Source organism: Channa argus, unplaced genomic scaffold (assembly GCF_033026475.1).
Source record: "Channa argus isolate prfri unplaced genomic scaffold, Channa argus male v1.0 Contig005, whole genome shotgun sequence".
In the NCBI taxonomy this organism is placed as follows: Eukaryota; Metazoa; Chordata; class Actinopteri; order Anabantiformes; family Channidae; genus Channa; species Channa argus.
The window spans coordinates 971718-1043806 of NW_027125224.1; the positions used below are offsets into that span (position 1 = coordinate 971718).

Below are 72089 nucleotides of genomic sequence, written 5' to 3' on the forward strand. Positions count from 1 at the left end.
ATATTTCCATGCTGAACTGAGTTGTTCTGGCTCAAATATGAAGGCAAACCCACTTTCCTTTCAGTATTTTGCTGCATTTGGCAGAAATCAGCTCATTCGGCCTGAAAATGCTTTTAAGCGCATAAAAACTTACACTCTTGATTTCTGGCTAAATAAAAGCTCTTGCAATGATATTTCCATGCTGAACTGAGTTGTTCTGGCTCAAATATGAAGGCAAACCCACTTTCCTTTCAGTATTTTGCTGCATTTGGCAGAAATCAGCTCATTCGGCCTGAAAATGCTTTTAAGCGCATAAAAACTTACACTATTGATTTCTGGCTAAATAAAACCTGTTGCAATGATATTTCCATGCTGAACTGAGTTGTTCTGGCTCAAATATGAAGGCAAACCCACTTTCCTTTCAGTATTTTGCTGCATTTGGCAGAAATCAGCTCATTCGGCCTGAAAATGCTTTTAAGCGCATAAAAACTTACACTCTTGATTTCTGGCTAAATAAAAGCTGTTGCAATGATATTTCCATGCTGAACTGAGTTGTTCTGGGTCAAATATGAAGGCAAACCCACTTTCCTTTCAGTATTTTGCTGCATTTGGCAGAAACAGACATATTTGCTCATTCGGCCTGAAAATGCTTTTAAGCGCATAAAAACTTACGCTCTTGATTTCTGGCTAAATAAAAGCTGTTGCAATGATATTTCCATGCTGAACTGAGTTGTTCTGGCTCAAATATGAAGGCAAACCCACTTTCCTTTTATTATTTTGCTGCATTTGGCAGAAACAGGCATATTTGCTCATTTGGCCTGAAAATGCTTTTAAGCGCATAAAAACTAACACTCTTGATTTCTGGCTAAATAAAAGCTGTTGCAATGATATTTCCATGCTGAACTGAGTTGTTCTGGCTCAAATATGAAGGCAAACCCACTTTCCTTTCAGTATTTTGCTGCATATGGCAGAAACAGGCCTATTTGCTCATTCGGCCTGAAAATGCTTTTAAGCGCATAAAAACTTACACTCTTGATTTCTGCCTAAATAAAACCTGTTGCAATGATATTTCCATGCTGAACTGAGTTTCCTGGCTCAAATATGAAGGCAAACCCACTTTCCTTTAAGTATTTTGCTGCATTTGGCAGAAACAGGCATATTTGCTCATTCGGCCTGAAAATGCTTGTAAGCGCATAAAAACTTACACTCTTGATTTCTGCCTAAATAAAACCTGTTGCAATGATATTTCCATGCTGAACTGAGTTGTTCTGGCTCAAATATGAAGGCAAACCCACTTTCCTTTCAGTATTTTGCTGCATTTGGCAGAAATCAGCTCATTCGGCCTGAAAATGCTTTTAAGCGCATAAAAACTTACACTCTTGATTTCTGGCTAAATAAAAGCTGTTGCAATGATATTTCCATGCTGAACTGAGTTGTTCTGGCTCAAATATGAAGGCAAACCCACTTTCCTTTCAGTATTTTGCTGCATTTAGCAGAAATCAGCTCATTCGGCCTGAAAATGCTTTTAAGCGCATAAAAACTTACACTCTTGATTTCGGGCTAAATAAAAGCTGTTGCAATAATATTTCCATGCTGAACTGAGTTGTTCTGGGTCAAATATGAAGGCAAACCCACTTTCCTTTCAGTATTTTGCTGCATTTGGCAGAAACAGGCATATTTGCTCATTTGGCCTGAAAATGCTTTTAAGCGCATAAAAACTTACACTCTTGATTTCTGCCTAAATAAAACCTGTTGCAATGATATTTCCATGCTGAACTGAGTTGTTCTGGCTCAAATATGAAGGCAAACCCACTTTCCTTTCAGTATTTTGCTGCATTTGGCAGAAACAGGCATATTTGCTCATTTGGCCTGAAAATGCTTTTAAGCGCATAAAAACTTACACTATTGATTTCTGGCTAAATAAAACCTGTTGCAATGATATTTCCATGCTGAACTGAGTTGTTCTGGCTCAAATATGAAGGCAAACCCACTTTCCTTTCAGTATTTTGCTGCATTTGGCAGAAACAGGCATATTTGCTCATTCGGCCTGAAAATGCTTGTAAGCGCATAAAAACTTACACTCTTGATTTCTGCCTAAATAAAACCTGTTGCAATGATATTTCCATGCTGAACTGAGTTGTTCTGGCTCAAATATGAAGGCAAACCCACTTTCCTTTCAGTATTTTGCTGCATTTGGCAGAAATCAGCTCATTCGGCCTGAAAATGCTTTTAAGCGCATAAAAACTTACACTCTTGATTTCTGGCTAAATAAAAGCTGTTGCAATGATATTTCCATGCTGAACTGAGTTGTTCTGGCTCAAATATGAAGGCAAACCCACTTTCCTTTCAGTATTTTGCTGCATTTGGCAGAAACAGACATATTTGCTCATTCGGCCTGAAAATGCTTTTAAGCGCATAAACACTTACACTCTTGATTTCTGGCTAAATAAAAGCTGTTGCAATGATATTTCCATGCTGAACTGAGTTGTTCTGGGTCAAATATTAAGGCAAACCCACTTTCCTTTCAGTATTTTGCTGCATTTGGCAGAAATCAGCTCATTCGGCCTGAAAATGCTTTTAAGCGCATAAAAACTTACACTCTTGATTTCTGGCTAAATAAAAGCTGTTGCAATGATATTTCCATGCTGATCTGAGTTGTTCTGTGTCAAATATGAAGGCAAACCCACTTTCCTTTCAGTATTTTGCTGAATTTGGCAGAAACAGGCATATTTGCTCATACGGCCTGAAAATGCTTTTAAACGCATAAAAACTTACACTCTTGATTTCTGGCTAAATAAAAGCTGTTGCAATGATATTTCCATGCTGAACTGAGTTGTTCTGGCTCAAATATGAAGGCAAACCCACTTTCCTTTCAGTATTTTGCTGCATTTGGCAGAAATCAGCTCATTCGGCCTGAAAATGCTTTTAAGCGCATAAAAACTTACACTCTTGATTTCTGGCTAAATAAAAGCTGTTGCAATGATATTTCCATGCTGAACTGAGTTGTTCTGGCTCAAATATGAAGGCAAACCCACTTTCCTTTCAGTATTTTGCTGCATTTGGCAGAAATCAGCTCATTCGGCCTGAAAATGCTTTTAAGCGCATAAAAACTTACACTCTTGATTTCGGGCTAAATAAAAGCTGTTGCAATGATATTTCCATGCTGAACTGAGTTGTTCTGGGTTAAATATGAAGGCAAACCCACTTTCCTTTCAGTATTTTGCTGCATTTGGCAGAAACAGGCATATTTGCTCATTTGGCCTGAAAATGCTTTTAAGCGCATAAAAACTTACAGTTTTGATTTCTGGCTAAATAAAAGCTGTTGCAATGATATTTCCATGCTGAACTGAGTTGTTCTGGCTCAAATATGAAGGCAAACCCACTTTCCTTTCAGTATTTTGCTGCATTTGGCAGAAATCAGCTCATTCGGCCTGAAAATGCTTTTAAGCGCATAAAAACTTACACTCTTGATTTCTGGCTAAATAAAAGCTGTTGCAATGATATTTCCATGCTGAACTGAGTTGTTCTGGCTCAAATATGAAGGCAAACCCACTTTCCTTTCAGTATTTTGCTGCATTTGGCAGAAACAGACATATTTGCTCATTCGACCTGAAAATGCTTTTAAGCGCATAAACACTTACACTCTTGATTTCTGGCTAAATAAAAGCTGTTGCAATGATATTTCCATGCTGAACTGAGTTGTTCTGGGTCAAATATTAAGGCAAACCCACTTTCCTTTCAGTATTTTGCTGCATTTGGCAGAAATCAGCTCATTCGGCCTGAAAATGCTTTTAAGCGCATAAAAACTTACACTCTTGATTTCTGGCTAAATAAAAGCTGTTGCAATGATATTTCCATGCTGAACTGAGATATTCTTGGTCAAATATGAAGGCAAACCCACTTTCCTTTCAGTATTTTGCTGAATTTGGCAGAAACAGGCATATTTGCTCATACGGCCTGAAAATGGTTTTAAACGCATAAAAACTTACACTCTTGATTTCTGGCTAAATAAAAGCTGTTGCAATGATATTTCCATGCTGAACTGAGTTGTTCTGGCTCAAATATGAAGGCAAACCCACTTTCCTTTCAGTATTTTGCTGCATTTGGCAGAAACAGGCATATTTGCTCATTCGGCCTGAGAATGCTTTTAAGCGCATAAAAACTTACACTCTTGATTTCTGCCTAAATAAAACCTGTTGCAATGATATTTCCATGCTGAACTGAGTTGTCCTGGCTCAAATATGAAGGCAAACCCACTTTCCTTTCAGTATTTTGCTGCATTTGGCAGAAATCAGCTCATTCGGCCTGAAAATGCTTTTAAGCGCATAAAAACTTACACTCTTGATTTCTGGCTAAATAAAAGCTGTTGCAATGATATTTCCATGCTGAACTGAGTTGTTCTGGCTCAAATATGAAGGCAAACCCACTTTCCTTTCAGTATTTTGCTGCATTTGGCAGAAATCAGCTCATTCGGCCTGAAAATGCTTTTAAGCGCATAAAAACTTACACTCTTGATTTCGGGCTAAATAAAAGCTGTTGCAATGATATTTCCATGCTGAACTGAGTTGTTCTGGGTCAAATATGAAGGCAAACCCACTTTCCTTTCAGTATTTTGCTGCATTTGGCAGAAACAGGCATATTTGCTCATTTGGCCTGAAAATGCTTTTAAGCGCATAAAAACTTACAGTTTTGATTTCTGGCTAAATAAAAGCTGTTGCAATGATATTTCCATGCTGAACTGAGTTGTTCTGGCTCAAATATGAAGGCAAACCCACTTTCCTTTCAGTATTTTGCTGCATTTGGCAGAAATCAGCTCATTCGGCCTGAAAATGCTTTTAAGCGCATAAAAACTTACACTCTTGATTTCTGGCTAAATAAAAGCTCTTGCAATGATATTTCCATGCTGAACTGAGTTGTTCTGGCTCAAATATGAAGGCAAACCCACTTTCCTTTCAGTATTTTGCTGCATTTGGCAGAAATCAGCTCATTCGGCCTGAAAATGCTTTTAAGCGCATAAAAACTTACACTATTGATTTCTGGCTAAATAAAACCTGTTGCAATGATATTTCCATGCTGAACTGAGTTGTTCTGGGTCAATTATGAAGGCAAACCCACTTTCCTTTCAGTATTTTGCTGCATTTGGCAGAAATCAGCTCATTCGGCCTGAAAATGCTTTTAAGCGCATAAAAAACTTACAATCTTGATTTCTGGCTAAATAAAAGCTGTTGCAATGATATTTCCATGCTGATCTGAGTTGTTCTGGGTCAATTATGAAGGCAAACCCACTTTCTTTTCAGTATTTTGCTGCATTTGGCAGAAACAGGCATATTTGCTCACTCTGCCTGAAAATGCTTTTAAGCGCATAAAAACTTACACTCTTAATTTCTGGCTAAATAAAAGCTGTTGCAATGATATTTCCATGCTGAACTGAGTTGTGCTGGCTCAAATATGAAGCAAACCCACTTTCCTTTCAGTATTTTGCTGCATTTGGCAGAAATCAGCTCATTCGGCCTGAAAATGCTTTTAAGCGCATAAAAACTTACACTCTTGATTTCTGGCTAAATAAAAGCTGTTGCAATGATATTTCCATGCTGAACTGAGTTGTTCTGGCTCAAATATGAAGGCAAACCCACTTTCCTTTCAGTATTTTGCTGCATTTGGCAGAAACAGGCATATTTGCTCATTCGGCCTGAAAATGCTTTTAAGCGCATAAACACTTACACTCTTGATTTCTGGCTAAATAAAAGCTGTTGCAATTATATTTCCATGCTGAACTGAGTTGTTCTGGCTCAAATATGAAGGCAAACCCACTTTCCTTTCAGTATTTTGCTGCATTTGGCAGAAATCAGCTCATTCGGCCTGAAAATGCTTTTAAGCGCATAAAAACTTACACTCTTGATTTCGGGCTAAATAAAAGCTGTTGCAATGATATTTCCATGCTGAACTGAGTTGTTCTGGGTCAAATATGAAGGCAAACCCACTTTCCTTTCAGTATTTTGCTGCATTTGGCAGAAACAGGCATATTTGCTCATTTGGCCTGAAAATGCTTTTAAGCGCATAAAAACTTACAGTTTTGATTTCTGGCTAAATAAAAGCTGTTGCAATGATATTTCCATGCTGAACTGAGTTGTTCTGGCTCAAATATGAAGGCAAACCCACTTTCCTTTCAGTATTTTGCTGCATTTGGCAGAAATCAGCTCATTCGGCCTGAAAATGCTTTTAAGCGCATAAAAACTTACACTATTGATTTCTGGCTAAATAAAACCTGTTGCAATGATATTTCCATGCTGAACTGAGTTGTTCTGGCTCAAATATGAAGGCAAACCCACTTTCCTTTCAGTATTTTGCTGCATTTGGCAGAAATCAGCTCATTCGGCCTGAAAATGCTTTTAAGCGCATAAAAACTTACACTCTTGATTTCTGGCTAAATAAAAGCTGTTGCAATGATATTTCCATGCTGAACTGAGTTGTTCTGGGTCAAATATGAAGGCAAACCCACTTTCCTTTCAGTATTTTGCTGCATTTGGCAGAAACAGACATATTTGCTCATTCGGCCTGAAAATGCTTTTAAGCGCATAAAAACTTACGCTCTTGATTTCTGGCTAAATAAAAGCTGTTGCAATGATATTTCCATGCTGAACTGAGTTGTTCTGGCTCAAATATGAAGGCAAACCCACTTTCCTTTTATTATTTTGCTGCATTTGGCAGAAACAGGCATATTTGCTCATTTGGCCTGAAAATGCTTTTAAGCGCATAAAAACTAACACTCTTGATTTCTGGCTAAATAAAAGCTGTTGCAATGATATTTCCATGCTGAACTGAGTTGTTCTGGCTCAAATATGAAGGCAAACCCACTTTCCTTTCAGTATTTTGCTGCATATGGCAGAAACAGGCCTATTTGCTCATTCGGCCTGAAAATGCTTTTAAGCGCATAAAAACTTACACTCTTGATTTCTGCCTAAATAAAACCTGTTGCAATGATATTTCCATGCTGAACTGAGTTTCCTGGCTCAAATATGAAGGCAAACCCACTTTCCTTTAAGTATTTTGCTGCATTTGGCAGAAACAGGCATATTTGCTCATTCGGCCTGAAAATGCTTGTAAGCGCATAAAAACTTACACTCTTGATTTCTGCCTAAATAAAACCTGTTGCAATGATATTTCCATGCTGAACTGAGTTGTTCTGGCTCAAATATGAAGGCAAACCCACTTTCCTTTCAGTATTTTGCTGCATTTGGCAGAAATCAGCTCATTCGGCCTGAAAATGCTTTTAAGCGCATAAAAACTTACACTCTTGATTTCTGGCTAAATAAAAGCTGTTGCAATGATATTTCCATGCTGAACTGAGTTGTTCTGGCTCAAATATGAAGGCAAACCCACTTTCCTTTCAGTATTTTGCTGCATTTAGCAGAAATCAGCTCATTCGGCCTGAAAATGCTTTTAAGCGCATAAAAACTTACACTCTTGATTTCGGGCTAAATAAAAGCTGTTGCAATAATATTTCCATGCTGAACTGAGTTGTTCTGGGTCAAATATGAAGGCAAACCCACTTTCCTTTCAGTATTTTGCTGCATTTGGCAGAAACAGGCATATTTGCTCATTTGGCCTGAAAATGCTTTTAAGCGCATAAAAACTTACACTCTTGATTTCTGCCTAAATAAAACCTGTTGCAATGATATTTCCATGCTGAACTGAGTTGTTCTGGCTCAAATATGAAGGCAAACCCACTTTCCTTTCAGTATTTTGCTGCATTTGGCAGAAACAGGCATATTTGCTCATTTGGCCTGAAAATGCTTTTAAGCGCATAAAAACTTACACTATTGATTTCTGGCTAAATAAAACCTGTTGCAATGATATTTCCATGCTGAACTGAGTTGTTCTGGCTCAAATATGAAGGCAAACCCACTTTCCTTTCAGTATTTTGCTGCATTTGGCAGAAACAGGCATATTTGCTCATTCGGCCTGAAAATGCTTGTAAGCGCATAAAAACTTACACTCTTGATTTCTGCCTAAATAAAACCTGTTGCAATGATATTTCCATGCTGAACTGAGTTGTTCTGGCTCAAATATGAAGGCAAACCCACTTTCCTTTCAGTATTTTGCTGCATTTGGCAGAAATCAGCTCATTCGGCCTGAAAATGCTTTTAAGCGCATAAAAACTTACACTCTTGATTTCTGGCTAAATAAAAGCTGTTGCAATGATATTTCCATGCTGAACTGAGTTGTTCTGGCTCAAATATGAAGGCAAACCCACTTTCCTTTCAGTATTTTGCTGCATTTGGCAGAAACAGACATATTTGCTCATTCGGCCTGAAAATGCTTTTAAGCGCATAAACACTTACACTCTTGATTTCTGGCTAAATAAAAGCTGTTGCAATGATATTTCCATGCTGAACTGAGTTGTTCTGGGTCAAATATTAAGGCAAACCCACTTTCCTTTCAGTATTTTGCTGCATTTGGCAGAAATCAGCTCATTCGGCCTGAAAATGCTTTTAAGCGCATAAAAACTTACACTCTTGATTTCTGGCTAAATAAAAGCTGTTGCAATGATATTTCCATGCTGAACTGAGTTGTTCTGGCTCAAATATGAAGGCAAACCCACTTTCCTTTCAGTATTTTGCTGCATTTGGCAGAAATCAGCTCATTCGGCCTGAAAATGCTTTTAAGCGCATAAAAACTTACACTCTTGATTTCGGGCTAAATAAAAGCTGTTGCAATGATATTTCCATGCTGAACTGAGTTGTTCTGGGTTAAATATGAAGGCAAACCCACTTTCCTTTCAGTATTTTGCTGCATTTGGCAGAAACAGGCATATTTGCTCATTTGGCCTGAAAATGCTTTTAAGCGCATAAAAACTTACAGTTTTGATTTCTGGCTAAATAAAAGCTGTTGCAATGATATTTCCATGCTGAACTGAGTTGTTCTGGCTCAAATATGAAGGCAAACCCACTTTCCTTTCAGTATTTTGCTGCATTTGGCAGAAATCAGCTCATTCGGCCTGAAAATGCTTTTAAGCGCATAAAAACTTACACTCTTGATTTCTGGCTAAATAAAAGCTGTTGCAATGATATTTCCATGCTGAACTGAGTTGTTCTGGCTCAAATATGAAGGCAAACCCACTTTCCTTTCAGTATTTTGCTGCATTTGGCAGAAACAGACATATTTGCTCATTCGACCTGAAAATGCTTTTAAGCGCATAAACACTTACACTCTTGATTTCTGGCTAAATAAAAGCTGTTGCAATGATATTTCCATGCTGAACTGAGTTGTTCTGGGTCAAATATTAAGGCAAACCCACTTTCCTTTCAGTATTTTGCTGCATTTGGCAGAAATCAGCTCATTCGGCCTGAAAATGCTTTTAAGCGCATAAAAACTTACACTCTTGATTTCTGGCTAAATAAAAGCTGTTGCAATGATATTTCCATGCTGAACTGAGATATTCTTGGTCAAATATGAAGGCAAACCCACTTTCCTTTCAGTATTTTGCTGAATTTGGCAGAAACAGGCATATTTGCTCATACGGCCTGAAAATGGTTTTAAACGCATAAAAACTTACACTCTTGATTTCTGGCTAAATAAAAGCTGTTGCAATGATATTTCCATGCTGAACTGAGTTGTTCTGGCTCAAATATGAAGGCAAACCCACTTTCCTTTCAGTATTTTGCTGCATTTGGCAGAAACAGGCATATTTGCTCATTCGGCCTGAGAATGCTTTTAAGCGCATAAAAACTTACACTCTTGATTTCTGCCTAAATAAAACCTGTTGCAATGATATTTCCATGCTGAACTGAGTTGTCCTGGCTCAAATATGAAGGCAAACCCACTTTCCTTTCAGTATTTTGCTGCATTTGGCAGAAATCAGCTCATTCGGCCTGAAAATGCTTTTAAGCGCATAAAAACTTACACTCTTGATTTCTGGCTAAATAAAAGCTGTTGCAATGATATTTCCATGCTGAACTGAGTTGTTCTGGCTCAAATATGAAGGCAAACCCACTTTCCTTTCAGTATTTTGCTGCATTTGGCAGAAATCAGCTCATTCGGCCTGAAAATGCTTTTAAGCGCATAAAAACTTACACTCTTGATTTCGGGCTAAATAAAAGCTGTTGCAATGATATTTCCATGCTGAACTGAGTTGTTCTGGGTCAAATATGAAGGCAAACCCACTTTCCTTTCAGTATTTTGCTGCATTTGGCAGAAACAGGCATATTTGCTCATTTGGCCTGAAAATGCTTTTAAGCGCATAAAAACTTACAGTTTTGATTTCTGGCTAAATAAAAGCTGTTGCAATGATATTTCCATGCTGAACTGAGTTGTTCTGGCTCAAATATGAAGGCAAACCCACTTTCCTTTCAGTATTTTGCTGCATTTGGCAGAAACAGGCATATTTGCTCATTCGGCCTGAGAATGCTTTTAAGCGCATTGAAAACTTACACTCTTGATTTCTGGCTAAATAAAAGCTGTTGCAATGATATTTCCATGCTGAACTGAGTTGTTCTGGCTCAAATATGAAGGCAAACCCACTTTCCTTTCAGTATTTTGCTGCATTTGGCAGAAACAGACATATTTGCTCATTCGGCCTGAAAATGCTTTTAAGCGCATAAAAACTTACACTCTTGATTTCTGGCTAAATAAAAGCTGTTGCAATGATATTTCCATGCTGAACTGAGTTGTTCTGGGTCAAATATGAAGGCAAACCCACTTTCCTTTCAGTATTTTGCTGCATTTGGCAGAAATCAGCTCATTCGGCCTGAAAATGCTTTTAAGCGCATAAAAACTTACACTCTTGATTTCTGGCTAAATAAAAGCTGTTGCAATGATATTTCCATGCTGAACTGAGATATTCTTGGTCAAATATGAAGGCAAACCCACTTTCCTTTCAGTATTTTGCTGAATTTGGCAGAAACAGGCATATTTGCTCATACGGCCTGAAAATGCTTTTAAACGCATAAAAACTTACACTCTTGATTTCGGGCTAAATAAAAGCTGTTGCAATGATATTTCCATGCTGAACTGAGATATTCTTTGTCAAATATGAAGGCAAACCCACTTTCCTTTCAGTATTTTGCTGCATTTGGCAGAAACAGGCATATTTGCTCATTCGGCCTAAAAATGCTTTTAAGCGCATAAAAACTTACACTCTTGATTTCTGGCTAAATAAAAGCTGTTGCAATGATATTTCCATGCTGAACTGAGTTGTTCTGGCTCAAATATGATGGCAAACCCACTTTCCTTTCAGTATTTTGCTGCATTTGGCAGAAATCAGCTCATTCGGCCTGAAAATGCTTTTAAGCGCATAAAAACTTACACTCTTGATTTCGGGCTAAATAAAAGCTGTTGCAATGATATTTCCATGCTGAACTGAGTTGTTCTGGGTCAAATATGAAGGCAAACCCACTTTCCTTTCAGTATTTTGCTGCATTTGGCAGAAACAGGCATATTTGCTCATTTGGCCTGAAAATGCTTTTAAGCGCATAAAAACTTACAGTTTTGATTTCTGGCTAAATAAAAGCTGTTGCAATGATATTTCCATGCTGAACTGAGTTGTTCTGGCTCAAATATGAAGGCAAACCCACTTTCCTTTCAGTATTTTGCTGCATTTGGCAGAAACAGGCATATTTGCTCATTTGGCCTGAAAATGCTTTTAAGCGCATAAAAACTAACACTCTTGATTTCTGGCTAAATAAAAGCTGTTGCAATGATATTTCCATGCTGAACTGAGTTGTTCTGGCTCAAATATGAAGGCAAACCCACTTTCCTATCAGTATTTTCCTGCATTTGGCAGAAACAGGCCTATTTGCTCATTCGGCCTGAAAATGCTTTTAAGCGCATAAAAACTTACGCTCTTGATTTCTGGCTAAATAAAAGCTGTTGCAATAATATTTCCATGCTGAACTGAGATATTCTTGGTCAAATATGAAGGCAAACCCACTTTCCTTTCAGTATTTTGCTGCATTTGGCAGAAATCAGCTCATTCGGCCTGAAAATGCTTTTAAGCGCATAAAAACTTACACTCTTGATTTCGGGCTAAATAAAAGCTGTTGCAATGATATTTCCATGCTGAACTGAGTTGTTCTGGGTCAAATATGAAGGCAAACCCACTTTCCTTTCAGTATTTTGCTGCATTTGGCAGAAACAGGCCTATTTGCTCATTCGGCCTGAAAATGCTTTTAAGCGCATAAAAACTTACGCTCTTGATTTCTGGCTAAATAAAAGCTGTTGCAATGATATTTCCATGCTGAACTGAGATATTCTTGGTCAAATATGAAGGCAAACCCACTTTCCTTTCAGTATTTTGCTGCATTTGGCAGAAACAGGCATATTTGCTCATTCGGCCTGAAAATGCTTTTAAGCGCATAAAAACTTACACTCTTGATTTCTGGCTAAATAAAAGCTGTTGCAATGATATTTCCATGCTGAACTGAGTTGTTCTGGCTCAAATATGAAGGCAAACCCACTTTCCTTTCAGTATTTTGCTGCATTTGGCAGAAATCAGCTCATTCGGCCTGAAAATGCTTTTAAGCGCATAAAAACTTACACTCTTGATTTCTGGCTAAATAAAAGCTGTTGCAATGATATTTCCATGCTGAACTGAGTTGTTCTGGCTCAAATATGAAGGCAAACCCACTTTCCTTTCAGTATTTTGCTGCATTTGGCAGAAATCAGCTCATTCGGCCTGAAAATGCTTTTAAGCGCATAAAAACTTACACTCTTGATTTCGGGCTAAATAAAAGCTGTTGCAATGATATTTCCATGCTGAACTGAGTTGTTCTGGGTCAAATATGAAGGCAAACCCACTTTCCTTTCACTATTTTGCTGCATTTGGCAGAAACAGGCATATTTGCTCATTTGGCCTGAAAATGCTTTTAAGCGCATAAAAACTAACACTCTTGATTTCTGGCTAAATAAAAGCTGTTGCAATGATATTTCCATGCTGAACTGAGTTGTTCTGGCTCAAATATGAAGGCAAACCCACTTTCCTTTCAGTATTTTGCTGCATTTGGCAGAAACAGGCCTATTTGCTCATTCGGCCTGAAAATGCTTTTAAGCGCATAAAAACTTACGCTCTTGATTTCTGGCTAAATAAAAGCTGTTGCAATAATATTTCCATGCTGAACTGAGATATTCTTGGTCAAATATGAAGGCAAACCCACTTTCCTTTCAGTATTTTGCTGCATTTGGCAGAAACAGGCATATTTGCTCATTCGTCCTGAAAATGCTTTTAAGCGCATAAAAACTTACACTCTTGATTTCTGGCTAAATAAAAGCTGTTGCAATGATATTTCCATGCTGAACTGAGTTGTTCTGGCTCAAATATGAAGGCAAACCCACTTTCCTTTCAGTATTTTGCTGCATTTGGCAGAAATCAGCTCATTCGGCCTGAAAATGCTTTTAAGCGCATAAAAACTTACACTCTTGATTTCGGGCTAAATAAAAGCTGTTGCAATGATATTTCCATGCTGAACTGAGTTGTTCTGGGTCAAATATGAAGGCAAACCCACTTTCCTTTCAGTATTTTGCTGCATTTGGCAGAAACAGGCATATTTGCTCATTTGGCCTGAAAATGCTTTTAAGCGCATAAAAACTTACAGTTTTGATTTCTGGCTAAATAAAAGCTGTTGCAATGATATTTCCATGCTGAACTGAGTTGTTCTGGCTCAAATATGAAAGCAAACCCACTTTCCTTTCAGTATTTTGCTGCATTTGGCAGAAATCAGCTCATTCGGCCTGAAAATGCTTTTAAGCGCATAAAAACTTACACTCTTGATTTCTGGCTAAATAAAAGCTGTTGCAATGATATTTCCATGCTGAACTGAGTTGTTCTGGCTCAAATATGAAGGCAAACCCACTTTCCTTTCAGTATTTTGCTGCATTTGGCAGAAATCAGCTCATTCGGCCTGAAAATGCTTTTAAGCGCATAAAAACTTACACTCTTGATTTCTGGCTAAATAAAAGCAGTTGCAATGATATTTCCATGCTGAACTGAGTTGTTCTGGGTCAAATATGAAGGCAAACCCACTTTCCTTTCAGTATTTTGCTGCATTTGGCAGAAACAGACATATTTGCTCATTCGGCCTGAAAATGCTTTTAAGCGCATAAAAACTTACGCTCTTGATTTCTGGCTAAATAAAAGCTGTTGCAATGATATTTCCATGCTGAACTGAGTTGTTCTGGCTCAAATATGAAGGCAAACCCACTTTCCTTTTATTATTTTGCTGCATTTGGCAGAAACAGGCATATTTGCTCATTTGGCCTGAAAATGCTTTTAAGCGCATAAAAACTAACACTCTTGATTTCTGGCTAAATAAAAGCTGTTGCAATGATATTTCCATGCTGAACTGAGTTGTTCTGGCTCAAATATGAAGGCAAACCCACTTTCCTTTCAGTATTTTGCTGCATTTGGCAGAAACAGGCCTATTTGCTCATTCGGCCTGAAAATGCTTTTAAGCGCATAAAAACTTACACTCTTGATTTCTGGCTAAATAAAAGCTGTTGCAATGATATTTCCATGCTGAACTGAGTTGTTCTGGCTCAAATATGAAGGCAAACCCACTTTCCTTTCAGTATTTTGCTGCATTTGGCAGAAATCAGCTCATTCGGCCTGAAAATGCTTTTAAGCGCATAAAAACTTACACTCTTGATTTCGGGCTAAATAAAAGCTGTTGCAATGATATTTCCATGCTGAACTGAGTTGTTCTGGGTCAAATATGAAGGCAAACCCACTTTCCTTTCAGTATTTTGCTGCATTTGGCAGAAACAGGCATATTTGCTCATTTGGCCTGAAAATGCTTTTAAGCGCATAAAAACTAACACTCTTGATTTCTGGCTAAATAAAAGCTGTTGCAATGATATTTCCATGCTGAACTGAGTTGTTCTGGCTCAAATATGAAGGCAAACCCACTTTCCTTTCAGTATTTTGCTGCATTTGGCAGAAACAGGCCTATTTGCTCATTCGGCCTGAAAATGCTTTTAAGCGCATAAAAACTTACGCTCTTGATTTCTGGCTAAATAAAAGCTGTTGCAATAATATTTCCATGCTGAACTGAGATATTCTTGGTCAAATATGAAGGCAAACCCACTTTCCTTTCAGTATTTTGCTGCATTTGGCAGAAACAGGCATATTTGCTCATTCGTCCTGAAAATGCTTTTAAGCGCATAAAAACTTACACTCTTGATTTCTGGCTAAATAAAAGCTGTTGCAATGATATTTCCATGCTGAACTGAGTTGTTCTGGCTCAAATATGAAGGCAAACCCACTTTCCTTTCAGTATTTTGCTGCATTTGGCAGAAATCAGCTCATTCGGCCTGAAAATGCTTTTAAGCGCATAAAAACTTACACTCTTGATTTCGGGCTAAATAAAAGCTGTTGCAATGATATTTCCATGCTGAACTGAGTTGTTCTGGGTCAAATATGAAGGCAAACCCACTTTCCTTTCAGTATTTTGCTGCATTTGGCAGAAACAGGCCTATTTGCTCATTCGGCCTGAAAATGCTTTTAAGCGCATAAAAACTTACGCTCTTGATTTCTGGCTAAATAAAAGCTGTTGCAATGATATTTCCATGCTGAACTGAGATATTCTTGGTCAAATATGAAGGCAAACCCACTTTCCTTTCAGTATTTTGCTGCATTTGGCAGAAACAGGCATATTTGCTCAGTCGGCCTGAAAATGCTTTTAAGCGCATAAAAACTTACACTCTTGATTTCTGGATAAATAAAAGCTGTTGCAATGATATTTCCATGCTGAACTGAGTTGTTCTGGCTCAAATATGAAGGCAAACCCACTTTCCTTTCAGTATTTTGCTGCATTTGGCAGAAATCAGCTCATTTGGCCTGAAAATGCTTTTAAGCGCATAAAAACTTACACTCTTGATTTCGGGCTAAATAAAAGCTGTTGCAATGATATTTCCATGCTGAACTGAGTTGTTCTGGGTCAAATATGAAGGCAAACCCACTTTCCTTTCAGTATTTTGCTGCATTTGGCAGAAACAGGCATATTTGCTCATTTGGCCTGAAAATGCTTTTAAGCGCATAAAAACTTACAGTTTTGATTTCTGGCTAAATAAAAGCTGTTGCAATGATATTTCCATGCTGAACTGAGTTGTTCTGGCTCAAATATGAAGGCAAACCCACTTTCCTTTCAGTATTTTGCTGCATTTGGCAGAAATCAGCTCATTCGGCCTGAAAATGCTTTTAAGCGCATAAAAACTTACACTATTGATTTCTGGCTAAATAAAACCTGTTGCAATGATATTTCCATGCTGAACTGAGTTGTTCTGGCTCAAATATGAAGGCAAACCCACTTTCCTTTCAGTATTTTGCTGCATTTGGCAGAAATCAGCTCATTCGGCCTGAAAATGCTTTTAAGCGCATAAAAACTTACACTCTTGATTTCTGGCTAAATAAAAGCAGTTGCAATGATATTTCCATGCTGAACTGAGTTGTTCTGGGTCAAATATGAAGGCAAACCCACTTTCCTTTCAGTATTTTGCTGCATTTGGCAGAAACAGACATATTTGCTCATTCGGCCTGAAAATGCTTTTAAGCGCATAAAAACTTACACACTTGATTTCTGGCTAAATAAAAGCTGTTGCAATGATATTTCCATGCTGAACTGAGTTGTCCTGGCTTAAATATGAAGGCAAACCCACTTTCCTTTCAGTATTTTGCTGCATTTGTCAGAAACAAGCATATTTGCTCATTCGGCCTGTAAATGCTTTTAAGCGCAAAAAACTTACACTCTTGATTTCTGGCTAAATAAAAGCTGTTGCAATGATATTTCCATGCTGAACTGAGTTGTTCTGGCTCAAATATGAAGGCAAACCCACTTTCCTTTCAGTATTTTGCTGCATTTGGCAGAAATCAGCTCATTCGGCCTGAAAATGCTTTTAAGCGCATAAAAACTTACACTCTTGATTTCGGGCTAAATAAAAGCTGTTGCAATGATATTTCCATGCTGAACTGAGTTGTTCTGGGTCAAATATGAAGGCAAACCCACTTTCCTTTCAGTATTTTGCTGCATTTGGCAGAAACAGGCATATTTGCTCATTTGGCCTGAAAATGCTTTTAAGCGCATAAAAACTTACAGTTTTGATTTCTGGCTAAATAAAAGCTGTTGCAATGATATTTCCATGCTGAACTGAGTTGTTCTGGCTCAAATATGAAGGCAAACCCACTTTCCTTTCAGTATTTTGCTGCATTAGGCAGAAATCAGCTCATTCGGCCTGAAAATGCTTTTAAGCGCATAAAAACTTACACTATTGATTTCTGGCTAAATAAAACCTGTTGCAATGATATTTCCATGCTGAACTGAGTTGTTCTGGCTCAAATATGAAGGCAAACCCACTTTCCTTTCAGTATTTTGCTGCATTTGGCAGAAACAGACATATTTGCTCATTCGGCCTGAAAATGCTTTTAAGCGCATAAAAACTTACGCTCTTGATTTCTGGCTAAATAAAAGCTGTTGCAATGATATTTCCATGCTGAACTGAGTTGTTCTGGCTCAAATATGAAGGCAAACCCACTTTCCTTTTATTATTTTGCTGCATTTGGCAGAAACAGGCATATTTGCTCATTTGGCCTGAAAATGCTTTTAAGCGCATAAAAACTAACACTCTTGATTTCTGGCTAAATAAAAGCTGTTGCAATGATATTTCCATGCTGAACTGAGTTGTTCTGGCTCAAATATGAAGGCAAACCCACTTTCCTTTCAGTATTTTGCTGCATTTGGCAGAAATCAGCTCATTCGGCCTGAAAATGCTTTTAAGCGCATAAAAACTTACACTCTTGATTTCGGGCTAAATAAAAGCTGTTGCAATGATATTTCCATGCTGAACTGAGTTGTTCTGGGTCAAATATGAAGGCAAACCCACTTTCCTTTCAGTATTTTGCTGCATTTGGAAGAAACAGGCATATTTGCTCATTTGGCCTGAAAATGCTTTTAAGCGCATAAAAACTTACAGTTTTGATTTCTGGCTAAATAAAAGCTGTTGCAATGATATTTCCATGCTGAACTGAGTTGTTCTGGCTCAAATATGAAGGCAAACCCACTTTCCTTTCAGTATTTTGCTGCATTAGGCAGAAATCAGCTCATTCGGCCTGAAAATGCTTTTAAGCGCATAAAAACTTACACTATTGATTTCTGGCTAAATAAAACCTGTTGCAATGATATTTCCATGCTGAACTGAGTTGTTCTGGCTCAAATATGAAGGCAAACCCACTTTCCTTTCAGTATTTTGCTGCATTTGGCAGAAACAGACATATTTGCTCATTCGGCCTGAAAATGCTTTTAAGCGCATAAAAACTTACGCTCTTGATTTCTGGCTAAATAAAAGCTGTTGCAATGATATTTCCATGCTGAACTGAGTTGTTCTGGCTCAAATATGAAGGCAAACCCACTTTCCTTTTATTATTTTGCTGCATTTGGCAGAAACAGGCATATTTGCTCATTTGGCCTGAAAATGCTTTTAAGCGCATAAAAACTAACACTCTTGATTTCTGGCTAAATAAAAGCTGTTGCAATGATATTTCCATGCTGAACTGAGTTGTTCTGGCTCAAATATGAAGGCAAACCCACTTTCCTTTCAGTATTTTGCTGCATTTGGCAGAAACAGGCCTATTTGCTCATTCGGCCTGAAAATGCTTTTAAGCGCATAGAAACTTACACTCTTGATTTCTGGCTAAATAAAAGCTGTTGCAATGATATTTCCATGCTGAACTGAGATATTCTTGGTCAAATATCAAGGCAAACCCACTTTCCTTTCAGTATTTTGCTGCATTTGGCAGAAACAGGCATATTTGCTCATTCGGCCTGAAAATGCTTTTAAGCGCATAAAAACTTACACTCTTGATTTCTGGCTAAATAAAAGCTGTTGCAATGATATTTCCATGCTGAACTGAGTTGTTCTGGCTCAAATATGAAGGCAAACCCACTTTCCTTTCAGTATTTTGCTGCATTTGGCAGAAATCAGCTCATTCGGCCTGAAAATGCTTTTAAGCGCATAAAAACTTACACTCTTGATTTCGGGCTAAATAAAAGCTGTTGCAATGATATTTCCATGCTGAACTGAGTTGTTCTGGCTCAAATATGAAGGCAAACCCACTTTCCTTTCAGTATTTTGCTGCATTTGGCAGAAACAGGCATATTTGCTCATTTGGCCTGAAAATGCTTTTAAGCGCATAAAAACTAACACTCTTGATTTCTTGCTAAATAAAAGCTGTTGCAATGATATTTCCATGCTGAACTGAGTTGTTCTGGCTCAAATATGAAGGCAAACCCACTTTCCTTTCAGTATTTTGCTGCATTTGGCAGAAACAGGCCTATTTGCTCAGTCGGCCTGAAAATGCTTTTAAGCGCATAAAAACTTACGCTCTTGATTTCTGGCTAAATAAAAGCTGTTGCAATAATATTTCCATGCTGAACTGAGATATTCTTGGTCAAATATGAAGGCAAACCCACTTTCCTTTCAGTATTTTGCTGCATTTGGCAGAAACAGGCATATTTGCTCATTCGGCCTGAAAATGCTTTTAAGCGCATAAAAACTTACACTCTTGATTTCTGGCTAAATAAAAGCTGTTGCAATGATATTTCCATGCTGAACTGAGTTGTTCTGGCTCAAATATGAAGGCAAACCCACTTTCCTTTCAGTATTTTGCTGCATTTGGCAGAAATCAGCTCATTCGGCCTGAAAATGCTTTTAAGCGCATAAAAACTTACACTCTTGATTTCGGGCTAAATAAAAGCTGTTGCAATGATATTTCCATGCTGAACTGAGTTGTTCTGGGTCAAATATGAAGGCAAACCCACTTTCCTTTCAGTATTTTGCTGCATTTGGCAGAAACAGGCCTATTTGCTCATTCGGCCTGAAAATGCTTTTAAGCGCATAAAAACTTACGCTCTTGATTTCTGGCTAAATAAAAGCTGTTGCAATGATATTTCCATGCTGAACTGAGATATTCTTGGTCAAATATGAAGGCAAACCCACTTTCCTTTCAGTATTTTGCTGCATTTGGCAGAAACAGGCATATTTGCTCATTCGGCCTGAAAATGCTTTTAAGCGCATAAAAACTTACACTCTTGATTTCTGCCTAAATAAAAGCTGTTGCAATGATATTTCCATGCTGAACTGAGTTGTTCTGGCTCAAATATGAAGGCAAACCCACTTTCCTTTCAGTATTTTGCTGCATTTGGCAGAAACAGGCATATTTGCTTATTTGGTCTGAAAATGCTTTTAAGCGCATAAAAACTTACAGTTTTGATTTCTGGCTAAATAAAAGCTGTTGCAATGATATTTCCATGCTGAACTTAGTTGTTCTGGCTCAAATATGAAGGCAAACCCACTTTCCTTTCAGTATTTTGCTGCATTTGGCAGAAATCAGCTCATTCGGCCTGAAAATGCTTTTAAGCGCATAAAAACTTACACTATTGATTTCTGGCTAAATAAAACCTGTTGCAATGATATTTCCATGCTGAACTGAGTTGTTCTGGCTCAAATATGAAGGCAAACCCACTTTCCTTTCAGTATTTTGCTGCATTTGGCAGAAATCAGCTCATTCGGCCTGAAAATGCTTTTAAGCGCATAAAAACTTACACTCTTGATTTCTGGCTAAATAAAAGCAGTTGCAATGGTATTTCCATGCTGAACTGAGTTGTTCTGGGTCAAATATGAAGGCAAACCCACTTTCCTTTCAGTATTTTGCTGCATTTGGCAGAAACAGACATATTTGCTCATTCGGCCTGAAAATGCTTTTAAGCGCATAAAAACTTACGCTCTTGATTTCTGGCTAAATAAAACCTGTTGCAATGATATTTCCATGCTGAACTGAGTTGTTCTGGGTCAAATATGAAGGCAATCCCACTTTCCTTTCAGTATTTTGCTGCATTTGGCAGAAACAGGCATATTTGCTCACTCGGCCTGAAAATGCTTTTAAGCGCATAAAAACTTACACTCTTAATTTCTGGCTAAATAAAAGCTGTTGCAATGATATTTCCATGCTGAACTGAGTTATGCTGGCTCAAATATGAAGCAAACCCACTTTCCTTTCAGTATTTTGCTGCATTTGGCAGAAATCAGCTCATTCGGCCTGAAAATGCTTTTAAGCGCATAAAAACTTACACTCTTGATTTCTGGCTAAATAAAAGCTGTTGCAATGATATTTCCATGCTGAACTGAGTTGTTCTGGCTCAAATATGAAGGCAAACCCACTTTCCTTTCAGTATTTTGTTGCATTTGTTAGAAACAAGCATATTTGCTCATTCGGCCTGAAAATGCTTTTAAGCGCATAAAAACTTACTCTCGTGATTTCTGGCTAAATAAAAGCTGTTGCAATGATATTTCCATGCTTAACTGAGTTGTTCTGGCTCAAATATGAAGGCAAACCCACTTTCCTTTCAGTATTTTGCTGCATTTGGCAAAAATCAGCTCATTCGGCCTGAAAATGCTTTTAAGCGCATAAAAACTTACACTCTTGATTTCTGGCTAAATAAAAGCTGTTGCAATGATATTTCCATGCTGAACTGAGTTGTTCTGGCTCAAATATGAAGGCAAACCCACTTTCCTTTCAGTATTTTGCTGCATTTGGCAGAAACAGGCCTATTTGCTCATTCGGCCTGAAAATGCTTTTAAGCGCATAAAAACTTACACTCTTGATTTCTGCCTAAATAAAACCTGTTGCAATGATATTTCCATGCTGAACTGAGTTGTCCTGGCTCAAATATGAAGGCAAACCCACTTTCCTTTCAGTATTTTGCTGCATTTGGCAGAAACAGGCATATTTGCTCATTCGGCCTGAAAATGCTTGTAAGCGCATAAAAACTTACACTCTTGATTTCTGCCTAAATAAAACCTGTTGCAATGATATTTCCATGCTGAACTGAGTTGTTCTGGCTCAAATATGAAGGCAAACCCACTTTCCTTTCAGTATTTTGCTGCATTTGGCAGAAACAGGCATATTTGCTCATTCGGCCTGAAAATGCTTTTAAGCGCATAAAAACTTACACTCTTGATTTCTGGCTAAATAAAAGCTGTTGCAATGATATTTCCATGCTGAACTGAGTTGTTCTGGCTCAAATATGAAGGCAAACCCACTTTCCTTTCAGTATTTTGCTGCATTTGGCAGAAACAGACATATTTGCTCATTCGGCCTGAAAATGCTTTTAAGCGCATAAACACTTACACTCTTGATTTCTGGCTAAATAAAAGCTGTTGCAATGATATTTCCATGCTGAACTGAGTTGTTCTGGGTCAAATATTAAGGCAAACCCACTTTCCTTTCAGTATTTTGCTGCATTTGGCAGAAATCAGCTCATTCGGCCTGAAAATGCTTTTAAGCGCATAAAAACTTACACTCTTGATTTCTGGCTAAATAAAAGCTGTTGCAATGATATTTCCATGCTGAACTGAGATGTTCTTGGTCAAATATGAAGGCAAACCCACTTTCCTTACAGTATTTTGCTGCATTTGGCAGAAACAGGCATATTTGCTCATACGGCCTGAAAATGCTTTTAAGCGCATAAAAACTTACACTCTTGATTTCTGGCTAAATAAAAGCTGTTGCAATGATATTTCCATGCTGAACTGAGTTGTTCTGGCTCCAATATGAAGGCAAACCCACTTTCCTTTCAGTATTTTGCTGCATTTGGCAGAAATCAGCTCATTCGGCCTGAAAATGCTTTTAGGCGCATAAAAACTTACACTCTTGATTTCTGGCTAAATAAAAGCTGTTGCAATGATATTTCCATGCTGAACTGAGTTGATCTAGGTCAAATATGAAGGCAAACCCACTTTCCTTTTAGTATTTTGCTGCATTTGGCAGAAACAAGCATGTTTGCTCAGTCGGCCTAAAAATGCTTTTAAGTGCATAAAAACTTACACTCTTGATTTCTGGCTAAATAAAAGCTGTTGCAATGATATTTCCATGCTGAACTGAGTTGTTCTGGGTCAAATATGAAGGCAAACCCACTTTCCTTTCAGTATTTTGCTCCATTTGGCAGAAACAAGCATTTTTGCTAATTCGGCCTGAAAATGCTTTTAAGCGCATAACAAATTACACTCTTGATTTCTGGCTAAATAAAAGCTGTTGCTATGATATTGCCATGCTGAACTGAGTTGTTCTGGCTCAAATATGAAGGCAAACCCACTTTCCTTTCAGTATTTTGCTGCATTTGGCAGAAACAAGCATATTTGCTAATTCGGCCTGAAAATGCTTTTAAGCGCATAACAACATACACTCTTGATTTCTGGCTAAATAAAAGCTGTTGCAATGATATTTCCATGCTGAACTGAGTTGTTCTGGGTCAAACATGAAGGTAAAACCACTTTCCTTTGAGTATTTTGCTGCAATTGGCAGAAATCAGCTCATTTGGCCTGAAAATGCTTTTAAGCGCATAAAAACTTACACTCTTGATTTCTGGCTACATAAAAGATGTTGCCATGATATTTCCATGCTGAACTGAGTTGTTCTGGGTCAAAAATGAAGGCAAACCCACTTTCATTTCAGTATTTTCCTGCAATTGGCAGAAATCAGCTCAGTCGGCCTGAAAATGCTTTTAAGCGCATAAAAACTTACACTCTTGATTTCTGGCTAAATAAAAGCTGTTGCAATGATATTTCCATGCTGAACTGAGTTGATCTGGGTCAAATATGAAGGCAAACCCACTTTCCTTTCAGTATTTTGCTCCATTTGGCAGAAACAAGCATATTTGCTAATTCGGCCTGAAAATGCTTTTAAGCGCATAAAAACTTCCACTCTTGATTTCTGGCTAAATAAAAGCTGTTGCAATGACATTTCCATGCTGAACTGAGTTGTTCTGGGTCAAATATGAAGGCAAACCCACTTTCCTTTGAGTATTTTGCTGTAATTGGCAGAAATCAGCTCATTCGGCCTGAAAATGCTTTTAAGCGCATAAAAACTTCCACTCTTGATTTCTGGCTAAATAAAAGCTGTTGCAATGACATTTCCATGCTGAACTGAGTTGTTCTGGGTCAAATATGAAGGCAAACCCACTTTCCTTTGAGTATTTTGCTGCAATTGGCAGAAATCAGCTCATTCGGCCTGAAAATGCTTTTAAGCGCATAAAAACTTACACTCTTGATTTCTGGCTAAATAAAAGCTGTTGCAATTACATTTCCATGCTGAACTGAGTTGTTCTGGCTCAAATATGAAGGCAAACCCACTTTCCTTTTATTATTTTGCTGCATTTGGCAGAAACAGGCATATTTGCTCATTTGGCCTGAAAATGCTTTTAAGCGCATAAAAACTAACACTCTTGATTTCTGGCTAAATAAAAGCTGTTGCAATGATATTTCCATGCTGAACTGAGTTGTTCTGGCTCAAATATGAAGGCAAACCCACTTTCCTTTCAGTATTTTGCTGCATTTGGCAGAAACAAGCATATTTGCTCATTCGGCCTTCTTCTTCTTTTCCTTTCGGCTGCTCCCTTTCAGGGGTCGCCACAGCGAATCATGTGCCTCCATCTAACTCTATCCTCTGCATCCTCTTCACTCACACCAACTAACTTCATGTCCTCCCTCACTACATCCCTAAATGTCCTCTTTGGTCTTCCTCTAGACCTCCTGCCTGGCAGCTCCAACCTCAGCATCCTTCTACCAATATATTCAGTTTCTCCTCTGAACATGTCCAAACCACCTCAATCTGGCCTCTCTGACTTTATCTCCAAAACATCTAACATGAGCTGTCCCTCTGATGTACTCATTCCTGATCCTGTCCATCCTCGTCACTCCCAAAGAGAACCTCAACATCTTAAGCTCTGCTACCTCCAGCTCTGCCTCCTGTCTTTTCTTCAGTGCCACTGTCTCTAAGCCGAACAACATTGCTGGTCTCACCACCGTCTTGAACATCTTTCCTTTCATTCTCACTGATACTCTTTTATCACACAACACACCTGACACTTTTCTCCACCCGTTCCAACCTGCCTGCACTCGCCTCTTCACCTCTTTTCCACACTCACCGTTGCTCTGAACCGTTGACCCTAAGTACTTAAAGTCCTGCACCTTCTTCACCTCTGCTCCCTGTAACCTCACCATTCCACCTGAGTCCCTCTCATTGGCACACATGTATTCTGTCTTGCTGCGGCTAAGCTTCATTCCTCTGTTTTCCAGAGCAGACCTCCACCTCTCTAGATTTTCCTCCACCTGCTCCCTGCTCTCACTACAAATAACAATGTCATCTGCAAACATCATAGTCCAGGGAGATTCTTGTCTAACCTCATCTGTCAGTCTGTCCATCACCAGAGCAAACAAGAAGGGGCTCAAAGCCGATCATTGATGCAGACCCACCTCCACCTTGAACTCCTCTGTCACACCTACAGCACACCTCACCACTGTCTTACAGCTCTCATACATGTCCTGCACCACTCTAACATACTTCTCTTCCACTCCAGACGTCCTCATACAATACCACAGCTCCTCTCTCTGCACCCTGTCATACGCTTTTTCTAAATCTACGAAGACACAATGCAACTCCCTATGACCCTCTCTGTACTTCTCCATCAGCGTCCTCAAAGCAAATACTGCATCTGTTGTACTCTTTCTAGGCATGAAACCATATTGCTGCTCACAAATACTCACCTCTGACCTTAGCCGAGCTTCCACTACTCTTTCCCACAACTTCATTGTGTGACTCATCAGCTTTATTCCTCTGTAGTTGCCACAGCTCTGCACATCTCCCTTGTTCTTAAAAATTGGTACCAGTACACTTTTCCTCCAGTCCTCTGGCATCCTCTCACTCTCCAAGATCTTGTTAAACAAACTAGTCAAAAACTCTACTGCCGCCTCTCCTAGACACTTCCATACCTCCACAGGTATGTCATCAGGACCAACTGCCTTTCCACTCTTCATCCTCTTCAATGTCCTCCTCACTTCACTCTTACTAATCTTTGCTACTTCCTGCTCCACAACAGTCACCTCTTCTACTCTTCGTTCCCTTTCATTTTCCTCGTTCATCAACTCTTCAAAGTACTCCTTCCATCTTCCCATCACACTCCTGGCACCTGTCAATACATTTCCATCCTTATCTTTAATCACCCTAACCTGCTGCACATCCTTTCCATCTCTATCTCTTTGTCTGGCCAACCTGTACAAATCCACCTCTCCCTCTTTAGTGTCCAACCTAGCATACAAGTCCTCATATGCTCTTTGTTTGGCCTGTGCCACCTCTATCTTCACCTTACGCTGTATCTCCCTGTACTCCTGTCTACTCTCTTCAGTCCTCTCAGTGTCCCACTTCTTCTTAGCTAACCTCTTTCTCTGTATACACTCCTGAACTTCCTCGTTCCACCACCAAGTCTCCTTGTCCGCTTTCCTCTTTCCAGATGACACACCGAGTACCCTCCTACCTGTCTCCCTGATCAAATTAGCTGTAGTAGTCCAGTCATCTGGAAGCACCTCCAAACCACCCAGAGTCTGTCTCAGCTCCTCCCTGAAAACTAAACGACATTCTTCCTTTTTCAACTTCCACCACTTCGTCCTCTGCTCTGCCTTAGTCCTCCTTATCTTCCTCACCACCAGCATCATTTTACACACCATCATCCTGTGTTGTCTGGCTACACTCTCCCCTACCAATGCTTTACAGTCACTGATCTCTTTCAGATTACAACGTCTACACAAGATGTAGTCTACCTGAGTGCTTCTCCCTCCGCTCTTGTACGTCACCCTATGTTCCTGCCTCTTCTGAAACAAAGTGTTTACTACAGCCATTTCCATCCTCTTTGCAAAGTCAACCACCATCTGTCCTTCTGCATTCCTGTCCTGAACACCAAACCTGCCCATAACAGTCTCATCACCTCTGTTCCCTTCACCTACATGCCCATTGAAATCTGCACCAATGACAACTCTCTCACCTCTGGGGATGCTCTGCATCACTTCATCTAACTCACTCCAGAATTTCTCCTTCTCTTCTAACTCACATCCTACCTGTGGGGCATAACCACTCACAACATTGAACATCACCCCTTCAACTTCCAGCTTCAGACTCATCAACCTGTCTGATACTCTTTTCACCTCTAGAACATTCCTCACAAAATCCTCTTTCAATATAACTCCTACTCCATTTCTCTTCCTATCTGACCCATGGTAAAACAACTTGAACCCTGCTCCTAAGCTTCTAGCCTTGCTACCTTTCCACCTGGTCTCCTGGACACACAGTTAGTTAGTACTTGGTAGGAAGACCGCCTGGGAATACCAGGTGCTGTAAGCTTTTTTGCTTGGGTTTACGGGCAGCACAAGCTGGTGTTACTGCCTATTTATTCATAGAAATTGTTCTATATTTTCATCAAATTTTGTTCTTTTATTGCTGTTTTCCTACTTTATTGGTTTGTCAACCATCGTGCTTCATTACTAGTAGACCATGTTACGGTCCTGGCCATATGTGTTGTTTTTATTTTGTTGTTCTTATAGGTGCCCTGCCTGATTGGCCGGATTGGGGGGCAGTACAGGAAGCTGATTGGTCCATCCTACACTTCCTGGAGTTTTAAAAGTACGGTTCCCAACAGCTAGCGAGGCTCTTTCTGGCAGCAGCACCTGTTTGCTGTTCTTGGTTTCCAAACCTTATTTAGCATTTTTGAATTGTTAGGTTTTGTGCCGTGGTTTTGTTTATAAATTGTATATTTTGTAAATAGTATTAAATCTGTAGGGGTGAACAGCGATTTTCTTTTGATTGTTTTCTCTTGTTTTCACATTAGGGAGTTAGGGTTAGCGACTGTCTTTTGGTTTGTTTATTTCTATCAGGCTAGCTAGCACTTTCTGTGGGAAATGGCTTATTTTGTTTATTATGTTGGCCTTGGTTCGCCCTGAGTTGTAGTGTCATGTTTTGTTTGACACTTTCTTTCGTTTAAAATAAATATCATTCTGTTGGAACATCTCGATCCTGGATTTTGGTTTGGGGATCGGAGAGGGAACATGCTAATTTATCTTTGTATGTTGCACCCTGACCCCCTAGACAGGGGCGTAACAGACCAGTACAGTTATAGTACTTTGTACTTTGCCACATTTATCTTCTTCTTAGCAAGTGTTATGCATTCTGCTTCTCCAGCGTTTTTAAGAGCTGTTGATGATGTCAAATGCAGCTTACGGCCACACCGCTCTCTAAGCGCCCGATCTCGTCCGATCTCGGCAGCCAAATAGAGCCCGGCCTGGTTAGTACTTGGTAGGAAGACCGCCTGGGAATACCAGGTGCTGTAAGCTTTTTTGCTTGGGTTTACGGGCAGCACAAGCTGGTGTTACTGCCTATTTATTCATAGAAATTGTTCTATATTTTCATCAAATTTTTTTCTTTCATTGCTGTTTTGCTACTTTTTTGGTTTGTCAACCATCGTGCTTCATTACTAGTAGACCATGTTACGGTCCTGGCCATATGTGTTGTTTTTATTTTGTTGTTCTTATAGGTGCCCTGCCTGATTGGCCGGATTGGGGGGCAGTACAGGAAGCTGATTGGTCCATCCTACACTTCCTGGAGTTTTAAAAGTACGGTTCCCAACAGCTAGCGAGGCTCTTTCTGGCATCAGCACCTGTTTGCTGTTCTTGGTTTCCAAACCTTATTTAGCATTTTTGAATTGTTAGGTTTTGTGCCGTGGTTTGGTTTATAAATTGTATATTTTGTAAATAGTATTAAATCTGTAGGGGTGAACTGCCAATTTCTTTGGACTGTTTTCACATTAGGGAGTTAGGGTTAGCGACTGTCTTTTGGTTTGTTTATTTCTATCAGGCTAGCTAGCACTTTCTGTGGGAAATGGCTTATTTTGTTTATTATGTTGGCCTTGGTTCGCCCTGAGTTGTAGTGTCATGTTTTGTTTGACACTTTATTTCGTTTAAAATAAATATCATTCTGTTGGAACATCTCGATCCTGGATTTTGGTTTGGAGACCGGAGAGGGAACATCCTAATTTATCTTTGTATGTTGCACCCTGACCCCCTAGACAGGGGCGTAACAGACCAGTACAGTTAAAGTACTTTGTACTTTGCCACATTTATCTTCTTCTTAGCAAGTGTCATGCATTCTGCTTCTCCAGCGTTTTTAAGAGCTGTTGATGATGTCAAATGCAGCTTACAGCCACACCGCTCTCTAAGCGCCCGATCTCGTCCGATCTCGGAAGCCCAATAGAGCCTGGCCTGGTTGGTACTTGGTAGGAAGACCGCCTGGGAATACCAGGTGCTGTAAGCTTTTTTGCTTGGGTTTACAAGCAGCACAAGCTGGTGTTACTGCCTATTTATTCATAGAAATTGTTCTATATTTTCATCAAATTTTGTTCGTTCATTGCTGTTTTGCTGCTTTATTGGTTTGTCAACCATCGTGCTTCTTTACTACTAGACCAGTACCGTTTTAGTACTTTGCAACATTTATCTTCTTCTTAGCGAGTGTCATGCATTCTGCTTCTCCAGCGTTTTTAGGAGCTGTTGATGATATCAAATGCAGCTTACGGCCACACCGCTCCCTAAGCGCCCGATCTCGTCCGATCTCGGAAGCCAAAAAGAGCCGGGCCTGGTTAGTACTTGGTAGGAAGACTGCATGGGAATACCAGGTGCTGTAAGCTTTTTTGCTTGGGTTTACGGGCAGCACAAGCTGGTGTTACTGCCTATTTATTCATAGAAATTGTTCTATATTTTCATCAAATTTTGTTCTTTCATTGCTGTTTTGCTACTTTATTGGTTTGTCAACCATCGTGCTTCATTACTAGTAGACCATGTTACGGTCCTGGCCATGTGTTGTTTTTATTTTGTTGTTCTTATAGGTGCCCTGCCTGATTGGCCGGATTGGGGGGCAGTACAGGAAGCTGATTGGGCCATCCTACACTTCCTGGAGTTTTAAAAGTACGGTTCCCAACAGCTAGCGAGGCTCTTTCTGGCAGCAGCACCTGTTTGCTGTTGGTTGGGGGAGGAGGTGTGTTCTTTTTGAGAGTGTGCTGCAGGAAGCAGACCTGTGTGAGAGCTGCTGATTTTTTGGTTTGTGCTTTTTCTTGCTCTTCTTTTCCCCATACTAAATAGTGGTTTTTGGTTTTTGGCTTTTTGTTTCTTATCCCCCCGGCGGATTTCTGTCCGTACGGGGGCGCCTTTAGTTGGCTTCCATGCCTTATTTTTTTCTATCATTGTTTTTCTCGGCCAATGTCGGCACTTCCTGGCTTTTGTTTGAGAAATGAGAGGAGTTTTTCTTCACTGGAAAAATCAAGAGAGATGAAAGGAATAAGAGGAAATCTGATAGAGAACTGCAAGATGGTGGAAACTGGAGAACAACACCATGATGTGGAAGATGGTGGAAGGAGGACGGCTGCAGGGGATACTGTGAGACCATGCGCCAGCAAAAGCACAGAACGGCTGCCGGAGAAGGCGTGGATTGGTGGGGAAAGGCAGAAGAGATGGCCGGCTGTTGGAGGTAATGCAGTTGCTGGAAAACAACATGAAGAGATGGCAAGAATAAGAGGAGAGATGAGCGGAAGACGAGAAGCGAGAAAGGAAACAAGGTATGAGAAAGAGTTGACTGTTTTGGCAGAAGTAATAGGGGAAGAGCGGCTAAAAACTATGGAACTATTACGAGCCATAAGAGAGGTGTGTGGCGGAATTGGGGCACTGAGAGAGACAGGACCAAATAAATTTGAAGTGACTGTGAAGAATGGGAAAAAGAGACTGTTGGATGGACTAAAAGTGGGGAGAGCAGTAGTGATGGTAAAGTCTTTGGCAATAGATGAGTTGGTGGTTTCCTTCTTAAACTTACCAGCTTATATTTCTGATGGAGAAATACTACAGAAGCTTGATGTTTGGGGAGTAGCAGCAATCTCCCCAATAAAAAGGAGACTGTGGCCAGGAACTGATGTGGCTGATGGCACCAGATATCTAAAAGTTAAGTTCAATGAGACTGTGCAATCACTGCCCTACTCCGCAAAGTTTATGACAGCAACTGGCCCAGAGTATTTCAGGGTAATGCATAATAATCAAGTTAAGGTATGCAGGATGTGTTTACAGCCTGGGCATATCGTCAGAGATTGCCCAGATTTCACTTGTTTCAAGTGTAACAGACAGGGTCATTATGCGAGGGAGTGTGATGCCCAGGAGCATAGGTGTGACTCATGCCATAGTCCACAGGATGAATGTGTGTGTCAAAACAAAACGACTGATCCCCAATGAGGATGCTGGAATAAGGCCTCCAGAGGAGGTAGGACTGGATTTTGACAGTGAAGGAGCAAGTGAATATGAGGAGGGGGGAGGAGAGGTAATGGAGACTCAGGCCAGTGAACTGGTCCTTTCAGAGAATAAAAAGGAAAACAATGTGAATGAGATTGGGTCAAGTCTGGATCTAGTGTTGGCGGAGTGGAGTGGAGAAGTAGCCAGTCACCCTGAAGAGGGCGAGAGGGGTATGCTTCACGCTCCTCTGTCTAGACTTCCAATTCAAGGTGAGCCATTACCTGACCCCAGAGGTATTGCTCTAGAAATTGCTGTATCGACTCCTCAGGCTGACGGTGATGAATCAGAGGCAGAGATGGACTTTCAGCAAGTAAGGCACATGAGGAAAAGAGGACAAAAGAAGTCCGGGGAAGGTGTGGTGGAGGGCAAAGGGAAAGGGAAGAAACAGGCCAGAGATAGATGACCCCCTTTTGTGTGATCCTTTTCATGCATCTCCAGTCCCAAAACCTAAATGGCCTAGGAAAGGTATGGAAAATTAAAAGACTGTGTGAAGACATGGACTGTGACATCCTGTGCGTCCAGGAATGTAGATGGACTATGGAAAAAATAGACAAAATAAAGACTTTTTGGAGAGGGGATTTGTTTTATTCCCTCTCTGCTGACAAAACCGCAGGTGTAGCAGGATTTGTAAAGCCAGGTGTTTTTGAGAATGTGACAGAGGTTTTTAAGGATAACCAAGGGAGACTGTTGGTTCTAGATACTGTATATCGCAATAGAAACTACAGAGTTCTAAATCTATATGGCCCAAACAGTGAAGGTGATAGGAGGGTTTTTTTTGGCCGCTGTAAAAGGTGGACGGACGATCGCTCGGTAGTGGTGGGGGACTGGAATGTTGCTCTAACTGGGCTGGATGTGAGTGCAAACAATGTTTTCAAAACAGACACTAGTAGATCGGCTGTTTTTCAGTGGATGACTGAGGGTGATTTGATTGATGCTTGGAGAGTTCTGAACCCTGGCACCCGTGCGTATTCGCGCAGGCAAGTAGTATTGGGCAAACTAAAGCAGTCTAGGATAGACCTGTGTTTGCTGGCGTCGGGCTTGATTCCTATGTTAAAAAAGTGTGAATATAATTTCTGCACATGGAGTGATCATGCCTCGCTGAATGTGACTCTTGGGGAGGGTAGCATGCAGAGGAACGGAGGGGTGTGGTGTTTTAACTCAGCCCTCCTGGAGGATTCTTTTTTTAAGGATAAAATGAAGTCTTTTCTCTCTGCTCTGTGTGAAGAAAGTGAATTTGTAGTAGATATCATTGAGTGGTGGGAGCGCGCCAACTTTAAAATTAGGAGGCGCTGCATTGCACTGAGCAGAGAGAAAAGGCTAAGGGAAAGAGCTAAGGAGGCTGAGTTGAGACACCGTCTGAAAAAGGAAGTTGAGCTTGTTGAAGCTGGGCATGGCCATCCCCTGGATGGCTATCTTGGACTAAGAGAGCAGCTAACACGCCTAGATGAGGAAAAATGTAAAGGGGCAATGATCCGCAGCAAAATACAACATGTAGTGGAGGGAGAGCGCTGTACAGCATACTTTTTGGGCTTAGAAAAGAGAAGGCAGACCAAAACATACATAACAGAAATACAGGATTCTGAAGGCAATACACACACCGATTTAGTAGATATATTACAAACTATACAGGATTTTTACTCTAATCTTTTCAGTAAACAAAATATAGGAAAAGCACAAAGAGAAAATATTGGGTAATGTCGGCTGCTCTCTCGATCCTGAGGACGCGGCTATGTGTGATGGCGACCTCCAGCCGGAGGACATCAGTGCAGCCATTGCTGAAATGCATAGAGCTAGAAGCCCGGGTTTGGACGGCCTCTCGGCAGAGTTCTATCAGTCCTATAAGGATTTGCTATCTCCGATCCTCTGTGGGTTGTTCTCTGCCATGCAAACGGAGAACAGATGTGCGGAGTCTTTCGTGAGAGGCGTGATCACTCTGGTTTACAAAAATAAGGGAGCCAGGACCGACTTGGGGAATTATAGGCCCATTAGTTTGCTCAATACTGACTACAAAATCCTGGCTAAGGTGCTGGCGTCCAGACTCGAAAGAGTGATTGGGTCGATAGTTGGGCCTACCCAGACTTATAGCATTCCGGGGAGGGATATTGCCGATTGTATCCTGTCAACCAGATTCTCATTTCAACAGCTAATGGCCACAGGTGGCATCTACTTGAGTGTGGACCTAGAGAAGGCGTTTGATAGGGTGAGTCATGAGTTCCTCTTTGAGTGTCTGGGGGTTTTTGGGTTCGGCCCAACTTTTCGAGCATGGGTGGAGCTGTTGTATGGCCGAGCTACTAGTGTTGTCAAATGTAATGGCTTCCTGACTGATCCCTTCCCTTTGGAGAGGTCGGTTAGGCAGGGGTGCCCCCTGTCGGCTATGCTTTATGCAATAGTGGCCGAGCCCCTAGCGAAATTAATCTTAAGCGATACAAAAATAAATGGAATAAAATCACCGGTTGACTCAGACTTTAGAATTGCACTATATGCAGATGATATTAACATAATGGTTAAAGATAAGAACAGCTTGCAACGGGTGCTCGGTCACCTAAATGCATATGAGCAAGTCACAGGGGCGCGAGTCAATAACAATAAATCTAAACTAATTCTTGGTCCTGGGACTGATCTAGGTGGTGAGGGGCAGGGGTTCAAAAGGGGAGAGGAGGAGTTTAAACTCCTGGGAGTCTACATGGGACCTCAAATGGAGGCAAGCATTCGAAGAACCTGGTTGGAGCGGATTTCGTGGTGTAGATCTAGGCTCGGACTGTGGAAGATGAGAGAGAGAATTCCTTCAGGGGTGGCCACAGAGATGGAGAGAAGTTTTACAGGGGACACAAGATGGTCTGGGGGAAGGGGATGGAATTGTTTTCACCTTGTCATATGATATAAAGAACAGGAATCTGATAGAATTACCTACTAAATTCTGGTACTCAGTCCTATTAAAGAATATATTCAAACAACCTGCAGCCAACACAGCGTGGAGCCAGATTTTTCCCTCCCTTTCCATTACTGATATATGGGAAAATGTATACATGCACTGGATGAAGCCAGCCATTGCTAACACAAATTTTCTGTTGATGCACAGAAGAGTGTTGGTGTCTGTCGTCCTCCACCGAATTAATTGTGATATACATTCAAGAATGTGTGCGGTGTGTGAATGGGAGGATGAAGACTTTGATCATCTTATGCTGCATTGTAGGGTAGCACGGGTTTTTAGAGATTGGGTGAGGACAGTTCTAACTGAGAACTGTAAGGTGATTGGGTTGGAAGGAGTGAAATGGAGCTGGGTGTGGTGTTTTGGGGTTGAGAAAAAGGAAAAAGGCATAAACGTGGATATGGTGAATTTGGTATTGAGTGTGGCACGTCATGTTTTATATATTGCAAGAAACCATGCACTTTTTGGGGGTAAAATAATAAGTAGAACGGCACTGTGTAAGAATTTGGTTAAATGCTATTTGAAAATCTTTTATGAAGCAGATAAGGATGGTTTTGAAAGAAGGTGGGGGGCGAAGAATGATCTATGTGGTGTAGATAGAGAAGGGCGGATGGTGGTGGATTTTGGTTAATGGTAGGTTGGGATAAAATGGGTAGGGGTTTACTCCTGTTTGGGTCTTTTTGTGTTTAATATGTGTGTATATTTTGAGAAGTTTTTTCATAATTTTGTTCTGTTTTGAAATGAGAAATGAATATACAAATGTAAAATATGTGTTATTTTCTGATTTTAAGCACCTTTGTATCTGTCTTCACCAAAATGTAAAAGAGTATTTTTGATAATAGAAAGAGAAAAAAAAAAAAAACCTCTCTAAGCGCCCGATCTCGTCTGATCTCGGCAGCCAAATACAGCCGGGCCTGGTTAGTACTTGGTAGGAAGACCGCCTAGGGAATACCAGGTGCTGTAACCTTTTTTGCTTGGGTTTATGGGCAGCACAAGCTGGTGTTACTGCCTATTTATTCATAGAAATTGTTCTATATTTTCATCAATCTTTGTTCTTTCATTGCTGTTTTGCTACTTTATTGGTTTGTCAATCATCGTGCTTCATTACTAGTAGACCAGTACAGTTATAGTACTTTGTACTTTGCCACATTTATCTTCTTCTTAGCAAGTGTCATGCATTCTGCTTCTCCGGCGTTTTTAAGAGCTGTTGATGATGTCAAATGCAGCTTACGGCCACACCGCTCTCTAAGCGCCCGATCTCGTCCGATCTCGGAAGCCAAAAAGAGCCGGGCCTGGTTGGTACTTGGTAGGAAGACCGCCTGGGAATACCAGGTGCTGTAAGCTTTTTTGCTTGGGTTTACAAGCAGCACAAGCTGGTGTTACTGCCTATTTATTCATAGAAATTGTACTATATTTTCATCAAGCTTTGTTCTTTCATTGCTGTTTTGCTGCTTTATTGGTTTGTCAACCTTCGTGCTTCTTTACTACTAGACCAGTACCGTTTTAGTACTTTGCCACATTTATCTTCTTCTTAGCAAGTTTCATGCATTCTGCTTCTCCAGCGTTTTTAAGAGCTGTTGATGATGTCAAATGCAGCTTACGGCCACACCGCTCTCTAAGCGCCCGATCTCGTCCGATCTCGGCAGCCAAAGAGAGCCAGGCCTGGTTAGTACTTGGTAGGAAGACCGCCTGGGAATACCAGGTGCTGTAAGCTTTTTTACTTGGGTTTACGGGCAGCACAAGCTGGTGTTACTGCCTATTTATTCATAGAAATTGTTCTATGTTTTCTTTAAATTTTGTTCTTTCATTGCTGTTTTGCTACTTTATTGGTTTGTCAACCATCGTGCTTCATTACTAGTAGACCATGTTAAATAAATTGTATATTTTGTAAATAGTATTAAATCTGTAGGGGTGAACTGCCATTTTCTTTTGATTGTTTTCTCTTGTTTTCACATTAGGGAGTTAGGGTTAGCGACTGTCTTTTGGTTTGTTTATTTCTATCAGGCTAGCTAGCACTTTCTGTGGGAAATGGCTTATTTTGTTTATTATGTTGGCCTTGGTTCGCCCTGAGTTGTAGTGTCATGTTTTGTTTGACACTTTCTTTCGTTTAAAATAAATATCATTCTGTTGGAACATCTCGATCCTGGATTTTGGTTTGGGGATCGGAGAGGGAACATGCTAATTTATCTTTGTATGTTGCACCCTGACCCCCTAGACAGGGGCGTAACAGACCAGTACAGTTATAGTACTTTGTACTTTGCCACATTTATCTTCTTCTTCGCAAGTGTCATGCATTCTTCTTCTCCAGCGTTTTTAAGAGCTGTCGATGATGTCAAATGCAGCTTACGGCCACACTGCTCTCGAAGCGCCCGATCTCGGCCGATCTCGGCAGCCAAATAGAGCCGGGCCTGGTTAGTACTTGTTAGGAAGACCGCCTGGGAATACCAGGTGCTGTAAGCTTTTTTGCTTGGGTTTACGGGCAGCACAAGCTGGTGTTACTGCCTTTTTATTCATAGAAATTGTTCTATATTTTCATCAAATTTTGTTCTTTCATTGCTGTTTTGCTACTTTATTGGTTTGTCAACCATCATGCTTCATTACTAGTAGACCATGTTACAGTCCTGGCCATATGTGTTGTTTTTATTTTGTTGTTCTCATAGGTGCCCTGCCTGATTGGCCGGATCGGGGGGCAGTACAGGAAGCTGATTGGTCCATCCTACACTTCCTGGAGTTTTAAAAGTAGGGTTCCCAACAGCTAGCGAGGCTCTTTCTGGCAGCAGCACCTGTTTGCTGTTCTTGGTTTCCAAACCTTATTTAGCATTTTTGAATTGTTAGGTTTTGTGCCGTGGTTTTGTTTATAAATTGTATATTTTGTAAATAGTATTAAATCTGTAGGGGTGAACTGCCATTTTCTTTTGATTGTTTTCTCTTGTTTTCACATTAGGGAGTTAGGGTTAGCGACTGTCTTTTGGTTTGTTTATTTCTATCAGGCTAGCTAGCACTTTCTGTGGGAAATGGCTTATTTTGTTTATTATGTTGGCCTTGGTTCGCCCTGAGTTGTAGTGTCATGTTTTGTTTGACACTTTCTTTCGTTTAAAATAAATATCATTCTGTTGGAACATCTCGATCCTGGATTTTGGTTTGGGGATCGGAGAGGGAACATGCTAATTTATCTTTGTATGTTGCACCCTGACCCCCTAGACAGGGGCGTAACAGACCAGTACAGTTATAGTACTTTGTACTTTGCCACATTTATCTTCTTCTTAGCAAGTGTCATGCATTCTGCTTCTCCAGCGTTTTTAAGAGCTGTTGATGATGTCAAATGCAGCTTACGGCCACACTGCTCTCGAAGCGCCCGATCTCGTCCGATCTCGGCAGCCAAATACAGCCGGGTCTGGTTAGTACTTGGTAGGAACACCGCCTGGGAATACCAGGTGCTGTAAGCTTTTTTGCTTGGGTTTACGGGCAGCACAAGCTGGTGTTACTGCCTATTTATTCATAGAAATTGTTCTATATTTTCATCAAATTTTTTTCTTTCATTGCTGTTTTGCTACTTTATTGGTTTGTCAACCATCGTGCTTCTTTAATACTAGACCAGTACCGTTTTAGTACTTTGCCACATTTATCTTCTTCTTAGCGAGTGTCATGCATTCTGCTTCTCCAGCGTTTTTAGGAGCTGTTGATGATATCAAATGCAGCTTACGGCCACACTTCTCTCGAAGCACCCGATCTCGTCCGATCTCGGCAACCAAATAGGGCCGGGCCTGGTTAGTACTTGGTAGGAAGACCGCCTGGGAATACCAGGTGCTGTAAGCTTTTTTGCTTGGGTTTACGGGCAGCACAAGCTGGTGTTACTGCCTATTTATTCATAGAAATTGTTCTATATTTTCATCAAATTTTGTTCTTTCATTGCTGTTTTGCTACTTTATTGGTTTGTCAACCATCGTGCTTCATTACTAGTAGACCATGTTACGGTCCTGGCCATATGTGTTGTTTTTATTTTCTTGTTCTTATAGGTGCCCTGCCTGATTGGCCGGATCGGGGGGCAGTACAGGAAGCTGATTGGTCCATCCTACACTTCCTGGAGTTTTAAAAGTACGGTTCCCAACAGCTAGCGAGGCTCTTTCTGGCAGCAGGACCTGTTTGCTGTTCTTGGTTTCCAAACCTTATTTAGCATTTTTGAATTGTTAGGTTTTGTGCCGTGGTTTTATTTATAAATTGTATATTTTGTAAATAGTATTAAATCTGTAGGGGTGAACTGCCATTTTCTTTGGACTGTTTTCACATTAGGGAGTTAGGGTTAGCGACTGTCTTTTGGTTTGTTTATTTCTATCAGGCTAGCTAGCACTTTCTGTGGGAAATGGCTTATTTTGTTTATTATGTTGGCCTTGGTTCGCCCTGAGTTGTAGTGTCATGTTTTGTTTGACACTTTCTTTCGTTTAAAATAAATATCATTCTGTTGGAACATCTCGATCCTGGATTTTGGTTTGGGGATCGGAGAGGGAACATGCTAATTTATCTTTGTATGTTGCACCCTGACCCCCTAGACAGGGGCGTAACAGACCAGTACAGTTATAGTACTTTGTACTTTGCCACATTTATCTTTTTCTTAGCAAGTGTCATGCATTCTGCTTCTCCAGCGTTTTTAAGAGCTGTTGATGATGTCAAATGCAGCTTACGGCCACACCGCTCTCTAAGCGCCCGATCTCGTCCGATCTCGGCAGCCAAATAGAGCCGGGTCTGGTTAGTACTTGGTAGGAACACCGCCTGGGAATACCAGGTGCTGTAAGCTTTTTTGCTTGGGTTTACGGGCAGCACAAGCTGGTGTTACTGCCTATTTATTCATAGAAATTGTTCTATATTTTCATCAAATTTTGTTCTTTCATTGCTGTTTTGCTACTTTATGGGTTTGTCAACCATCGTGCTTCATTACTAGTAGACCATGTTACGGTCCTGGCCATACGTGTTGTTTTTATTTTGTTGTTCTTATGGGTGCCCTGCCTGATTGGCCGGATTGGGGGGCAGTGCAGGAAGCTGATTGGTCCATCCTACACTTCCTGGAGTTTTAAAAGTACGGTTCCCAACAGCTAGCGAGGCTCTTTCTGGCAGCAGAACCTATTTGCTGTTCTTGGTTTCCAAACCTTATTTAGCATTTTTGAATTGTTAGGTTTTGTGCCGTGGTTTTGTTTATAAATTGTATATTTTGTAAATGGTATTAAATCTGTAGGGGTGAACTGCCATTTTCTTTGGACTGTTTTCACATTAGGGAGTTAGGGTTAGCGACTGTCTTTTGGTTTGTTTATTACTATCAGGCTAGCTAGCACTTTCTGTGGGAAATGGCTTATTTTGTTTATTATGTTGGCCTTGGTTCGCCCTGAGTTGTAGTGTCATGTTTTGTTTGACACTTTCTTTCGTTTAAAATAAATATCATTCTGTTGCAACATCTCGATCCTGGATTTTGGTTTGGGGATCGGAGAGGGAACATGCTAGTTTATCTTTGTATGTTGCACCCTGACCCCCTAGACAGGGGCGTAACAGACCAGTACAGTTATAGTACTTTGTACTTTGCCACATTTATCTTCTTCTTAGCAAGTGTCATGCATTCTGCTTCTCCAGCGTTTTTAAGAGCTGTTGATGATGTCAAATGCAGCTTACGGCCACACCGCTCTCTAAGCGGCCGATCTCGTCCGATCTCGGCAGCCAAATAGAGCCGGGCCTGGTTAGTACTTGGTAGGAAGATCGCCTGGGAATACCAGGTGCTGTAAGCTTTTTTGCTTGGGTTTACAGGCAGCACAAGCTGGTGTTACTGCCTATTTATTCATAGAAATTGTTCTATATTTTCATCAAATTTTGTTCTTTCATTGCTGTTTTGCTACTTTATTGGTTTGTCAACCATCGTGCTTCATTACTAGTAGACCATGTTACGGTCCTGGCCATATGTGTTGTTTTTATTCTGTTGTCCTTATAGGTGCCCTGCCTGATTGGCCGGATTGGGGGGCAGTACAGGAAGCTGATTGGTCCGTCCTACACTTCCTGGAGTTTTAAAAGTACGGTTCCCAACAGCTAGCGAGGCTCTTTCTGGCATCAGCACCTGTTTGCTGTTCTTGGTTTCCAAACCTTATTTAGCATTTTTGAATTGTTAGGTTTTGTGCCGTGGTTTTGTTTATAAATTGTATATTTTGTAAATAGTATTAAATCTGTAGGGGTGAACTGCCATTTTCTTTCGTTTAAAATAAATATAATTCTGTTGGGGCCTGGTTAGTACTTGGTAGGAAGACCGCCTGGGAATACCAGGTGCTGTAAGCTTTTTTGCTTGGGTTTACGGGCAGCACAAGCTGGTGTTGCTGCTTACTTATTTATAGAAATTGTTCTATATTTTCATCAATCTTTGGTCTTTCATTGCTGTTTTGCTCCTTTTTTGGTTTGTCAAACATCGTGCTTCATTACTAGTAGACCAGTACAGTTATAGTACTTTGTACTTTGCCACATTTATGTTGTTTTTAGCAAGTGTCATGCATTCTGCTTCTCCAGCGTTTTCAAGAGCTGTTGATGATATCAAATGCAGCCTACGGCCACACCGTTCTCGAAGCGCCCGATTGGAGGAGGACAGGGGTATGGTGTTTCTGAGTCATGGTGCTGCAGGAAGAGACACGTATGTGAGCTGCTTCCCGTTTGACGTGCATTTTTCGTTTTTTTATCTGTTTTTTGCCTATCCAGTGTAGTGCGTTTGACATTGCATTAATTATTTTTATTAAACCCCCCGGTGGAGTTTCTCCTTTCAGGGGCGCCTTTATATTTCGTGGTTTTTCTAGTTTTTGAACTGTTTTGTTTTTTTTTACGCGTGCTTTCTGATAAACCGCTCATAATGGAGAACGGCAGAGGCATACGAGAAGAAGAAGCCTGTTTAACAGTGGCTGGAAAGCGTGGAGGAAGACTAATGGATACGGAGAATATTGGCGTCTATGTGGAAAGCGCATTGAGAAGGAATAAGCTGGAGCTGGCGGAGGAGACGAGGAAGTCAAGCGCTGGGCATGTTCCCAGCCGGATAATTTCCCTGAATAAGGGAGTAAGGCAGATGGAGAAAAGAACGGAGATAGCAAAGGAGCGGCCTGGACGGAGAATTGAGAATGACTGTTTGGCTGCAGATGAGAGACAACAGGGAGAACGGGTAAGCACGCGATCGGAGCTGGGTGGAGCGAGTGGGACACGGAAAGATACGCAGTATGATAGCGACTTGACTGTGTTGGCTGAGGTGGTAGGGGAAGAGAAAGTTAAGACAATGGAACTGCTGAGAGCAATACGTGATGTATGTGGAGGCATTGTTGCATTGCGTGAGACAGGGCCAAATAAATATGAGCTGACGGTCAAAAGCGAAGCTGGAAAGAAAAGACTTTTAGATGGATTTAAAGTGGGTAGAGCAGTGGTGATGGTGAAAACTTTAGTTATTGATGAATTGGTGGTGTCATTTTTGAATTTGCCTGCTGTGATGCCCACAGCCTCGGACACACCCTAAATTTGTTTGGTAATGTTTTCACTTACCTTTTTCCTTAAGTTTGGTTTCTTGTTATTAAGTTTAAGTTGTATTAATTGAATTTCTCTTTTTCTTGAGTTATCATTTTGCTGGTACGGGCGTGTTGGCCATCCAGATAAAAGATTGGATTGAGGCCTTTGTCAACTTTAAATACTTCCTACTGGGCCTGGATTGTACCAAGTACCCCGTTTGACGCGGGGAGGGGAAAATATGGGGAATATGTTTCCTTAGACGTTATAGGTTATTAAATGTTGTTTGGTTCATTATTTTGTTATTGCTTTTTCATATTTGAGTAATGGGATGATGTTGGTAAACTGTTTGTCTAGAGTTTGTTTATAATTTGTCCAGTTATAGTTATGTCTACCCCTTGTGTGTCATATTGGTTTGGCCAGCCAGTATATATGTTGCCCCTTGTGTGTCACTCAGGTTAGGTCTGTTTTGTCTCTGTTGTGATTAGAACTTATGTTGTAATTTCAGTTTGATAGTTTAAGTTCAGCTATTTTTTGTTGACCTCTTTTAGGGCCCACATTTTGTTAATAAATTGAAATTTCTTTGTATATGTTGCATTTGGGTAAATAAAACCCATTTTCTTTGTGACTTTACTCCTGTGTCTACCTGCTTGGTCCCTGACATTTGGTGGCAGTGGTGGTTATCATTCAGTAGAGGACACAGGAGTTTTTTTTTCTTTTCCCCTCAATTTTTCCCCTTTTGTTAATTATTTGGAATGAAGCCTCGAAAAGGAGGACAGACAGATGGAAGAGGTGTCCAAAATCAGCAGGCTGGTTTAGAGGAACCAATTAATGACATGGAAGAGGAAACTTCTGGAGGGGCTAAGACTGAGGGTGAAGGTAAAGAGCCTAACATTTCGGATCTGTATGCAATCCTTCAGACCCTCATGGGGCAGCAAGAAGCATGTGAGGCTCAAAATAAAGTGGAAGCTGCAAGGCAGGAACAACGCTATAAAACACTACAACATCAGTTCCAATTGTTGCAGCTTGAGGTGCAGGTCAGCACAACACCTGTCCCTGACACTCCTCCAGCAGAACCTGGTCCATCAGATTCTGATTTATCCAATCTAAACAATAAGTTGCATTCTAAAATAACTCCCTCTTTGGAAGTGAATACTCTGCCACAATTTCCACCGGGTCAGTCCTAGTTGCAATAGGTACCCAGATTACAAAAGCTTTCAGATGATGATGATGATATTGAATATTTTCTTGTTATATTTGAGCGTATTGCTGCAGCATGTCGTTGGGCTAAAGCTGACTGGGTTTTCCATCTGATACCCCTGCTGACTGGTAAGGCTAGAGGTGCTTATGTACACATGGATCTGGACGATGCACAGGATTATGACCATGTAAAATCAGCTATTCTAACAAAGTATTATATAAATATTAAAACCTATAGACAAAGTTTTCGCTCAATGGAGGTGAATCTGGATGAAAGCCCAAGAGAGCTGTATGCAAGGCTTAAGGAACTGTATGTGAAGTGGATCCAGCCAAAAAGTAAAACCACACAAGAAATAGGTGAATTAATCATTCTTGAACAATACTTGAGAATGGTGTCTCCTGAGTTACAGGTATGGCTTAAAGAACATAGCCCAGAAACAGCGGCTGAGGCAGCTGCATTAGCTGATGTGTTTGTGGCTGCTCGTAAGAAAAATCAGCCCTGGAGTTACACCGCCTGGAAAACAACAAAGGACAGTCGAAAGTCGACAGCCCCTCAGACCCATCAGAGACAAGTCACCAGTGTGGGTAAGTCTCCCACAAGGGAGACTGAGCCAGCAAAGTTATTTTCAAAACCTTATGGCAAACTGCCAGTCTGTTATCTCTGTGGGCAAGAGGGCCATACTAAACCAGTCTGTCCAAAAAATCCTGTTAAGCTAACTCAGATGTGCTTGGTACCTCGATATACTGTTGAACCTAGAACTGAGGGTAGTCAAAAAATGAGATTGACAACAGTTGAAGTTAATGGACAGCTGTTGAGGGTTTAATTGATACTGGCAGTGATCAGACTTTGGTGCATAGTAAAATGTTACCACCTAACATGGTATGTGTTAAAGAGACAGTTCACATTTGTTGTGTGCATGGCGACGAAAAACCTTATCCTACAGCAGATGTGTATTTAAAGGTGCATGGACAGGTCTACCTTCTGAATGTCGGAGTTGTAAAGAATTTACCATTTTCAGTGGTATTCGGTCGTGATCTGCCAGTACTCTTGGATTTTTTATACTTAACCCAAAAATGCTGTGTGGCTATGACTAGAGCTCAATCTAAGAAGTCAGATCAGCTGCTAGAAACACTTAGTGCCTTGCCCTTCTTTGATGCTGACCTGGAGGCGGCACCCGGGAAGTCTCGGAAGTCACGCAGAGAGAGGAGGCAGGAAAAGTTCCAACGTACAGTTGTTAAACCAGCAATTGATCCTGTGCCTGAGGTACAGGTAGACTTTAAGGTTCCTACCAACATTACTAGCTTGCAACAAAATGATCCAGCTTTGAGCCCACTATTGCAGAAGGCAAAAGAGAGGAAGAAAGGTACTGTGGCTGACTGCAATCTAGAAGAAGAATTCTATTTACATAATGGTGTGCTTTATGGTCAGCAGGGAGCAGCCAGCCAGCTAGTTGTCCCCCAGGCTGCTCGGGAGGGTGTTCTTACTCTGGGTCATTCTGTCCCCTGGGCTGGCAACTTGGGAAAGCACAAAACCACAGCACGTATTAAACGACAATTTAATTGGCCTGGTATGCATACTGATGTTGCTCAATTTTTTAAGAGTTGCCCTCAGTGCCAGAGGACTTCATCCAACACCCCCTCCAGAGCTCCTCTCCAGCCTCTTCCAATCATCTCTACCTCTTTTGAACGCTTGGGCATGGACATTGTTGGTTCAGTGGAGAATACCAGGTGCTGTAAGCTTTTTTGCTTGGGTTTACGGGCAGCACAAGCTGGTGTTACTGCCTATTTATTCATAGAAATTGTTCTATATTTTCATGAATGTTTGGTCTTTCATTGCTGTTTTGCTACTTTATTGGTTTGTCAAACATCGTGTTTCATTGCTAGTAGACCAGTACAGTTATAGTACTTTGCCACATTTATCTTCTTCTTAGCAAGTGTCATGTATTCTGCTTCTCCAGCATTTTTAATCGTGCTTCATTACTAGTAGACCAGTACAGTTATAGTATTTTGCCACATTTATCTTCTTCATAGCAAGTGTCATGCATTCTGCTTCTCCAGCGTTTTTAAGAGCTGTTGATGATATCAAATGCAGCTTACGGCCACACCGCTCTCGAAGCGCCCGATCTCGTCCGATCTCGGTAGCTAAATAGAGCCGGGCCTGGTTAGTACTTGGTAGGAAGACCGCCTGGGAATACTAGGTGCTGTAAGCTTTTTTGCTTGGGTTTACGGGCAGCACAAGCTGGTGTTTCTGCTTACTTATTTATAGAAATTGTTCTACATTTTTATCAATCTTTGGTCTTTCATTGCTACTTTATTGGTTTGTCAACTGTCGTGGCAAAAACGGTAAGGCAAGTTAGGAGGCAAAAAGGCAACTTACAAGTAAATGACAACGGTGAATTTAATCAGCAAAATAGAGAAACATGCAGAGCAGAACAGAGCTACATTCTATAGTGGGCCAATCTGATTGAACAAGATGTGTAGGTTGTTCAGCCTTTTATACATACAACTTAACAGCTGGGTTCACACAAAGAACAAAGGGATGAGTCAATGCAAATCAACCTTCATACAATGCGGTCAGGAGTCTTGATTAGCAAGTTCATGTCACTTTGTTCTTTTGTTTCAATTGTCTTTTAAGTCCTTGGGATTGATGATTTATGCTGGTTCCCGTGGGCTCCCTTCTGGGAAGCAAATGTTCAGGTGTAGGTAGTTTTATAGTTGATATCTAACTAACACACTTCTTTGTGTGGCCAGAGACCGGATGTCTTGCTGGGGAGCAAAAGGTGAAGAGGCCCTGGTGTAAGCAGGTTTGATACTGGGTCTGCCAAAAGTCTGAAACGTTGAAACAGTGTTACCTAGATTATGAAATTTCCCTCACAAAAGTTAGTCGCTGCTGATCCTGGTAGTTCTCTGGGGGAAACACACTGGGCTGGGGATGGGGTTGTTTACCCAGGGGCCTGGAAGGCAGAAGCTCGCTGCGGCTGGTCCTGGTACCCCTGGGTGCCCCACTCTTCCCTTAAAATCAGTAGTATGGGCACAGGGAATACCCCATTATTCCCTTGGGAGACCTGGGAAGGCCGCAGCTTGCTGCGGCTGGTCCTGGTCCTCCTTGGGGGTGCCCAGGAATGGGGTGGGTGAACATTGAGGTTGAGCCGGGAAGGCAGCAGCTCGCTGCGGCTGGTCCTGGAGCTCCCTGGATGTTTACTCCACCTACATTTCACTGAAAGAAGAAGAGCAGGAGGAGGAAGAAGAGACCCATCTTCTCGACCTTGCCTAGGCAGATTGGAGTAACCTAACGGTGCCAACAACCACTCGCAAACCTGAACAAGGAGCAAGAGTGCGGCCCTCCACTTGGACAGTACACGGAATGAAACAATCTACAACTTCAGCAACCTTAAACCAGGTCAGATCTCCTGTCCAACAGCAGATATTAAATTACACACCATCTCAACTGGACAAAATTAATCGTCTAAATGCTCCTCGTTAAAAACTGCTAAACCTACTGCTAAACCTAACTACAATAACTAGAAGCAAACCTTCAATTTGATAATATTGAATTAGAATTGAATAACTTCAAAATGAGGCCTAAAGCTAAAATGTCAGAGGTCAAAGGTCAAATAATAGATGAATAAAATAGTTACTTGATCTAAACTAACAACTAATTGGCTATGAGACACACCCTGGGACTTGATCAACCCCAGCGGGGCTTCTCTCGGGTGAGGGCGTCTAGTGGTAATGGCTGAAACACCCGATGATCCTGAGGTACACTACTGATGATGTGTCTTCCAAACTAGACTCCCTCCTAAAATGGCTGCCTACTCTAAACTACATTAGCCCCAACCAGTGTATTTTCCTAACCCTAACCAGTCGAAACTAATGCCTAACCCTAACCAGACTCTGGAACTATTGCTCCAACTAGCTCTGATGCCGCTAACCCTAATTGTTCCCTAACCCTAACCAGTCGAATCCAATACCTAACCCTAAAGACTCTGAAACTGTTGCCTAAACTCCAACTAGCCCTGATGTCGCTGACCCTAATCATCCCCTAACCCTAACCACTCCGTCTTCATGCCTAATCCCAAACAGTTGGAACCCACTCAGCGCTGTCAGAAACACTCTTCTTGAAAAGGCGGACAATCCTCTTCCCATCCAAACGTGGGCATCCAAACGTCTACCAGCTCAACAAACAGCTGTCTCAGGACCTCCTGGGGGATGTGTTTAATGTTAATGTCAGCACAAGTTAATGTAGTCAACTCAAAGTCTATTTGACTCCAAAACAGCACGGCTGTCTCAGGGCCTCCTGGGGGCTGTGTTTAATGTTAATTTCAACACAAGCTAATGTAGTTTTCTCCAAAAGAGCACAGCTGTCTCAGGGCCTCCTGGGGGCTGTGTTTAATGTTAATTACAACACAAGCTAATGTAGTTGACTCCAAAACAGCACAGCTGTTTTTGACTCCCTAACGGCACAGCTGTCTCAGGGCCTCCTGGGGGCTGTGTTTAATTTTAATTACAACACAAGCTAATGTAGTTGACTCCAAAACAGCACAGTTTTCTCAGGGCCTCCTGGGGACTGTTGATAAACTTAACCACTGCAATTAGGAAATCGTCTTTCTTGCGACAAAAGTCTATCAGTCTGCAAAAGTCTTTCTCCACACAGCTGTCTCAGGGCCTCCTGGGGGCTGTGTTTAATGTTAATTACAACACAAGCTAATGTAGTTGACTCCAAAACGGCACAGCTGTCTCAGGGCCTCCTGGGGGGTGTTGTTAAACTTAACCACTGCAATTAAGAAATAGTCTTTACCGCAACAAAAGTTTATCAGTCTGCAAAAATCTTTCTCCATACAGCTTTCTCAGGGCCTCCTAGGGGCTGTGTTTAATGTTACTTTCAACACAAGCTAATGTAGTTTTCTCCAAAACAGCACAGCTGTCTCAGGGCCTCCTGAGGGCTGTGTTTAATGCGATAAAAGTCTATCAGTCTGCAATAGTCTTTGTCCACACAGCTGTCTCAGGGCCTCCTGGGGGCTGTGTTTAATTTTAATTACAACACAATCTAATGTAGTTGACTCCAAAACAGCACAGTTGTCTCAGGGCCTCCTGGGTGCTGTGTTTAATGTTAATTACAACACAAGCTAATGTAGTTGACTCCAAAACAGCACAGCTGTTTTTGACTCCATAACGGCAAAGCTGTCTCAGGGCCTCCTGGGGGCTGTGTTTAATGTTAATTCCAACACAAGCTAATGTAGTTGACTCCAAAACAGCACAGCTGTCTCAGGGCCTCCTGGGGGCTGTTGTTAAACTTAACCACTGCAATTAAGAAATAGTCTTTACCGCAACAAAAGTTTATCAGTCTGCAAAAATCTTTCTCCATACAGCTGTCTCAGGGCCTCCTGGGGGCTGTGTTTAATGTTAATTACAACACAAGCTAATGTAGTTGACTCCAAAACAGCACAGTTGTCTCAGGGTCTCCTGGGGGCTGTGTTTAATTTTAATTACAACACAAGCTAATGTAGTTGACTCCAAAACAGCACAGTTGTCTCAGGGCCTCCTGGGGGCTGTTGTTAAACTTAACCACTGCAATTAGGAAATAGTCTTTACCGCGACAAAAGTTTATTACTCTGCAAAAATCTTTCTCCATACAGCTGTCTCAGGGCCTCCTGGGGGCTGTGTTTAATGTTAATTATAACACAAGCTAATGTAGTTGACTCCAAAACAGCACAGCTGTTTTTGACTCCATAACGGCACAGCTGTCTCAGGGGCTCCTGGGGGCTGTGTTTAATTTTAATTACAACACAAGCTAATGTAGTTGACTCCAAAACAGCACAGCTGTCTCAGGGCCTCCTGGAAATATTATTGCAACAGCTTTTATTTAGCCAGAAATCAAGAGTGGAAGTTTTTTAGGCCGAATGAGCAAATATGCTTGTTTCTGCCAATTGCAGCAAAATACTGAAGGGAAAGTGGGTTTGCCTTCATATTTGACCCAGAACAACTCAGTTCAGCATGAAAATATCATTGCAACAGCTTTTATTTAGCCAGAAATCAAGAGTGTAAGTTTTTATGCGCTTAAAAGCATTTTCAGGCCAAATAAGCTGATTTCTGCCAATTGTAGCAAAATACTGAAAGGATAGTGGGTTTGCCTTCATATTTGACCCAGAACAACTCAGTTCAGCATGGAAATATCATTGCAACAGCTTTAATTTAGCCAGAAATCAAAGTGTAAATTTATATGCGCTTACAAGCATTTTCTGGCCGAATGACCAAATATGCTTGTTTCTGCCAATTGCAGCAAAATACTGAAGGGAAAGTGGGTTTGCCTTCATATTTGACCCAGAACAACTCAGTTCAGCATAGAAATATCATTGCAACAGCTTTTATTTAGCCAGAAATCAAGAGTGGAAGATTTTTATGCGCTTAAAATCATTTTTAGGCCAAATAAGCTGATTTCTGCCAATTGCAGCAAAATACTGAAGGGAAAGTGGGTTTGCCTTCATATTTGACCCAGAACAACTCAATTCAGCATGGAAATATCATTGCAACAGCTTTTATTTAGCCAGAAATCAAGAGTGGAAGTTTTTTAGGCTGAATGAGCAAATATGCTTGTTTCTGCCAAATGCAGCAAAATACCGAAAGGAAAGTGGGTTTGCCTTCATATTTGTCCCAGAACAACTCAGTTCAGCATGGAAATGTAATTGCAACAGCTTTTATTTAGCCAGAAATCAAGAGTGGAATATTTTTATGCGCTTAAAAGCATTTTCAGGCCAAAAGAGCTGATTTCTGCCAATTGCAGCAAAATACTGAAGGGAAAGTGGGTTTGCCTTCATATTTGACCCAGAACAACTCAATTCAGCATGGAAATATCATTGCAACAGCTTTTATTTAGCCAGAAATCAGGAGTGGAAGTTTTTCTGGCCGAATGATCAAATATGCTTGTTTCTGCCAATTGCAGCAAAATACTGAAAGGAAAATGGGTTTGCCTTCATATTTGACCCAGAACAACTCAGTTCAGCATGGAAATATCATTGCAACAGCTTTTATTTAGCCAGAAATCAAGAGTGGAAGTTTTTTAGGCCGAATGAGCAAATATGCTTGTTTCTGCCAATTGCAGCAAAATTCTGAAGGGAAAATGGGTTTGCCTTCATATTTGACCCAGAACAACTCAGATCAGCATGAAAATATCATTGCAACAGCTTTTATTTAGCCAGAAATCAAGAGTGTAAGTTTTTATGCGCTTAAAAGCATTTTCAGGCCGAATGAACAAATATGCTCGTTTCTGCCAATTGTAGCAAAATACTGAAAGGAAAGTGGGTTTGCCTTCATATTTCACCCAGAACAACTCAATTCAGCATGGAAATGTCATTGCAACAGCTTTTTTTTAGCCAGAAATCAAGAGTGGAAGATTTTTAAGCGCTTAGAAGCATTTTCAGGCCAAATAAGCTGATTTCTGCCAATTGTAGCAAAATACTGAAGGGAAAGTGGGTTTGCCTTCATATTTGACCCAGAACAACTCAATTCAGCATGGAAATATCATTGCAACAGCTTTTATTTAGCCAGAAATCAAGAGTGGAAGTCTTTTAGGCCGAATGAGCAAATATCCTTGTTTCTGCCAATTGCAGCAAAATACTGAAGGGAAATTGGGTTTGCCTTCATATTTGACCCAGAACAACTCAGTTCAGCATTTAAATGTCATTGCAACAGCTTTTATTTAGCCAGAAATCAAGAGTGGAAGTTTTTATGCGCTTAAAAGCATTTTCAGGCCGAATGAGCTGATTTCTGCCAATTGTAGCAAAATACTGAAAGGAAAGTGGGTTTGCCTTCATATTTGACCCAGAACAACTCAGTTCAGCATGGAAATATCATTGCAACAGCTTTAATTTAGCCAGAAATCAAGAGTGTAAATTTTAATGCGCTTACAAGCATTTTCTGGCCGAATGAGCAAATATGCTTGTTTCTGCCAAATGCAGCAAAATACCGAAAGGAAAGTGGGTTTTCCTTCATATTTTTCCCAGAACAACTCAGTTCAGCATGGAAATGTAATTGCAACAGCTTTTATTTAGCCAGAAATCAAGAGTGGAATTTTTTTATGCGCTTAAAAGCATTTTCAGGCCAAAAGAGCTGATTTCTGCCAATTGCAGCAAAATACTGAAGGGAAAGTGGGTTTGCCTTCATATTTGACCCAGAACAACTCAATTCAGCATGGAAATATAATTGCAACAGCTTTTATTTAGCCAGAAATCAAGAGTGGAAGTCTTTTAGGCCGAATGAGCAAATATCCTTGTTTCTGCCAATTGCAGCAAAATACTGAAGGGAAATTGGGTTTGCCTTCATATTTGACCCAGAACAACTCAGTTCAGCATTTAAATGTCATTGCAACAGCTTTTATTTAGCCAGAAATCAAGAGTGGAAGTTTTTATGCGCTTAAAAGCATTTTCAGGCCGAATGAGCTGATTTCTGCCAATTGTAGCAAAATACTGAAAGGAAAGTGGGTTTGCCTTCATATTTGACCCAGAACAACTCAGTTCAGCATGGAAATATCATTGCAACAGCTTTAATTTAGCCAGAAATCAAGAGTGTAAATTTTAATGCGCTTACAAGCATTTTCTGGCCGAATGAGCAAATATGCTTGTTTCTGCCAAATGCAGCAAAATACCGAAAGGAAAGTGGGTTTTCCTTCATATTTTTCCCAGAACAACTCAGTTCAGCATGGAAATGTAATTGCAACAGCTTTTATTTAGCCAGAAATCAAGAGTGGAATTTTTTTATGCGCTTAAAAGCATTTTCAGGCCAAAAGAGCTGATTTCTGCCAATTGCAGCAAAATACTGAAGGGAAAGTGGGTTTGCCTTCATATTTGACCCAGAACAACTCAATTCAGCATGGAAATATAATTGCAACAGCTTTTATTTAGCCAGAAATCAAGAGTGGAAGTTTTTCTGGCCGAATGAGCAAATATGCTTGTTTCTGCCAATTGCAGCAAAATACTGAAGGGAAAGTGGGTTTGCCTTCATATTTGACCCAGAACAACTCAGTTCAGCATGGAAATATTATTGCAACAGCTTTTATTTAGCCAGAAATCAAGAGTGGAAGTTTTTATGCGCTTAAAAGCATTTTTAGGCCGAATGAGCTGATTTCAGCCAATTGTAGCAAAATACTGAAAGGAAAGTGGGTTTGCCTTCATATTTGACCCAGAACAACTCAGTTCAGCATTTAAATGTCATTGCAACAGCTTTTATTTAGCCAAAAATCAAGAGTGTAAGTTTTTATGCGCTTAATAGCATTTTCAGGCCGAATGTGCTGATTTCTGCCAATTGTAGCAAAATACTGAAAGGAAAGTGGGTTTGCCTTCATATTTGACCCAGAACAACTCAGTTCAGCATGGAAATGTAATTGCAACAGCTTTTATTTAGCCAGAAATCAAGAGTGTAAGTTTTTATGCTCTTAAAAGCAATTTCAGGACAAATAAGCTGATTTCTGCCAATTGCAGCAAAATACTGAAGGGAAAGTGGGTTTGCCTTCATATTTGACCCAGAACAACTCAATTCAGCATGGAAATATCATTGCAACAGCTTTTATTTAACCAGAAATCAAGAGTGGAAGTCTTTTAGGCCGAATGAGCAAATATCCTTGTTTCTGCCAATTGCAGCAAAATACTGAAGGGAAATTGGGTTTGCCTTCATATTTGACCCAGAACAACTCAGTTCAGCATGGAAATATCATTGCAACAGCTTTAATTTAGCCAGAAATCAAGAGTGTAAATTTTAATGCGCTTACAAGCATTTTCTGGCCGAATGAGCAAATATGCTTGTTTCTGCCAAATGCAGCAAAATACCGAAAGGAAAGTGGGTTTTCCTTCATATTTTTCCCAGAACAACTCAGTTCAGCATGGAAATGTAATTGCAACAGCTTTTATTTAGCCAGAAATCAAGAGTGGAATATTTTTATGCGCTTAAAAGCATTTTCAGGCCAAAAGAGCTGATTTCTGCCAATTGCAGCAAAATACTGAAGGGAAAGTGGGTTTGCCTTCATATTTGACCCAGAACAACTCAATTCAGCATGGAAATATAATTGCAACAGCTTTTATTTAGCCAGAAATCAAGAGTGGAAGTTTTTCTGGCCGAATGAGCAAATATGCTTGTTTCTGCCAATTGCAGCAAAATACTGAAGGGAAAGTGGGTTTGCCTTCATATTTGACCCAGAACAACTCAGTCCAGCATGGAAATATCATTGCAACAGCTTTTTTTTAGCCAGAAATCAAGAGTGGAAGATTTTTAAGCGCTTAAAAGCATTTTCAGGCCAAATAAGCTGATTTCTGCCAATTGTAGCAAAATATTGAAAGGAAAGTGGGTTTGCCTTCATATTTGTCCCAGAACAACTCAGTTCAGCATGGAAATGTAATTGCAACAGCTTTTATTTAGCCTGAAATCAAGAGTGGAATATTTTTATGTGCTTAAAAGCATTTTCAGGCCAAATAAGCTGATTTCTGCCAATTGCAGCAAAATACTGAAGGTAAAGTGGGTTTGCCTTCATATTTGACCCAGAACAACTCAGTTCAGCATGGAAATATCATTGCAACAGCTTTTATTTAGCCAGAAATCAAGAGTGGAAGTTTTTCTGGCCGAATGAGCAAATATGCTTGTTTCTGCCAATTGCAGCAAAATACTGAAGGGAAAGTGGGTTTGCCTTCATATTTGACCCAGAACAACTCAGTTCAGCATGGAAATATTATTGCAACAGCTTTTATTTAGCCAGAAATCAAGAGTGGAAGTTTTTATGCGCTTAAAAGCATTTTTAGGCCGAATGAGCTGATTTCTGCCAATTGCAGCAAAATACTGAAAGGAAAGTGGGTTTGCCTTCATATTTGACCCAGAACAACTCAGTTCAGCATGGAAATGTAATTGCAACAGCTTTTATTTAGCCAGAAATCAAGAGTGTAAGTTTTTATGCGCTTAATAGCATTTTCAGGCCGAATGTGCTGATTTCTGCCAATTGTAGCAAAATACTGAAAGGAAAGTGGGTTTGCCTTCATATTTGACCCAGAACAACTCAGTTCAGCATGGAAATGTAATTGCAACAGCTTTTATTTAGCCAGAAATCAAGAGTGTAAGTTTTTATGCTCTTAAAAGCAATTTCAGGACAAATAAGCTGATTTCTGCCAATTGCAGCAAAATACTGAAGGGAAAGTGGGTTTGCCTTCATATTTGACCCAGAACAACTCAGTTCAGCATGGAAATATTATTGCAACAGCTTTTATTTAGCCAGAAATGAAGAATGGAAGCTTTTTAGGCCGAATGAGCAAATATGCTTATTTCTGCCAAATGCAGCAAAATACCGAAAGGAAAGTGGGTTTGCCTTCATATTTGACCCAGAACAACTCAATTCAGCATGGAAATATAATTGCAACAGCTTTTATTTAGCCAGGAATCAAGAGTGGAAGTTTTTCTGGCCGAATGAGCAAATATGCTTGTTTCTGCCAATTGCAGCAAAATACTGAAGGGAAAGTGGGTTTGCCTTCATATTTGACCCAGAACAACTCAGTTCAGCATGGAAATATTATTGCAACAGCTTTTATTTAGCCAGAAATGAAGAATGGAAGTTTTTTAGGCCGAATGAGCAAATATGCTTATTTCTGCCAAATGCAGCAAAATACCGAAAGGAAAGTGGGTTTGCCTTCATATTTGTCCCAGAACAACTCAGTTCAGCATGGAAATGTAATTGCAACAGCTTTTATTTAGCCAGAAATCAAGAGTGTAAGTTTCTATGTGCTTAAAAGCATTTTCAGGCCAAATGAGCTGATTTCTGCCAATTGCAGCAAAATACTGAAGGGAAAGTGGGTTTGCCTTCATATTTGACCCAGAACAACTCAGATCAGCATGAAAATATCATTGCAACAGCTTTTATTTAGCCAGAAATCAAGAGTGTAAGTTTTTATGCGCTTAAAAGCATTTTCAGGCCGAATGAACAAATATGCTCGTTTCTGCCAATTGTCGCAAAATACTGAAGGGAAAGTGGGTTTGCCTTCATATTTGACCCAGAACAACTCAGTTCAGCATGAAAATATCATTGCAACAGCTTTTATTTAGCCAGAAATCAAGAGTGTAAGTTTTTATGCGCTTAAAAGCATTTTCAGGCCGAATGAGCTGATTTCTGCCAATTGTAGCAAAATACTGAAAGGAAAGTGGGTTTGCCTTCATATTTCACCCAGAACAACTCAATTCAGCATGGAAATGTCATTGCAACAGGTTTTTTTTAGCCAGAAATCAAGAGTGGAAGATTTTTAAGCGCTTAAAAGCATTTTCAGGCCAAATAAGCTGATTTCTGCCAATTGTAGCAAAATACTGAAGGGAAAGTGGGTTTGCCTTCATATTTGACCCAGAACAACTCAATTCAGCATGGAAATATCATTGCAACAGCTTTTATTTAGCCAGAAATCAAGAGTGGAAGTCTTTTAGGCCGAATGAGCAAATATCCTTGTTTCTGCCAATTGCAGCAAAATACTGAAGGGAAATTGGGTTTGCCTTCATATTTGACCCAGAACAACTCAGTTCAGCATTTAAATGTCATTGCAACAGCTTTTATTTAGCCAGAAATCAAGAGTGGAAGTTTTTATGCGCTTAAAAGCATTTTCAGGCCGAATGAGCTGATTTCTGCCAATTGTAGCAAAATACTGAAAGGAAAGTGGGTTTGCCTTCATATTTGACCCAGAACAACTCAGTTCAGCATGGAAATATCATTGCAACAGCTTTAATTTAGCCAGAAATCAAGAGTGTAAATTTTAATGCGCTTACAAGCATTTTCTGGCCGAATGAGCAAATATGCTTGTTTCTGCCAAATGCAGCAAAATACCGAAAGGAAAGTGGGTTTTCCTTCATATTTTTCCCAGAACAACTCAGTTCAGCATGGAAATGTAATTGCAACAGCTTTTATTTAGCCAGAAATCAAGAGTGGAATATTTTTATGCGCTTAAAAGCATTTTCAGGCCAAAAGAGCTGATTTCTGCCAATTGCAGCAAAATACTGAAGGGAAAGTGGGTTTGCCTTCATATTTGACCCAGAACAACTCAATTCAGCATGGAAATATAATTGCAACAGCTTTTATTTAGCCAGAAATCAAGAGTGGAAGTTTTTCTGGCCGAATGAGCAAATATGCTTGTTTCTGCCAAATGCAGCAAAATACCGAAACGAAAGTGGGTGTGCCTTCATATTTGACCCAGAACAACTCAATTCAGCATGGAAATTTCATTGCAATAGCTTTTATTTAGCCAGAAATCAAGAGTCGAATATTTTTATGCACTTAAAAGCATTTTCAGGCCAAATGAGCTGATTTCTGCCAATTGCAGCAAAATACTGAAGGGAAAGTGGGTTTGCCTTCATATTTGACCCAGAACAACTCAGTTCAGCATTTAAATATCATTGCAACAGCTTTTATTTAGCCAGAAATCAAGAGTGTAAGTTTTTATGCGCTTACAAGCATTTTCTGGCCGAATGAGCAAATATGCTTGTTTCTGCCAATTTCAGCAAAATACTGAAGGGAAAGTGGGTTTGTCTTCATATTTGACCCAGAACAACTCAGTTCAGCATGGAAATTTTATTGCAACAGCTTTTATTTAGCCAGAAATCAAGATTTTAAGTTTTTATGCGCTTAAAAGCATTTTCAGGCCGAATGAGCTGATTTCTACCAATTGTTGCAAAATACTGAAATGAAAGTGGGTTTGCCTTCATATTTGACCCAGAACCACTCAGTTCAGCATGAAAATATCATTGCAACAGCTTTTATTTAGCCAGAAATCAAGATTTTAAGTTTTTATGCGCTTAAAAGCATTTTCACGCCGAATGAGCTGATTTCTGCCAAATGCAGCAAAATACCGAAACGAAAGTGGGTTTGCCTTCATATTTGACCCAGAACAACTCAGTTCAGCATGAAAATATCATTGCAACAGCTTTTATTTAGCCAGAAATCAAGAGTGGAAGATTTTTAAGCACTTAAAAGCATTTTCAGGCCAAATAAGCTGATTTCTGCCAATTGTAGCAAAATACTGAAAGGAAAGTGGGTTTGCCTTCATATTTGACCCAGAACAACTCAGTTCAGCATGGAAATATCATTGCAACAGCTTTTATTTAGCCAGAAATCAAGAGTGTAAGTTTTTACGCGCTTAAAAGCATTTTCAGGCCGAATGAGCTGATTTCTGCCAATTGTAGCAAAATACTGAAAGGAAAGTGGGTTTGCCTTCATATTTGACCCAGAACAACTCAGTTCAGCATGGAAATATCATTGCAACAGCTTTAATTTAGCCAGAAATCAAGAGTGTAAATTTTAATGCGCTTACAAGCATTTTCTGGCCGAATGAGCAAATATGCTTGTTTCTGCCAAATGCAGCAAAATACCGAAAGGAAAGTGGGGTTGCCTTCATATTTTTCCCAGAACAACTCAGTTCAGCATGGAAATGTAATTGCAACAGCTTTTATTTAGCCAGAAATCAAGAGTGGAATATTTTTATGCGCTTAAAAGCATTTTAAGGCCAAAAGAGCTGACTTCTGCCAATTGTCACAAAATACTGAAGGGAAAGTGGGTTTGCCTTCATATTTGACCCAGAACAACTCAGTTCAGCATGAAAATATCATTGCAACAGCTTTTATTTAGCCAGAAATCAAGAGTGGAAGTTTTTTAGGCCGAATGAGCAAATATGCTTGTTTCTGCCAATTGCAGCAAAATACTGAAGGGAAAATGGGTTTGCCTTCATATTTGACCCAGAACAACTCAGTTCAGCATGAAAATATCATTGCAACAGCTTTTATTTAGCCAGAAATCAAGAGTGTAAGTTTTTATGCGCTTAAAAGCATTTTCAGGCCGAATGAACAAATATGCTCGTTTCTGCCAATTGTCGCAAAATACTGAAGGGAAAGTGGGTTTGCCTTCATATTTGACCCAGAACAACTCAATTCAGCATGGAAATGTCATTGCAACAGCTTTTTTTTAGCCAGAAATCAAGAGTATAAATTTATATGCGCTTACAAGCATTTTCTGGCCGAATGAGCAAATATGCTTGTTTCTGCCAATTGCAGCAAAATACTGAAGGGAAGGTGGGTTTGCCTTCATATTTGACCCAGAACAACTCAATTCAGCATGGAAATATCATTGCAACAGCTTTTATTTAGCCAGAAATCAAGAGTGGAAGTCTTTTAGGCCGAATGAGCAAATATGCTTGTTTCTGCCAATTGCAGCAAAATACTGAAGGGAAAGTGGGTTTGCCTTCATATTTGACCCAGAACAACTCAGTTCAGCATTTAAATGTCATTGCAACAGCTTTTATTTAGCCAGAAATCAAGAGTGTAAGTTTTTATGCGCTTAAAAGCATTTTCACGCCGAATGAGCTGATTTCTTCCAAATGTAGCAAAATACTGAAGGGAAAGTGGGTTTGCCTTCATATTTGACCCAGAACAACTCAGTTCAGCATGGAAATATCATTGCAACAGCTTTAATTTAGCCAGAAATCAAGAGTGTAAATTTTAATGCGCTTACAAGCATTTTCTGGCCGAATGAGCAAATATGCTTGTTTCTGCCAAATGCAGCAAAATACCGAAAGGAAAGTGGGGTTGCCTTCATATTTTTCCCAGAACAACTCAGTTCAGCATGGAAATGTAATTGCAACAGCTTTTATTTAGCCAGAAATCAAGAGTGGAATATTTTTATGCGCTTAAAAGCATTTTCAGGCCAAAAGAGCTGATTTCTGCCAATTGCAGCAAAATACTGAAGGGAAAGTGGGTTTGCCTTCATATTTGACCCAGAACAACTCAATTCAGCATGGAAATATAATTGCAACAGCTTTTATTTAGCCAGAAATCAAGAGTGGAAGTTTTTCTGGCCGAATGAGCAAATATGCTTGTTTCTGCCAATTGCAGCAAAATACTGAAAGGAAAGTGGGTTTGCCTTCATATTTCACCCAGAACAACTCAATTCAGCATGGAAATGTAATTGCAACAGCTTTTATTTAGCCAGAAATCAAGAGTGGAATATTTTTATGCGCCTAAAAGCATTTTCAGGCCAAATAAGCTGATTTCTACCAATTGCAGCAAAATACTGAAGGGAAAGTGGGTTTGCCTTCATATTTGACCCAGAACAACTCAATTCAGCATGGAAATATAATTGCAACAGCTTTTATTTAGCCAGAAATCAAGAGTGGAAGTTTTTCTGGCTGAATGAGCAAATATGCTTGTTTCTGCCAATTGCAGCAAAATACTGAAGGGAAAGTGGGTTTGCCTTCATATTTGACCCAGAACAACTCAGTTCAGCATGGAAATATCATTGCAACAGCTTTTTTTTAGCCAGAAATCAAGAGTGGAAGATTTTTAAGCGCTTAAAAGCATTTTCAGGCCAAATAAGCTGATTTCTGCCAATTGCAGCAAAATACTGAAGGGAAAGTGGGTTTGCCTTCATATTTGACCCAGAACAACTCAATTCAGCATGGAAATATCATTGCAACAGCTTTTATTTAGCCAGAAATCAAGAGTGGAAGTTTTGATGCGCTTAAAAGCATTTTTAGGCCGAATGAACAAATATGCTTGTTTCTGCCAATTGCAGCAAAATACTGAAAGGAAAGTGGGTTTGCCTTCATATTTCACCCAGAACAACTCAATTCAGCATGGAAATGTCATTGCAACAGCTTTTTTTCAGCCAGAAATCAAGAGTGGAAGATTTTTAAGCGCTTAAAAGCATTTTCAGGCCAAATAAGCTGATTTCTGCCAATTGTAGCAAAATACTGAAAGGAAAGTGGGTTTGCCTTCATATTTGACCCAGAACAACTCAGTTCAGCATGGAAATATCATTGCAACAGCTTTAATTTAGCCAGAAATCAAGAGTATAAATTTATATGCTCTTACAAGCATTTTCTGGCCGAATGAGCAAATATGCTTGTTTCTGCCAATTGCAGCAAAATACTGAAGGGAAGGTGGGTTTGCCTTCATATTTGACCCAGAACAACTCAATTCAGCATGGAAATATCATTGTAACAGCTTTTATTTAGCCAGAAATCAAGAGTGGAAGTCTTTTAGGCCGAATGAGCAAATATGCTTGTTTCTGCCAATTGCAGCAAAATACTGAAGGGAAAGTGGGTTTGCCTTCATATTTGACCCAGAACAACTCAGTTCAGCATTTAAATGTCATTGCAACAGCTTTTATTTAGCCAGAAATCAAGAGTGTAAGTTTTTATGCGCTTAAAAGCATTTTCAGGCCGAATGAGCTGATTTCTGCCAATTGTAGCAAAATACTGAAGGGAAAGTGGGTTTGCCTTCATATTTGACCCAGAACAACTCAGTTCAGCATGGAAATATCATTGCAACAGCTTTAATTTAGCCAGAAATCAAGAGTGTAAATTTTAATGCGCTTACAAGCATTTTCTGGCCGAATGAGCAAATATGCTTGTTTCTGCCAAATGCAGCAAAATACTGAAGGGAAAGTGGGTTTGCCTTCATATTTGACCCAGAACAACTCAATTCAGCATGGAAATATAATTGCAACAGCTTTTATTTAGCCAGGAATCAAGAGTGGAAGTTTTTCTGGCCGAATGAGCAAATATGCTTGTTTCTGCCAATTGCAGCAAAATACTGAAGGGAAAGTGGGTTTGCCTTCATATTGACCCAGAACAACTCAGTTCAGCATGGAAATATCATTGCAACAGCTTTAATTTAGCCAGAAATCAAGAGTGGAAGTTTTTATGCGCTTAAAAGCATTTTTAGGCTGAATGAACAAATATGCTTGTTTCTGCCAATTGTCGCAAAATACTGAAGGGAAAGTGGGTTTGCCTTCATATTTGACCCAGAACAACTCAGTTCAGCATGGAAATATTATTGCAACAGCTTTTATTTAGCCAGAAATGAAGAATGGAAGTTTTTTAGGCCGAATGAGCAAATATGCTTGTTTCTGCCAAATGCAGCAAAATACCGAAAGGAAAGTGGGTTTGCCTTCATATTTGTCCCAGAACAACTCAGTTCAGCATGGAAATGTAATTGCAACAGCTTTTATTTAGCCAGAAATCAAGAGTGTAAGTTTCTATGTGCTTAAAAGCATTTTCAGGCCAAATGAGCTGATTTCTGCCAATTGCAGCAAAATACTGAAGGGAAAGTGGGTTTGCCTTCATATTTAACCCAGAACAACTCAGTTCAGCATTTAAATAACATTGCAACAGCTTTTATTTAGCCAGAAATCAAGAGTGTAAGTTTTTATGCGCTTACAAGCATTTTCTGGCCGAATGAGCAAATATGCTTGTTTCTGCCAATTGCAGCAAAATACTGAAGGGAAAGTGGGTTTGTCTTCATATTTGACCCAGAACAACTCAGTTCAGCATGGAAATTTTTATTGCAACAGCTTTTATTTAGCCAAAAATGAAGAGTGGAAGTTTTTTAGGCCGAATGAGCAAATATGCTTGTTTCTGCCAATTGCAGCAAAATACTGAAAGGAAAGTGGGTTTGCCTTCATATTTCACCCAGAACAACTCAATTCAGCATGGAAATATCATTGCAACAGCTTTAATTTAGCCAGAAATCAAGAGTGTAAATTTTAATGCGCTTACAAGCATTTTCTGGCCGAATGAGCAAATATGCTTGTTTCTGCCAAATGCAGCAAAATACCGAAAGGAAAGTGGGGTTGCCTTCATATTTTTCCCAGAACAACTCAGTTCAGCATGGAAATGTAATTGCAACAGCTTTTATTTAGCCAGAAATCAAGAGTGGAATATTTTTATGCGCTTAAAAGCATTTTCAGGCCAAAAGAGCTGATTTCTGCCAATTGCAGCAAAATACTGAAGGGAAAGTGGGTTTGCCTTCATATTTGACCCAGAACAACTCAATTCAGCATGGAAATATAATTGCAACAGCTTTTATTTAGCCAGAAATCAAGAGTGGAAGTTTTTCTGGCCGAATGAGCAAATATGCTTGTTTCTGCCAATTGCAGCAAAATACTGAAAGGAAAGTGGGTTTGCCTTCATATTTCACCCAGAACAACTCAATTCAGCATGGAAATATCATTGCAACAGCTTTTATTTAGCCAGAAATCAAGAGTGGAAGTCTTTTAGGCCGAATGAGCAAATATGCTTGTTTCTGCCAATTGCAGCAAAATACTGAAGGGAAAGTGGGTTTACCTTCATATTTGACCCAGAACAACTCAGTTCAGCATTTAAATGTCATTGCAACAGCTTTTATTTAGCCAGAAATCAAGAGTGTAAGTTTTTATGCGCTTAAAATCATTTTCAGGCCGAATGAGCTGATTTCTGCCAATTGTAGCAAAATACTGAAGGGAAAGTGGGTTTGCCTTCATATTTGACCCAGAACAACTCAGTTCAGCATGGAAATATCATTGCAACAGCTTTAATTTAGCCAGAAATCAAGAGTGTAAATTTTAATGCGCTTACAAGCATTTTCTGGCCGAATGAGCAAATATGCTTGTTTCTGCCAAATGCAGCAAAATACCGAAAGGAAAGTGGGTTTGCCTTCATATTTGACCCAGAACAACTCAATTCAGCATGGAAATATAATTGCAACAGCTTTTATTTAGCCAGGAATCAAGAGTGGAAGTTTTTCTGGCCGAATGAGCAAATATGCTTGTTTCTGCCAATTGCAGCAAAATACTGAAGGGAAAGTGGGTTTGCCTTCATATTTGACCCAGAACAACTCAGTTCAGCATGGAAATATCATTGCAACAGCTTTTATTTAGCCAGAAATGAAGAATGGAAGTTTTTTAGGCCGAATGAGCAAATATGCTTGTTTCTGCCAAATGCAGCAAAATACCGAAAGGAAAGTGGGTTTGCCTTCATATTTGTCCCAGAACAACTCAGTTCAGCATGGAAATGTAATTGCAACAGCTTTTATTTAGCCAGAAATCAAGAGTGTAAGTTTCTATGTGCTTAAAAGCATTTTCAGGCCAAATGAGCTGATTTCTGCCAATTGCAGCAAAATACTGAAAAGAAAGTGGGTTTGCCTTCATATTTAACCCAGAACAACTCAGTTCAGCATTTAAATAACATTGCAACAGCTTTTATTTAGCCAGAAATCAAGAGTGTAAGTTTTTATGCGCTTACAAGCATTTTCTGGCCGAATGAGCAAATATGCTTGTTTCTGCCAATTGCAGCAAAATACTGAAGGGAAAGTGGGTTTGTCTTCATATTTGACCCAGAACAACTCAGTTCAGCATGGAAATTTTATTGCAACAGCTTTTATTTAGCCAGAAATGAAGAGTGGAAGTTTTTTAGGCCGAATGAGCAAATATGCTTGTTTCTGCCAATTGCAGCCAAATACTGAAGGGAAACTGGGTTTGCCTTCATATTTGACCCAGAACAACTCAGTTCAGCATGGAAATATCATTGCAACAGCTTTTATTTAGCCAGAAATCAAGAGTGGAAGATTTTTATGCGCTTAAAAGCATTTTCAGGCCGAATGAGCAAATATGCTTCTTTCTGCCAAATGCAACAAAATACCGAAAGGAAAGTGGGTTTGCCTTCATATTTGTCCCAGAACAACTCAGTTCAGCATGGAAATGTAATTGCAACAGCTTTTATTTAGCCAGAAATCAAGAGTGTAAGTTTTTATGCTCTTAAAAGCAATTTCAGGCCAAATAAGCTGATTTCTGCCAATTGCAGCAAAATACTGAAGGGAAAGTGGGTTTGCCTTCATATTTGACCCAGAACAACTCAGTTCAGCATGGAAATATTATTGCAACAGCTTTTATTTAGCCAGAAATGAAGAATGGAAGTTTTTTATGCCGAATGAGCAAATATGCTTGTTTCTGCCAAATGCAGCAAAATACCGAAAGGAAAGTGGGTTTGCCTTCATATTTGTCCCAGAACAACTCAGTTCAGCATGGAAATGTAATTGCAACAGCTTTTATTTAGCCAGAAATCAAGAGTGTAAGTTTCTATGTGCTTAAAAGCATTTTCAGGCCAAATGAGCTGATTTCTGCCAATTGCAGCAAAATACTGAAGGGAAAGTGGGTTTGCCTTCATATTTGACCCAGAACAACTCAGTTCAGCATTTAAATATCATTGCAACAGCTTTTATTTAGCCAGAAATCAAGAGTGGAAGTTTTTATGCGCTTAAAAGCATTTTCAGGCCGAATGAGGAAATATGCTTGTTTCTGCCAAATGCAGCAAAATACCGAAAGGAAAGTGGGTTTGCCTTCATATTTGTCCCAGAACAACTCAGTTCAGCATGGAAATGTAATTGCAACAGCTTTTATTTAGCCAGAAATCAAGAGTGGAATATTTTTATGCGCTTAAAAGCATTTTCAGGCCAAAAGAGCTGATTTCTGCCAATTGCAGCAAAATACTGAAGGGAAAGTGGGTTTGCCTTCATATTTGACCCAGAACAACTCAATTCAGCATGGAAATATCATTGCAACAGCTTTTATTTAGCCAGAAATCAAGAGTGGAAGTTTTTCTGGCCGAATGAGCAAATATGCTTGTTTCTGCCAATTGCAGCAAAATACTGAAGGGAAAGTGGGTTTGCCTTCATATTTGACCCAGAACAACTCAGTTCAGCATGGAAATATCATTGCAACAGCTTTTATTTAGCCAGAAATCAAGAGTGGAAGTTTTTATGCGCTTAAAAGCATTTTTAGGCCGAATGAACAAATATGCTTGTTTCTGCCAATTGCAGCAAAATACTGAAAGGAAAATGGGTTTGCCTTCATATTTGACCCAGAACAACTCAGTTCAGCATTTAAATGTCATTGCAACAGCTTTTATTTAGCCAAAAATCAAGAGTGTAAGTTTTTATGCGCTTAAAAGCATTTTTAGGCCGAATGAGCTGATTTCTGCCAATTGTAGCAAAATACTGAAAGGAAAGTGGGTTTGCCTTCATATTTCACCCAGAACAACTAGATTCAGCATGGAAATGTCATTGCAACAGCTTTTTTTTAGCCAGAAATCAAGAGTGGAAGATTTTTAAGCGCTTAAAAGCATTTTCAGGCCAAATAAGCTGATTTCTGCCAATTGTAGCAAAATACTGAAAGGAAAGTGGGTTTGCCTTCATATTTGACCCAGAACAACTCAGTTCAGCATGGAAATATCATTGCAACAGCTTTAATTTAGCCAGAAATCAAGAGTATAAATTTATATGCGCTTACAAGCATTTTCTGGCCGAATGAGCAAATATGCTTGTTTCTGCCAATTGCAGCAAAATACTGAAGGGAAGGTGGGTTTGCCTTCATATTTGACCCAGAACAACTCAATTCAGCATGGAAATATCATTGCAACAGCTTTTATTTAGCCAGAAATCAAGAGTGGAAGTCTTTTAGGCCGAATGAGCAAATATGCTTGTTTCTGCCAATTGCAGCAAAATACTGAAGGGAAAGTGGGTTTGCCTTCATATTTGACCCAGAACAACTCAATTCAGCATGGAAATATCATTGCAACAGCTTTAATTTAGCCAGAAATCAAGAGTGTAAATTTTAATGCGCTTACAAGCATTTTCTGGCCGAATGAGCAAATATGCTTGTTTCTGCCAAATGCAGCAAAATACCGAAAGGAAAGTGGGGTTGCCTTCATATTTTTCCCAGAACAACTCAGTTCAGCATGGAAATGTAATTGCAACAGCTTTTATTTAGCCAGAAATCAAGAGTGGAATATTTTTATGCGCTTAAAAGCATTTTCAGGCCAAAAGAGCTGATTTCTGCCAATTGCAGCCAAATACTGAAGGGAAAGTGGGTTTGCCTTCATATTTGACCCAGAACAACTCAGTTCAGCATGGAAATGTAATTGCAACAGCTTTTATTTAGCCAGAAATGAAGATTGCAAGTTCTTATGCGCTTAAAAGCATTTTCAGGCCAAAAGAGCTGATTTCTGCCAATTGCAGCAAAATACTGAAGGGAAAGTGGGTTTGCCTTCATATTTGACCCAGAACAACTCAATTCAGCATGGAAATATAATTGCAACAGCTTTTATTTAGCCAGAAATCAAGAGTGGAAGTTTTTCTGGCTGAATGAGCAAATATGCTTGTTTCTGCCAATTGCAGCAAAATGCTGAAGGGAAAGTGGGTTTGCCTTCATATTTGACCCAGAACAACTCAGTTCAGCATGGAAATATCATTGCAACAGCTTTTTTTTAGCCAGAAATCAAGAGTGGAAGATTTTTAAGCGCTTAAAAGCATTTTCAGGCCAAATAAGCTGATTTCTGCCAATTGCAGCAAAATACTGAAGGGAAAGTGGGTTTGGCTTCATATTTGACCCAGAACAACTCAATTCAGCATGGAAATATCATTGCAACAGCTTTTATTTAGCCAGAAATCAAGAGTGGAAGTTTTTCTGGCCGAATGAGCAAATATGCTTGTTTCTGCCAATTGCAGCAAAACACTGAAGGGAAAGTGGGTTTGCCTTCATATTTGACCCAGAACAACTCAGTTCAGCATGGAAATATCATTGCAACAGCTTTTATTTAGCCAGAAATCAAGAGTGGAAGTTTTGATGCGCTTAAAAGAATTTTTAGGCCGAATGAACAAATATGCTTGTTTCTGCCAATTGCAGCAAAATACTGAAAGGAAAGTGGGTTTGCCTTCATATTTGACCCAGAACAACTCAGTTCAGCATGGAAATATCATTGCAACAGCTTTTTTTTAGCCAGAAATCAAGAGTGGAAGATTTTTAAGCGCTTAAAAGCATTTTCAGGCCAAATAAGCTGATTTCTGCCAATTGCAGCAAAATACTGAAGGGAAAGTGGTTTTGCCTTCATATTTGACCCAGAACCACTCAATTCAGCATGGAAATATCATTGCAACAGCTTTTATTTAGCCAGAAATCAAGAGTGGAAGTTTTTCTGGCCGAATGAGCAAATATGCTTGTTTCTGCCAATTGCAGCAAAACACTGAAGGGAAAGTGGGTTTGCCTTCATATTTGACCCAGAACAACTCAGTTCAGCATGGAAATATCATTGCAACAGCTTTTATTTAGCCAGAAATCAAGAGTGGAAGTTTTGATGCGCTTAAAAGCATTTTTAGGCCGAATGAACAAATATGCTTGTTTCTGCCAATTGCAGCAAAATACTGAAAGGAAAGTGGGTTTGCCTTCATATTTCACCCAGAACAACTCAATTCAGCATGGAAATGTCATTGCAACAGCTTTTTTTTAGCCAGAAATCAAGAGTGGAAGATTTTTAAGCGCTTAAAAGCATTTTCAGGCCAAATAAGCTGATTTCTGCCAATTGTAGCAAAATACTGAAAGGAAAGTGGGTTTGCCTTCATATTTGACCCAGAACAACTCAGTTCAGCATGGAAATATCATTGCAACAGCTTTAATTTAGCCAGAAATCAAGAGTATAAATTTATATGCGCTTACAAGCATTTTCTGGCCGAATGAGCAAATATGCTTGTTTCTGCCAATTGCAGCAAAATACTGAAGGGAAGGTGGGTTTGCCTTCATATTTGACCCAGAACAACTCAATTCAGCATGGAAATATCATTGCAACAGCTTTTATTTAGCCAGAAATCAAGAGTGGAAGTCTTTTAGGCCGAATGAGCAAATATGCTTGTTTCTGCCAATTGCAGCAAAATACTGAAGGGAAAGTGGGTTTGCCTTCATATTTGACCCAGAACAACTCAGTTCAGCATTTAAATGTCATTGCAACAGCTTTTATTTAGCCAGAAATCAAGAGTGTAAGTTTTTATGCGCTTAAAAGCATTTTCAGGCCGAATGAGCTGATTTCTGCCAATTGTAGCAAAATACTGAAGGGAAAGTGGGTTTGCCTTCATATTTGACCCAGAACAACTCAGTTCAGCATGGAAATATCATTGCAACAGCTTTAATTTAGCCAGAAATCAAGAGTGTAAATTTTAATGCGCTTACAAGCATTTTCTGGCCGAATGAGCAAATATGCTTGTTTCTGCCAAATGCAGCAAAATACCGAAAGGAAAGTGGGTTTGCCTTCATATTTGACCCAGAACAACTCAATTCAGCATGGAAATATAATTGCAACAGCTTTTATTTAGCCAGGAATCAAGAGTGGTATTTTTTCTGGCCGAATGAGCAAATATGCTTGTTTCTGCCAATTGCAGCAAAATACTGAAGGGAAAGTGGGTTTGCCTTCATATTTGACCCAGAACAACTCAGTTCAGCATTGAAATATCATTGCAACAGCTTTTTTTTAGCCAGAAATCAAGAGTGGAAGATTTTTAAGCGCTTAAAAGCATTTTCAGGCCAAATAAGCTGATTTCTGCCAATTGTAGCAAAATACTGAAAGGAAAGTGGGTTTGCCTTCATATTTGACCCAGAACAACTCAGTTCAGCATGGAAATATCATTGCAACAGCTTTAATTTAGCCAGAAATCAAGAGTGGAAGTTTTTATGCGCTTAAAAGCATTTTTAGGCCGAATGAACAAATATGCTTGTTTCTGCCAATTGTCGCAAAATACTGAAGGGAAAGTGGGTTTGCCTTCATATTTGACCCAGAACAACTCAGTTCAGCATGGAAATATTATTGCAACAGCTTTTATTTAGCCAGAAATGAAGAATGGAAGTTTTTTAGGCAGAATGAGCAAATATGCTTGTTTCTGCCAAATGCAGCAAAATACCGAAAGGAAAGTGGGTTTGCCTTCATATTTGTCCCAGAACAACTCAGTTCAGCATGGAAATGTAATTGCAACAGCTTTTATTTAGCCAGAAATCAAGAGTGTAAGTTTCTATGTGCTTAAAACCATTTTCAGGCCAAATGAGCTGATTTCTGCCAATTGCAGCAAAATACTGAAGGGAAAGTGGGTTTGCCTTCATATTTGACCCAGAACAACTCAGTTCAGCATTTAAATAACATTGCAACAGCTTTTATTTAGCCAGAAATCAAGAGTGTAAGTTTTTATGCGCTTACAAGCATTTTCTGGCCGAATGAGCAAATATGCTTGTTTCTGCCAATTGCAGCAAAATACTGAAGGGAAAGTGGGTTTGTCTTCATATTTGACACAGAACAACTCAGTTCAGCATGGAAATTTTATTGCAACAGCTTTTATTTAGCCAGAAATGAAGAGTGGAAGTTTTTTAGGCCGAATGAGCAAATATGCTTGTTTCTGCCAATTGCAGCCAAATACTGAAGGGAAAGTGGGTTTGCATTCATATTTGACCCAGAACAACTCAGTTCAGCATGGAAATATCATTGCAACAGCTTTTATTTAGCCAGAAATCAAGAGTGGAAGATTTTTATGCGCTTAAAAGCATTTTCAGGCCGAATGAGCAAATATGCTTCTTTCTGCCAAATGCAACAAAATACCGAAAGGAAAGTGGGTTTGCCTTCATATTTGTCCCAGAACAACTCAGTTCAGCATGGAAATGTAATTGCAACAGCTTTTATTTAGCCAGAAATCAAGAGTGTAAGTTTTTATGCTCTTAAAAGCAATTTCAGGCCAAATAAGCTGATTTCTGCTAATTGCAGCAAAATACTGAAGGGAAAGTGGGTTTGCCTTCATATTTGACCCAGAACAACTCAGTTCAGCATGGAAATATTATTGCAACAGCTGTTATTTAGCCAGAAATGAAGAATGGAAGTTTTTTATGCCGAATGAGCAAATATGCTTGTTTCTGCCAAATGCAGCAAAATACCGAAAGGAAAGTGGGTTTGCCTTCATATTTGTCCCAGAACAACTCAGTTCAGCATGGAAATGTAATTGCAACAGCTTTTATTTAGCCAGAAATCAAGAGTGTAAGTTTCTATGTGCTTAAAAGCATTTTCAGGCCAAATGAGCTGATTTCTGCCAATTGCAGCAAAATACTGAAGGGAAAGTGGGTTTGCCTTCATATTTGACCCAGAACAACTCAGTTCAGCATTTAAATATCATTGCAACAGCTTTTATTTAGCCAGAAATCAAGAGTGGAAGTTTTTATGCGCTTAAAAGCATTTTCAGGCCGAATGAGGAAATATGCTTGTTTCTGCCAAATGCAGCAAAATACCGAAAGGAAAGTGGGTTTGCCTTCATATTTGTCCCAGAACAACTCAGTTCAGCATGGAAATGTAATTGCAACAGCTTTTATTTAGCCAGAAATCAAGAGTGTAAGTTTTTATGTGCTTAAAAGCATTTTCAGGCCAAATGAGCTGATTTCTGCCAATTGCAGCAAAATACTGAAGGGAAAGTGGGTTTGCCTTCATATTTGAACCAGAACAACTCAGTTCAGCATGGAATTATCATTGCAACACATTTTATTTAGCCAGAAATCAAGAGTGTAAGTTTTTATGCGCTTAAAAGCATTTTTCGGCCGTATGAACAAATATGCTTGTTTCTGCCAATTGCAGCAAAATACTGAAAGGAAAATGGGTTTGCCTTCATATTTGACCCAGAACAACTCAGTTCAGCATGGAAATATCATTGCAACAGCTTTTTTTTAGCCAGAAATCAAGAGTGGAAGTTTTTTAGGCCGAATGAGCAAATATGCTTGTTTCTGCTAATTGCAGCAAAATACTGAAAGGAAAGTGGGTTTGCCTTCATATTTGACCCAGAACAACTCAGTTCAGCATGGAAATATCATTGCAACAGCTTTAATTTAGCCAGAAATCAAGCGTGTAAATTTATATGCGCTTACAAGCATTTTCTGGCCGAATGAACAAATATGCTTGTTTCTGCCAATTGTCGCAAAATAATGAAGGGAAAGTGGGTTTGCCTTCATATTTGACCCAGAACAACTCAGTTCAGCATGAAAATATCATTGCAACAGCTTTTATTTAGCCACAAAATCAAGAGTGTAAGTTTTTATGCGCTTAAAAGCATTTTCAGGCCGAATGAGCTGATTTCTGCCAATTGTAGCAAAATACTGAAAGGAAAGTGGGTTTGCCTTCATATTTGACCCAGAACAACTCAGTTCAGCATGGAAATATCATTGCAACAGCTTTTATTTAGCCAGAAATCAAGAGTGTAAGTTTTTATGTGCTTAAAAGCATTTTCAGGCCAAATGAGCTGATTTCTGCCAATTGCAGCAAAATACTGAAGGGAAAGTGGGTTTGCCTTCATATTTGACCCAGAACAACTCAGTTCAGCATTTAAATATCATTGCAACAGCTTTTATTTAGCCAGAAATCAAGAGTGGAAGTTTTTATGCGCTTAAAAGCATTTTCAGGCCGAATGAGGAAATATGCTTGTTTCTGCCAAATGCAGCAAAATACCGAAAGGAAAGTGGGTTTGCCTTCATATTTGTCCCAGAACAACTCAGTTCAGCATGGAAATGTAATTGCAACAGCTTTTATTTAGCCAGAAATCAAGAGTGTAAGTTTTTATGTGCTTAAAAGCATTTTCAGGCCAAATGAGCTGATTTCTGCCAATTGCAGCAAAATACTGAAGGGAAAGTGGGTTTGCCTTCATATTTGAACCAGAACAACTCAGTTCAGCATGGAATTATCATTGCAACACATTTTATTTAGCCAGAAATCAAGAGTGTAAGTTTTTATGCGCTTAAAAGCATTTTTCGGCCGTATGAACAAATATGCTTGTTTCTGCCAATTGCAGCAAAATACTGAAAGGAAAATGGGTTTGCCTTCATATTTGACCCAGAACAACTCAGTTCAGCATGGAAATATCATTGCAACAGCTTTTTTTTAGCCAGAAATCAAGAGTGGAAGTTTTTTAGGCCGAATGAGCAAATATGCTTGTTTCTGCTAATTGCAGCAAAATACTGAAAGGAAAGTGGGTTTGCCTTCATATTTGACCCAGAACAACTCAGTTCAGCATGGAAATATCATTGCAACAGCTTTAATTTAGCCAGAAATCAAGCGTGTAAATTTATATGCGCTTACAAGCATTTTCTGGCCGAATGAACAAATATGCTTGTTTCTGCCAATTGTCGCAAAATAATGAAGGGAAAGTGGGTTTGCCTTCATATTTGACCCAGAACAACTCAGTTCAGCATGAAAATATCATTGCAACAGCTTTTATTTAGCCACAAAATCAAGAGTGTAAGTTTTTATGCGCTTAAAAGCATTTTCAGGCCGAATGAGCTGATTTCTGCCAATTGTAGCAAAATACTGAAAGGAAAGTGGGTTTGCCTTCATATTTGACCCAGAACAACTCAGTTCAGCATGGAAATATCATTGCAACAGCTTTTATTTAGCCAGAAATCAAGAGTGTAAGTTTTTATGTGCTTAAAAGCATTTTCAGGCCAAATGAGCTGATTTCTGCCAATTGCAGCAAAATACTGAAGGGAAAGTGGGTTTGCCTTCATATTTGACCCAGAACAACTCAGTTCAGCATTTAAATATCATTGCAACAGCTTTTATTTAGCCAGAAATCAAGAGTGGAAGTTTTTATGCGCTTAAAAGCATTTTCAGGCCGAATGAGGAAATATGCTTGTTTCTGCCAAATGCAGCAA

At 39.8% G+C, this 72089-nt stretch overlaps 11 pseudogenes; all 11 read left to right on the forward strand.

The window, feature by feature from the left end:
• Positions 1-28057: 28057 nt before the first annotated feature.
• LOC137110004 (5S ribosomal RNA) lies at positions 28058-28176 on the forward strand (annotated as a pseudogene).
• An 857-nt stretch (positions 28177-29033) lies between these two features.
• Positions 29034-29152, forward strand: LOC137110009 (5S ribosomal RNA; annotated as a pseudogene).
• A 251-nt stretch (positions 29153-29403) lies between these two features.
• On the forward strand, positions 29404-29522 carry LOC137110012 (5S ribosomal RNA; annotated as a pseudogene).
• A 5796-nt stretch (positions 29523-35318) lies between these two features.
• On the forward strand, positions 35319-35437 carry LOC137110010 (5S ribosomal RNA; annotated as a pseudogene).
• A 251-nt stretch (positions 35438-35688) lies between these two features.
• Positions 35689-35807, forward strand: LOC137110011 (5S ribosomal RNA; annotated as a pseudogene).
• A 627-nt stretch (positions 35808-36434) lies between these two features.
• LOC137110007 (5S ribosomal RNA) lies at positions 36435-36553 on the forward strand (annotated as a pseudogene).
• An 867-nt stretch (positions 36554-37420) lies between these two features.
• Positions 37421-37539, forward strand: LOC137110008 (5S ribosomal RNA; annotated as a pseudogene).
• Positions 37540-37790: 251 nt separating this feature from the next.
• Positions 37791-37909, forward strand: LOC137110003 (5S ribosomal RNA; annotated as a pseudogene).
• An 857-nt stretch (positions 37910-38766) lies between these two features.
• On the forward strand, positions 38767-38885 carry LOC137110013 (5S ribosomal RNA; annotated as a pseudogene).
• Positions 38886-39742: 857 nt separating this feature from the next.
• On the forward strand, positions 39743-39861 carry LOC137110006 (5S ribosomal RNA; annotated as a pseudogene).
• A 5023-nt stretch (positions 39862-44884) lies between these two features.
• LOC137110002 (5S ribosomal RNA) lies at positions 44885-45003 on the forward strand (annotated as a pseudogene).
• Positions 45004-72089: the final 27086 nt, after the last annotated feature.